The sequence below is a fragment of the Microtus pennsylvanicus genome, chromosome X (genome assembly GCF_037038515.1).
Source record: "Microtus pennsylvanicus isolate mMicPen1 chromosome X, mMicPen1.hap1, whole genome shotgun sequence".
Taxonomy (NCBI): Eukaryota; Metazoa; Chordata; class Mammalia; order Rodentia; family Cricetidae; genus Microtus; species Microtus pennsylvanicus.
Genome location: NC_134601.1, coordinates 48,110,505 through 48,182,593, shown reverse-complemented (window position 1 = coordinate 48,182,593; position 72,089 = coordinate 48,110,505). Strand labels below are relative to the sequence as shown.

At 34.4% G+C, this 72,089-nt stretch overlaps 1 non-coding gene across 1 annotated transcript; it reads left to right on the top strand.

Moving 5' to 3' along the window:
* The first annotated feature begins 54,475 nt into the window (after positions 1–54,475).
* On the top strand, positions 54,476–54,582 carry LOC142841945 (U6 spliceosomal RNA). Its single transcript, XR_012909170.1, has one exon. It is a non-coding gene; the product is annotated as a U6 spliceosomal RNA (small nuclear RNA).
* Positions 54,583–72,089: the final 17,507 nt, after the last annotated feature.

Here is a 72,089-nt window from a genome sequence, read left to right as displayed (position 1 = left end):
GTCTGTCAACTAAATATATTATAGATTTCAAATAAGAGATTGTTCTTTTTTTTTTTTCATTCAGACATTGAAAGTTCTTTCCAGTAAAACTGAAAAAATTCTTATTTGACTTCCAAGTTCGGACTTTTCTCACTGCTGACCAGACTTTTTTGAGTGTGGAGATTTGAAGTAAGAAAAGACTTATAATTGTACTTTCACTTATCACAAACTTGTACTCTTTCTTCTTTTTTAAATTCGTTTTAAAGTCCAACCACAGTCCATCCTCCCTCTAATCATCCTGCTTCCTTCACCTTCCCCAAACCACCCCCAATCTACTCTTCCGAGAGGGTAAGGCCTCCCATGGGGAGTCAACAAAGCCAGGCACAATAAGTTGAGCCTGAACCAAGCCCCTCCCTCCTGCATCATGACTTAGAAAGGCATCCCTTCATAGGTACTAGGCTTCATAAAGTCAGCTCATACACCAGGGAGAGATCCTGATCACATTGCCAAGGGTCCCACAAACAGACCAAGCTACACAACTGTCATCCACATGCAGATGGGCTATTTCAGCCCCAGTCAGGCTCCCCAGCTCTCAGTCTAGAGTATGTGAGTTCCCATGAACGCAGGTCAGCTGCTTCTTTGAGTTAAGCGTCCTTCTTCAGGTTTCCCCACCATGACCTTGACTCCATTTGCACATATAATCCTTCTTCCCTCTATTCTACTTGATTCCTTGAGCTCATCCCAGTGCTTAACTGTGCATCTCTGCATCTGCTTCCATCAGGTACTGGATGAAGGTTCTATGTTGACATTTAGGGTAGTTATCAATCTAATTACAGAAGAACAGTTCAGGCCCCCTCTCCACTATTGCTAGAAGTCTCATTTGGGGTCATCCTTTTTTATTTCTAGGAATTTCTCTAACACCAGGTTTCTTCCTAACCCCATAATGACTCCTTTTATCAAGATCTCTCTATTTCTTCGGCAGTTATAAGTCTGTTTAATTTGCTTATCTGGTCTTGATTTAATTTTGATAAGTGATATTTATCCAGAAAGTTGTTTGTTTCCTTTAAGCTTTCCAATTTTGTAGAGTACAGGTTTTTGAAATATGACCTGATGATTCTCTGTATTTCCTCTATGTCTGGTGTTATGCTCACCTTTGTATTTCTGATATTGTTAATTTGGATATTCTCTCTCTGCCTTTTCGTTAGTATGGATAAAGGTTTGTCTATTTTGTTGATAATCTCAAAGAACCAACTCTGTCTCATTCATTCTTTGTATTGTTTTCTTTGTTTCTATTTTGTTGATTTCAGTTCTCAATTTGATTATTTCCTGCCATCTAGTTCTTTTAGGTGAGTTGGGGTGTTTTTTGTTCTAAAGTTTTCAAACATTCTATTAATTCACTAGTGTGGGATTTTTCCAGTTTCTTTATGTAGGGCTTTAGTGCTATGAACTTTAATCTTAACACTGCTTCTTTCATTGTGTCCCCTAAATTTGGGTATGTTGTGTGGTCATTTTCATTGAATTTTAGGAAGTTTTTAATTTCTCTCTTTATTTCTTCCTTGACCCATTGATGATTTAGGTGAGCATTGTTTAATTTCCATGTGTTTATGGGTTTTCTGGAACTAGAATTGCTGTTGACTTCTAGTTTTAAACCATGGTGACCTGATAAGGTACATTGAGTTATTTCATTTTTTTTTTTTGTATTTGTTGAGGTTTGTTTTGTTATCAAGTATGTGGTCAGTTTTTGAGAAGGTTCCATGAGATGCTGAGAAGAAGGTATATTCCTTTTTGTTTGGATGGAATATTTGCAGATGATATGAAAATGTACAGAGGTGACCCCAAAATTCTACCAGAGAACTCCTACAGCCAACAAACACCTTCAGTAATGTGATGGGATAAAAAATTAACTCAAACAAAATTAGTATCCTTCCTAAATACAAGTGATATATGGGCCAAGAAAAATTCAGAAAACATTGTCCATTATAATAGCCAGAAATAATACAAAATACTTTGTGGTAACTCTAACCAAACAAGAGAAAGACCTTTATGACAAGAACTTAATGCCTTTGAAGAAAGTAATTGAAGAAGATATCTGAAAACGGAAAGATCTCCCATGTTCATGGATAGGTAGGAAAAACACAATAAAAATGGCAATCTTATCAACTTTCTTTCTACAGAACTCTTGAGTAGTGGTCTTACTTAAGATTTCTTATGGAGTTGAGAGTTAAAGTTGGTAAACAAGGAATTATTGAACAAACTTTGCTTGCCTAAAATGCTAACAGTTGTGTGTTCTTTGTTATATGTTGTGTATACTCTAGGTAGTCCTATTTGACCATCCACGTCTTCCTTGGATCTCATGTCCAACGGAAAGTCTTGTGGGACCCATTTGTATTCCTATAGTCTTTAGTCATTATTTAGCCTTGCCATGATATTTTCTCAGTGTTTACATGGATTCTAGGACATTATGTGAGTTTGGCAAGGGCGCTACTAAATTTCATCCACAATTCTCCAGATGGCTTAGTAAAGTAAAATAGCACCTCTCTCATATGAAATATCGAATTTCACATACTTTACACATTTCATGGGTTGTCAGCAAGCTCCCTTAAGCAAAGTTACTTTCTATGGTGTCATTTTTATCCAGAGAATAATGGAGAACACTTTCTATCCTCAGCTGATATTTCATTCTGTTATGTTGTATACAGGGAAATGCAGCAAATTTTGGCTTGAATAAACATCCAATTGGGCAATTAATTTTCAGTTTCTTTTTCTTTCAGAAAGTCATAACAAAGCAAGATGACTTTGTGCTGTGGTTTGAATATTTGTTTCACCCAGAATAAGTTTAATTTTACATTTCATTACACTAGCATTTATATATTTTTTAGAAAAAGCAGTTTTGAGAAAGTTGACTATACCAGAAAATAATTCAAATATCTATATTAACCATGTATAATCAATATGCAAATATATTTAAGTATATAAATAATATACAAATATAAAATGGATGCATACATATGAGAGAGATGCTGAGAAGGAAACTCAGTTCCTATGCAAAAGTCCCAAATAAGCCTTTGTTACGGGAGGTCCTCCCACTCCTCCAGCCTATCACTGCTGAGCTACTAGCCCATTGGGGCGTGGTCTCTCTCCCTTTAAAAAAGTGGCCACTTCCCTCTCCTTTCTCTCTTCACTTCCTGCTCCTCCGGCAACTAGACTTCCTTCCTGGTTATGCAGAGGGCTGACAGTGATCTGTAAGTTTTTTCCCCTTTAAATAAATACCACCCTATTAATCATAATTCCAAACTGGTGTGGCATTGTTTATGACTTACGTCTTCAAGCCTTGTATTCAATATCTTGCCAATGCAATGATCCTGCCACAGTTAAGATGGATCTTACCATGGCAGGAGAGTAAAAAGCACTTGCTGCTCTTATAGGGGACTTAGTTTTATTTCTTAGCATTTACATGGCAGTTCAGATTCATCTGTAACCCCAATTTAAGAGGACTAAACGATATAATTTAACCTTTGCAGACACCAGATATGCATACAATGGACTATGTACATGTGGTCAAAACATTCATAAACATAAATTAAGAAAAAAATAAATCGTTAAAATTGTCTTCCAACATCAACTATTTTAAACAAGACAATCTTTTGGTAGTCATGTCTGAGGCCATCTGTCAAATGGTACAATTTGACTATTAATACTAACCATAATAGTTCCATAAAGTAAATAAAATGTTATTTAAAATCTGCAATTTCTTTATCAAAAGGCAAGACTAGTAATGTAGAATGTATCTTTGCATGTTTCTAGTTTTCTTCTCTCATTGTCTCTCTTCTCTTCCACGTCTTCATACCCTCAGTAGTTCAAAACTGTCTTTGTTGCTCAACATTTACAAGACTCATTAAAATACTTCAGATCTTTTTCTTTAATTAATTAATTAATTTGTCTGGCCCTATCATATTTCTACTCCCTCTTGTCCTCCCAGCCCCTCATTCCAACATTCCCTGTCCTCGAACATCCCTTCCCCCATCCATTCCACCTTTCTCTTCAGATGAGGGCAGGATTTCCTTATATATCAGTCAGCTGTAGTCTATTAAGTTGCAATAAGACGACGTACCTCCTCTCTTCTTCAGTCTTCAAGACCTTCTTTTAAATATTTATGTAACTATAAATTTCATATTTGTGTCAAATTTTATATAATTGAAATAACTTATAGTTACTTATTTTGATCTATTGAAAGTCTACATACCTTTATGTTTGTGAAACTTTTGAGAGGAGAAAATACTGTTTCAAAGTAGTGAATATTTTGGGTATTCCTAGTAGTTTTTAATCTTAGTATAAATTTAAGTTTCCTATAAGGATAAATTTATAAACCTAATAATAATGCTTGAAAGTTATCATGTGTTTCTCATTGAGAAATATATGTATTTGATCTCTCTTTGTAAAATTATGTGACAAAATGAATAAGTTGTGGTAATCAATTTTTAAATTAGAAGGATTTTATTTCTCAGCACCTACATGGCAGTTCAGATTCATCTGTACTGATATTATATATTTTAATCCATAAATTTATTATTCGTTTTCAATTCAAATGAAATTCATTTCACTATAATGTATGAACTAATTCCTTCAAAATTGTTGATTCATTAGAGCAGGGTCTGTCAGTTGGATTCAGACCCTATGATAGAAGAGATTAAACAGCCCAACTACTTTGTATAACCCTTGTGACCAATAGTAGAATTATGGGCAAACTCTCACACTCACTCAGCATTTATATGGCTTCTAATGATTCAAACTTTGGCCCCATGCTTCCAAGACAATCACTTTACCCCCTGACCCACCTACTGATCCTCTCATAGCATCATAGTATATATTTAACGAGCATATCCGTCTTATCCTCTTTATCTGAAATCCCTTTTATAATTTAATACTATTATGGGGGGGGTGAGACAGGGTTTCTCTGTAGCTTTGGAGCCTGTCCCTGGAACTAGCTCTTGTAAACCAGGCTGGTCTCAAACCCACAGAGATCTGCCTGCCTCTGCCTACAGAGTGCTGGGAATAAAGGCATGTTCCACAACTGCCTGGCTCATGATATTATTCTTAAGTAAATTCATAACTGACATTTACAACCTAAATTGTATAACATTACATGGAAGAAACTATATACCTAGTTGACAAGTTGACTGATCCCTATTTATCTCTATTTAGGAAATTACAATCATACTTAATGTATTTATAGAGTTGATTATTTTGGAGATATCCTACAAAATAAATATAACATGCCTCTTGTAATTGACTTATTTAGCATAGATTCAAGATTAATTCTTTTTCATAATTACTTTTTTATAATTACTTGATTCCATAATTACAACTGAAGTACATAAATTGGTTATATTTAGTTTATGGTCACGGTGTTTATATGTTCCAAACACTCATGAGCATGTTTTCTGTGTCTGCATGCATTTGTATATGTTTATGTATGGTTAGAGTTTTTTTTTATTTGGAATTTAAAGGTGAGGTCATATGGCAATTGCATATAATCTTAGAGGTACTGCCAGACACTGTCTTAAGTGTCTGTAACATTCTACTTTCTTACCACCAGAATGTAAATGATCTAAGTTTTCTGAATCTTTGCCAGAATTTGTTATTTTTTTTTTAATTTTAGTCATTATTATAAATGTGAAAGGGTATCTCATTATGGTATATTGCCATAATTTTCTACAATACTTTATACTTTTGTTAAATTGCTAATTTTTTATATTCAAGAAAGCAAAACAATATGTAACCTATAAGATAGTAACCTATAAAATACAAATAAATTTTTAACTCTGTTTATGGTGTCTTAAATCAGACAGAGACAGGTAGACTTAAAACATTCTTAAAAATCATATTTATAGTAATAGTAGGTAAGTGCATGTGAGAGGAAATGATGTTACTAATTTAAAGAAGTTGACAGTTCTTAATTTTTAGTCATTCTATTATAACATTACATATTAATATGCTTTTAAAGAGCATTTTCAGAGATTGAGAACAAATATTTAAGAATCTCATTTTGAATTTTTGTTGCTTTCATTCTCTTATTTTCACTTTTAAAAATTTGTTGCCTGCCATTCAATCATCTATTTTAAGCAAGGCCAATTGTATCATTTTTTTTGAAATCAGAAATTAGTTATCTTTGCTTTGATAATTCTATTGCTGTTATAAAAGAAAAAGCAAAACAAATAATCATTTCCAAGGAATCTTAAAGCATGGTTTATTGGGCTCACAATTTTAGCGGGATTAGAATCTGTCATGCTGGGAAATTATGGCATCAAGCAATCTTGATATCTCCCTCAGAAAACTGAGAGTTTACTTCTTGTATATATGTACATATAGATAAATGCATCTTTGAATAGCAATTAGTAAAACTAAAAAGAAAATTAAAATAACTTTATTCTTCAGTGCCTATAAGGCAGATTCAAAATCATTAGCTGGGGTTATAAGACTTCTCAAATGAGTATTCATTTCAGTGTTTAGAACTTAGGCCTAAGAAATCTCACAGAAATTCTCTCGGCTACTAAAACCAACCCTAGCTTTCAAAGCAATGATGAAATAGAGATTTTTCTACAGGTTAGATTAATATCTCCAAGTCACGTGGTTGATAGAATACAAGTAATATTCAAATTTCGGCAAGGACTTCAGAACGCTAAATAATAATTGCAATAGTTTATGCATAATAAACATAATATTGCTACTTACCTCTTTATTGACTTTTACCTACTATTGAACTGAACTGGTGATAAATACATAAAAGAAAGCTAAGCATTTTGTTGATGAACTTTGACTTGTTGGCTTATAATACAAATTTCAGGATAAGAGCTCTGAAGGAAGCACAAAGGCCTTTTTTGAGGTCTTTGAAGGCCAATAGACTATATTTTTGTTCCTGACATATATTGTATTAACCTAGTATTATGACATTTACAGGGGTCTTAATAAAAATGAGTTCATGGATTAAGTTTAAAATACTCTGGAAAAGTTCCATTACTTTAAAACTAAGAGAATTTAGAAGAACAAGAGTGGTTTACACGGAGCTGTTTCACCAAAATCATACTGTTTCTTGGAGTATGCTTGTTAATTATCCAAACCAACCGAACAAACAATTTTAATGAAAAAAAAAAAACAAAGAAGAATAAAAGAAAAACAGTCAGTTACTGACATAGTAAACTATAAACAAGAATGATGATTAAATGGGATCATTCCTCATACATTTTTCTCATAGAAAATACAAAATGTGGCAAGCAGAAAATGAAATGCATTTGCAAGCAACCACACATCAAGGTTATCTAGCTTATAGTTCTTCCATATGCATTGTAAAGGTGTAATTTACTTTTCAAAATACATAACATCAGAAACCACAAAATAAATATAGAATTTCTTATAAAATGTAATTTTGGCATGTTTTACCATTTTGCAATACAACAATGAATGTAGTTTTTTTCTAGAAAGGCACTTTAAAAGTTAAAGAATCCATTGTGAGATTTCCAGGTTCACAATAAATGTTAAGAAGGGAAAAAATAAATACATGAAAGGATACAGAAGCCCTTGCACACCAGTAGATTAAAATACGAAATATTTTGAATATTTTGTACATCTTAGCAAACTTAGGTGATGCTAATAAGATTTTGTACATGTATATTGATTGTTTTAGTAGAGCACACACAGAAACATACACACACACATGCACACACACAAAATATAAACAAGATACCAATAAATGAAATCTTGAAAGACAAAATACTATTTAAAACAGCATGCTTTATATACACATCATCATTGCTTCACAGAAATTTTTCTATTTCTTTGAGATTTTGTTTAAGGAATTGTGTTTCTCTGAGAATGCAAGCAAAAATAAACCTAAGAATTTTAGAGATATGATCAAAATTTGATGAATTAATTTTAGCCAAGGTTTAATGGTTGAATGAAATTCATTAACTCAAGTTAGTTCTATATTCTTCTAGATCATAAGATATCATTGTATTTTATGTTTGGACTACAACCGATTTTGAGATGTTAATATCTCAGGGATCTTTTGAGCCACATTTTATTTTGTAACCTTTTGTTATATAAAGATTTAGGTTAAATCAAGACAATACTTCATGAAATGTGAATTAGCTATCATATTTTGTTTTAATTTCTAGAACAGGAACAGTAAAGTTTGTTTAAGAGGCCAGAATTGTAAAGCAAATGAAATAAAAAGAATCTGTCTTGGGGAAGTTTTCAATTCTTATATATTATTTAAAAGCCTGAAGCTATCTGACTTTTCCTTTGTGACCTTATTTCCATTTTGCAAAGTCTTCCATGTGGTCTCTTAAGATAAATCAAAGGATAACCTAAAGACAGACAGTCCGGGCTTTTGACCTTTGGACTACAGTAACTGCAAATATAAGAAATTTGTTACAATGATGTTTTAGATCAGTCAAAAAGGAAATGTATTTGAATGTGTTTATTTTCCTTTGCCATTGTGATGTCGTTTTTCTTAAAGCTCTCTGTGTTATGTCCTATCAGTGGAGAGGATTCAAGATCTTCAGTACTGAAGGTCAACCCCTATTAAATATAAGAATCCCTAGTTCGGTTTCTTGTGACCTCAATATAGATTCTTATGATTATTTTAAAAACAAATGTCATTAATGTATGTAAAACCCAACAATATATTTTATTTTTCTATGTATTATAGTATGTTTTCTAGGCTTGACTTGAAATAGACTTCAGTGTGTAATATCACCCTATCTTCTGCTAATAGAGTAGTAAGTGTCTATTTTTCTTAAATGCTACAAACTATAAACAGCTCTATTACAGGAAACACAGTCCAAATACAAGGCAAACTACCTTTCGTGCTCATCATAAAAAATAGGTAATATGAGCATGCTGTGTACACAATCATCCCTTTCATTCCAGGGAGAATAAATGCAGGGAAAGATGATAAATTGCCACATGGAAGTCTTTGTGGCACTAAATGATTTGAAGTAATGAGATATTATAATTCAGCACACAGTAGCAGCCCAACTGTTAGAAATTTTGTATTATACTATATTAAATTTTTAGTTATCTGCTGTTGCTTTAGATATTATCTAAGATTCCGTGTCAGCATTCACGAAGATGCACCCAAGCATACAAATCTTAAAAAAAAATAGAACTGCAATAGTACAAGTTGATTTCCCAAGGATGCAAAGAGAATAATTTTCTACCAAAGAAGCATACCTTTTTGCACTCTCTTGAAAATCAGGCATAGTGTTATATGTTTACAATACATCTTGTAGCTCCTCAAGTACAAAGAATGGGTAAGATCTAAAGTGTAAATCATATGCTTGTTTTTGTATTGCTTTATCTAATCCTTTATACATATATTAGTTCCATTGTAAAAGAGAGATGTGATTTTCTTTCTCAAGTCTGACTAAATCTTACCATTATGCAAATACACATCTGTTCAATAAAAATCAAAGCAAAAGAAACAGTTTACTACAGAAAAACAAAGATTTCAAAGATAAGGGGGTGTCAATTTGTTTGTGGTTGATTTATTTAATCTACATCAAGGTCTGAGGGTGAAAAAAATTACTGCTATTTTCCAAACAATATTTTTTTTCCTTTACAGGGTGTTGACCATAATATAAGCAGCATATTTAAAAGTAGTTACATTATTGAAAGAACCATCCAAGGCAAAGTAATTAAGTTTATTTTACATACTGGCAACCAATAAAACAAGAACAGTTAACAGAAAATTCAGAGATTGAAGATGCGCACTTAAGAAAACAAATGGTTTAGCATTCCATACTCTCATTAATGACTACATCACTTAGAAAGGATGCTCATCAGTAAGAATTTTTTAACTTAGAATATTCAGCATATTTTGCTTTGGTTAATATTTGAACCGTACTTCCCATGAAATTGGAAATGCTGACAGTTTCTTAAAAAAAAATAATTTTTATTCTCTCAACTTCAGTAATGTAGACTAGTGTCAAATACCCTTATTAATCCATTAAGGAATATTCTAGTATCTACTTAATGTAGAGCATTATGCTTCAGAAACATAAGGAAGCTTTTTGTGTCCAAATAGCAAGAAAAAAGATGTAGGCTGTTGCTGCTTGAAGTCCATGTGAAAAATAAGTAAGAATTAATTTATTCATTTATTTACTTATTTATTTATTTATTTTTGGTAAATGATCATATTCCCTTAAGGGATTCTTTTGTAATGAAGAAAAACTAGATACTGTTGTCAAAAAAAATGACTCCTTAATTAAAATAATTAATTTTGTTTCTGAAGTAATTGAGAAGAGATGAATACGAATATGATCAGATGTGTTTTTATCTATCTAACTAATATTTATCAAGTACACATTTAAACCAGTACCTAATTTTCCCAGTATATTTAGTCACATTTAATAATTCTGTTTTAAGATTCAGCCAATTAAAAAATTGAGAACAGTAATAGTCTGAAAACTGAATTCCATGAAGATATAGGAACAAGATTTTGTTGTTTTTCTTTTTTTTTTCTCTGACAGAGTTTATCTGTGTAGCTTTAGAGCCTGTCCTGGAACTCACACTGTAAACCAGGCTGGTCTCAAACTCTCAGAGATCCACCTGCCTCTGTCTCCAAAGTGCTGGAATTAAAGGCCTGCATCACTACTGCCTGGCTGAACAATAATTTTTTTTTAATTTTTAATTTTATTTTGTTTTTACAACCATCTTTTTCTAATTTTACATATCAATCCCAGTTGTCTGTGCCTTCCCTCTTCCTGCTTCCCCCATCTTATTCCCATCACCCCCAATGGGGAGTCAACAAAGTCTCACCCTCCCCAAGTACCTAGGCAAAAAGCCAGTTACTGCAGTAGGGATAAATTTTTTATCCCACTGCCAGTAGCCCCACAAACTGCCAAAACCACAGAACTGTCACCCACATTCAGAGGGTCTAGTTTTGTCCTATGTGGGATCCCCAGTTTTCAGTCTAGAGTCAGTTCAGTTGCATACACCAGTATGATTTGCTGAAGGAGGCAAAGGCAGGAAGATCACGAGTTTGAGGCCAACCTGAACAATTCTTAAGTAACTCATAAATTTCAATAACTTAAACACATGCCCAAGAAGAGGTTTAAATTTCAAAACAATTAAATCATTAGAGATCCAGGTTTAAAAAGAGAAATATGCCACAAGGTGAAATTTGCATCAAAAATATTAGCACTTATTCATATAGCTTTCCTTTGTAAACACATGTTAGTTTAGCATTTGCAAAGACTACTCTTATATTTAGAGTTCACACAGAGTGAATAATAAATATTTATAACTTATTTTTATTATTTCTTTTAATAGTGATTTTTTGTTTTGTAAGCCACACCCATGTCTAATCTCTGAATCATGTGAGAACAATTTCTTAAATTGTAGAGAGATATTTAAATATACCTAACAATTTTAAGATAACTTAATGTGTGTGTGTGTGGGTGGATGCATTTGTGTGTATGTATAGCTCTGAAGTCAATGCCAAATGTCTTTTTGAGGCAGAGTCTTTCACTGAATCTGAAGTCACTAATTAAGCTAGTGTGATTATCCAGAACGTTCCATGGATCATTTCCTCTCCATGTCCATTGTTCCCTAGATGGGTTGTGAGAATTAAATTTTTGTCTTTATAATTTAGGTGGGGGTGAGCCCATTCCACATGGATGGGGTCCTCTCTCTGTCTTTCCCGATCTCTCATAAAAATATTTGATTAAAAACATAAAAACAAATAAATTATATGAGAATGTTAACTTCCACATGCTCATAGGTTAATATTTTTCATAGCTAATGCTTTGACTCATGTGCATCTGTGGGATTAAATTTATCATGTTTTAAGATTGCATAATTTGCTACATACTTGACAATAGTTATCCATTATATTATCCCCAATTTTAACCACTAGGGGGCATATCTGTCCATAAATAAGATCAGCAATTGACCTTGAAAGCCAAGTAAATAAATACTTAATTTCAAATAAACAGAATTTCTATACTGATATTGGTTTAGGATTTACTGTTGTTTATTTCAGATGCTTCTTCACCAAATATTAGAGTAGGCAGATTTTTAAGTTCAGAAAAATTGAAATTGTTGAAGAATACTTTTTATTTAAAGGGTTTCACAGTAATAATTGCTAAGAAAAGAAACATTTTATGTAATATGTAAATAACAGAATATTCCATTTTCTTTATTATGCCATCACAAAATAAGTTTAATATGAAATGATAACGATATTTTATACTTCATGCTGGTTTGGGGAAAACATGACAATTATAACACAATTAAACTGATTTTAAGATTTTACTTTAGAAACAAAGTTTGCCTGGTCATCATTGAAGCACCTTCAACTTATAGGAATAAAAAACAATTTAAATGAATCAAATTTTGATTCTCATAGAATAGTACTCCTCAATGATACCTTCTCATGTAAATATGCTACCAAATCAAAATATATAAAAGAGTCTTTAATTGTTTATTAAATAATGATTAATTTGCTTTTTGTGTAACAAAAGTAATTACTTTAAACAGGTACTAGTTTGTTTCATTATTCCCTAATAATTTTGACCACATTTTCTCTGATTATTTCCTTAGCCAAATAATTTTAATCTTACTTTCTCTTCCTCATATAATTGTTATGATATTTTAAAACAGTGAAGGCAATACTTTATACTCTAGATGTATACAAGTCCATGAATGAAGGAAACCTAAAGAAAATAGCTCAATATTTGAAAATTATAAAGGTTTTGAAGAGTATGTGCTTTGAGATAATGCTCTTGTACACTGTAAGGATTTGACACTCATATTGGTTTAATAAAGCACTGATTGCCTAGTAATCAGATAGGAAATATAGGTGTGGTAACCAAAGTAAGAGAATTCATGGAAGAGGAAAGGTAGTTACACAGTCATCAGAGGAAAAAGATAAGAATGCCTTACTGAGAAAGGATATCAAGTCACGTGGCAAAACTTAGATAAGAAATATGAGTTAATTAAGAACTAGTTAGTAATAAGCCTGAACTAAGAGGTCAAACAGTTTGTGAACAATATAAGCCTCTGTATGTTTATTTGGGACTAAATGGCAACAGGATCAAGCAGGACAGAAATTTCAATCTAAAACTAAGTATGAGCAGTGGAAATATGTCGGGGTATATGAGACCTTACTAGTCATGAACTCCAATTGGAATAAACCCTTCCAAACACTGGACATTTTGTTTGGTATTTTATGGTTCATGTTGACATGTTACAGGGTAACTCCAACTACTGAAGCTTCTTAAAATATATAAAAAAAGATATACATAAATAAAAGGTGTTTGAATGACATGCAAATTCCTGTCATTTTGGTTATGAGCCTAGCTTTCAACAGCTGAACCATATCTCCATCCCTATGTGCAAATCTAGGTACCACCTGAGACCTGCTGAGTGGGAAGCATTATTGTAACACCCTCATGAGACTATGTATAAGCATATTACAGTTTGAGGAGTCCTATTACAAATGACATCACTAGAAAAGTCAGTGTTGTCTTTTGAAAATTTTTTTAGACTTTTCTCAAGAATGTTTATATGTCAAATTTTTATGTGTTTAAAATAGATTGGTAGTGATAATTAAAATAATTACAATAGGGTGTTTCCATTTATGCTTTTTGTATGATCACAGACTGTTGAGGTGGCTCAGTGGGTAAAGCATTGTCACACTGTCATGAATATCAGACTTTAAATCCACTGGACCCATGTAAATACCTAGCATGATTATAATTAATTGTAATCAAAGAGTTCCAAAGACATGGTGGGAAACAGAGAAAGAATACTTTGAAAGCTAGAAGTAAACAAGCCTTATATATATATACTCTCTCAATCAAGGTTGAGGGTGACACTGGTATCTGAGGTCTGACTGAGGTGAGGAATGACCTACACACAGACACACACACAGACACACACACACACACACACACACACACACACACACAGCCTGTTTCAGCATGCCCCTCTCATTTTAACCCCTAGTATGTTTTCCTTCATTACAATTAGAGCTATAACGTAGGTGGATTATGGGAAACTTCATAAGCTTAATAAAATTTATTTCATTTTGATTTTCCTATGGCGTTACACTATTTCATTGAAAATAACAAATATGGAATGAGTAGTAAATAACCTTCACTGAAAATAACAAATATGGAATGAATAGTAAATACCCTTCACTTGTCTCATGTATTTTTATCTGTACAACTAACAATTTTAGTGAGAAAGATTTAATTATCACATCTTAAGAGTAACATAAAAATCCCAGAAAATATTTATTTTGCTCAGAATATATTTGCTTCTGTCCAAAAATTGTTATGAGAGAAATCTAGAGGGTTCAAGCCTCATTACATTTGTTTTATTATTTTTTTATTAATTTTATATTTAAATAAATTTTGATCATATTTTTTAATCTATGCTTTAGTAATTCCTTGAAGATTTTTTACGATGTGTTTTGAATGTATCTCCCTCCCTCCAAACATTTTCCATAACTTTTGTTTCTATCCACCCATCCCTTTCCACTTAACTTTGAGATTTCTTCTTTCTCTGTTGAGTCCAGTTTATGCTGCCAGCTAGTCTTGTGTTGCCCTGGAATATCACTAACATAAAAGGGGTCACATTGTCAAAGAAAATTGATTCTGCCTCTTATAGAGCTACCAAAGCTATTCCAGTAGCTCCTTTGCTAGTTGTGGGATTTGTGCCTATATTCCCCCTCTCTCTACTGTGATTTTATCTGGCTGTTACTTGCATGGGTTTTGTAAATGCCCATTACATTTTTTTAATGATCATTGTGTTTAAAATTCTGATATTATTTTTCAAAATATAACCTCTATAGTTGACTATTACCTCTTGGTTGCATTATTTCTTCAATTTATTTTTGATTAAATAATACCATTGTCCATTTTTCTCAAGGTAGAAAATTTCTCCCACTTTGCATATCTCATTCTAAAATACAATTTGTGTACCTGTAGATAGCTTTAAGTATATTTGTTCACATAAACCTCTAAGTTATGATACTAGTTATTACTTTATATATATATTGTATCACAGTATATTAGATTTCCTGTCTTAACATTTTAACTGAAGTATAGAAGTCTTACTTGTATTTAGAACCCTGTAACTTTCAAATTTAAAGTATGATTATCTGAAGCCTTTATTCTGAATACATTGAATAATACATGAAATGATATTATAACATTTTCTTCAAATATAAACAATTAAGAAATATTAAGGTGAAACCAAGAACATGTTTACTTATATATTAACCTGTTTAGCTAGCTATAACTAGCATTTGGAATATTTCCAAAGTCCCAGGTGTTAAAGGTTTGGCAACTGGCCTGTAAAGATATTAGGAGGTTTTTGAATTTTTTATATGTAACACATAGTGAAAGTTAGGTCATTGAGAGAATGCCCTTGAAAGAAATTTTGAGACACTATCCTCAAATTTCTTTCTCCATGCTTTCTGGCCTCCATTAAGTGGATAGTTGGAATAACACCGTCTACGGATGTGATTATCACTCTTGTAAAGCAATGGGAAAAGTATAAAAGTATAAAATCATGGAAAATGTGAGCCAAAAAAAATTCTGAATTTAACTTTTTATCTCAGGTATTTTATAAATTGACAGAAAAATAGCCAGTACATATTTCATTATTATTGTTTTTTTCTGTTCTGAAGTATCCTCTTTCTGTGTTTTATCGTTCTCTTCTTTGAAGAAATTTCCTTCATAATTCTTGAAGGGTCAATTGGTAGCAGTAAGTTCTTCATTTAGTCTTTATTTTTATTTTAGAGTTCTTTTTATTTTCAAGTGCTGCTTGAAGATACCATTTTTGGAAAGTACCATTCTTCTCTCCATTACCTACTATGGTTTCATATTTTAAAATTTTGTCATTCACTTCATTTTTCCACTAAAGGTAATACATTACCTTTCTGGAATATTTCTTTTTTAATTTATCTTATTATTAATACTAAATTAAATCAATACTTTGTAAAAAAATAAGTATATAGTTTAAAGAAAATGGTTCAGTCAAGTTAACATATTAATAATTCTGTGAAGACTGCCTCTCTCTCTCTCTCTCTCTCTCTCTCTCTCTCTCTCTCTCTGTGTGTGTGTGTGTGTGTGTGTGTGTGTGTGTGTGTGTGTGTATTTATGTGTGTCCAGACCATGTTCAGTGTCTTGGAAGGAAAGCACATGCCCATAAAGAGCTAAACATGATTTTCCCTTTGTTATGGTCCTTGGAAAATATTATGTTTTCTAGTTGTACAAATTTACCATTTTTTTTTTTTTGCTATTTCGGTATACATGGCAAGTTATTTTTCAGCCTTTTTAAATTTTCTACAGTTTTGGATAAAGCTATGTTGGCAGGATTGTTATTTTTCCAGTCCCATTCACTCATGACCTGGCTATGATACTATGATTATTGAAATAAGATAAGCTTGCCAGAATTAAGTCAGGGACAGTGCTCTTCATCTCCAGGTGTTTAATTACTTGGTGTTTCAAACTCAGTGAATCTGCCTGCATGATCTCTTTCCTAAACTAAAACTTTGCATTCTGCATCATGTCCTCTACTGTATCATCCTGGCATTTTACCAATATGAAGTGGAGATATTCTGTTAGAGCAAAAATTAAATCAAATAAGTAAATCCATATACAAAGAGAAAATGTGAAACAAAAATCTCATCACAAGAAAAAACGTTTGATTGTCAAAGAGACAAAATATGTTTTGCCTTCCATTTTATTTGCTATAAATAAAAATTTAATGTTTCTTTTTTGAATCCTCACTGATGATTATAAACAAGTTAAACTTGGACATATGAGCCTCTTATAAACATTATAAACATTAGAGTCCAAGTAAAATTTAACATAGTTACTGTTTTATGAAAGTATATGCTTGTTCCCACATTTCTCAAAAAAACTGAATTCTTTGAGAGGGAAATGTATACATAATTTAGACTTTGAATTAAAGTCTAATACTGCATTTTATGATGCTGTACCAGATGTTTGAATATGAATACCTTACAAGTGAAACAAATTTATTCAGCTTACAGTTCTGTAAGATGAAAATTCATATAGTATGCTACAAGCTCCATGGTGAGCATTTCTCTCTGCATGTACCATAACATGCTATATAAAATCATACCAGGACTATATACAAAACTGAGAGATCATATGATGAAACTTGATATCAAAGATGACTGAAGAGCCAATACTTTCTTCTTATTAAAACAAAATATCTAAATAAAGTAATCTAACCAGGGCCTTAGAAGAATGACATTAGTGATTTCAGTGTCAGAACTCTCAATATATTAGTTTGGTTGTATCAAGCACAGCTTCTGTTTTTACATTACCTGGAAACAACAACGAGGCTTTGTGGGTGCTTGTCAAGCAGTTTAACACTGAACTATATCCTCTCCCACATGCTTGATCTCTTACAGGACCTACATCATGATCTCTAAAAGGTTCTGCTCCATGTCCCAACACTTCCACACTGTAGGCCAAGATTCAAATATAGGAACCCTTCAGGGATACACTCAAATCACTTAAAATATAACATTCTGGTGTATTCCTGACCATCAAGGTTTATGTGCATTTAACTATGAAAAATGAATTTCTTCCACCCAACTGTCTCAGTATGAGAACTCATTTCAGCCACATTCAAAAGTATGAGTCCAAAGTATTATCTTAGACTCACGGAAAAAACCTTCAACACAACTTTTCTAAGACATAACAAAATTGATTCCAAGATATAGTGGCATAATATCAAAATGATAAATATTCACATTCAAATGAAAATAAATTGAGAAGTATGAAAGTATAACCAAGCTATATAAGTCTCAAACTCAGGAGGATAAATATTAAAATCTTAGAGCTTCAAATCTCTCATCCTATACACACAGGAGAGATTTTTCAAGGACATACTTCAAACATCTTTATTCTCACACATTGCTGGTTGCAAAAAGATTATTTTCCTAAATTGGACTCAAATATATGTGGATTTTGCACTTGAGCAGGACATGCTTCTACTTATTTTTCTCATATAGTACCTCTTCTGGAATTGTACTCACATTGTTCTACTAGTTAATGCCCCAAGTAAATTAGGACAGCTCCCTCTTCACAGGGAATAACATGAATTATTCATGAGGAAATAAGAGTGACTCTCTCCTAGGAACACAGATTCAGTTTATTTCCAATACCATGTTTCACAAGGCAACGGTGTCATGGAAGTTTGATATTATCAGAAGAAAAGGAAGTCATACACTAAGACATCTTTCATATATTGTTGGAGACATCAGATAGATGAATTACAGCAAATTCAGGAATTTTTGCTGTATGCCTAAGATGCTATATCTGATAACATTCATAGTCATTGAGTTGGTGGAAGGTGGTAGTTTGTACATTCCAAAATGTACTTACCTGATAGTCACATACGTGTCAGGTCAAACAGAACTTAAAAGACCTGGAGGTTGGGATATAAGCCTGCATCATCTTTTTAAGTCATAAAAGTTCTACTTAGTCAATCAGCCTTGTAGAGCTGTTTGTTTTGTGTCATCAACCAGCATCCAACTAAAGACATAGTAACAATATTAGTTATGAATGCTTGGTCTTATCTCATTTTGTCCCACTAACTCTTTAACTTAATTTAACCTGTTTCTCTTCATCTATGTTTTGCTATGTTTTTTTTTTTTTTTTACCTTTTCTGACATTCTGTATATCTTACTTCCTTGCTTACTTTATTTTTGACTGGCTGGCGGCAACCTGGATGGTTGGGAGCATCTTCTTCTCTTTCTCCTTATTTTGTTCCTCCTTCTTATTCTCTCTACTTACGAGTCTAGACTATTCCTCTACTGCCTAGCAATTGGGCATTCAGCCTTTTATTAGACCAATCAGGTGTCTTAGGAAAGCAAGGTAAAATAGCACCACATCATTACATAATTAAACAAAAACAACATAAATGAATGTAACACAAACTTTACATAGTTAAATATCAGCAAGAAAATCAAATAGGTCTCATAAGTAAAATTATTCTACTCTTATCTTTAAGTATGTATTAATGCACATTTATTTATAAATATTTAGAGCTGGTTTTGAAGTTGGACTCTGGCTCAGTCCCTCTCCAATTCCAAGCCTGTTGGTAAGAGAAAAACCCAGAGTTTCTGGAGTTTCTGTCTCATGTCAAGAGCCATGATATAGGACAGAAAGAAATATGAGTTTAGAAAACATCTTTGCTTTTCTTCATATCTATCATACTTTTCATTGAATATATCTATCATGCCTTTCATTGAATATATATATATATACATATATATATATGTGTGTGTGTGTGTGTATATATATATATATATATATATATGTCTATATGATTAATGTTTAAGTTTTTCACAATGAACAATGAGTTTTTTCCTGCAGTGATATTTGAAGTTTCCAGGAAGAAGATGGGGCCCCATAACAACAACTCCACCTGGTTGATATGACGCCATGATACTGATAGCGCTACTAAAAGACTCGTTTTGGGTACCAGCTGCACAAGACGACCCAACTTGGTTAGCTGAAATAGTGCACATCTTATACAATATTCTGGGCAGACCTGCACAAAATACTCAGAGACTATTTGCAATTTTAAAAGACATTGATCTTGAAATTTAACCATAATTTTACTTTCACAGAATCCCCCAGAAAGAATGTCGCACCCATGACAGCTGGAAGTAATTCTAGAGGACGATGTCCCCTCTCCCAGTAAAGATTGCCCTTGGGTTTAGGGACATCATTTAGGGGTTGGGAGGTTGGGGGAGGAATTTTATAAGCTCAGGGATCATTTTGGGGAAAAAAAAGGGATGATGGGATAATAGATTTGTAATTGTGAGTTACTGTTTTTAGACAAATATGTTGGTATCAATTCTTATATATTGATACAAAGTTAAATTATATTGACTATTGTATGCATGCATGCTTCTACCTCTGTTTAAAACATTTTAAATTTTACAGTGTATTGACATATATTGTATTGATATATATATATATATATATATATATCGTATATATTTACCATATTAGAGTGTACATTTCTACCTCTGATTAAGATACTTATATATTGTTTGTGTATTGATATATATTTACCATATCTTGTCTTGAATTCCTACTCTGACTTCCATGGATGATATAATACAAACTATAAGATGAAATAAATCCCTTCTCCCACATCTTGATTTTTGTAGCAGACTTTCTTGAGCCTTAAGCTCCAGAATCTTGACATGTAGACTTATTATTAGATATAAATGTTCAGCTTTTATATAGATTTTATACAGCTTATGTTTGTCCCAATTGTTCTTATAAGTTAGTTTAGCCAGTTTCGCTTCATCTACATTTTGCTTTATGGCTTTTTTTTAATCTTTCTTTAATTCTGCATGTCCTGCTTTTCTTACTTCCAAGTACGTATGTGGCCTTTCATTTGCTTGGTTAGTTTCACCAAGATTCATTATATTATTTATGGCTATTTGGAAGGGTGTTGTTTCCCTAATTTCTTTCTCAGTCCATTTATCATTTCTTTTTTTAATAGTTTCCAAATTTATTCATTTAACTTTTTATGATAATCATGAGTTATATTATTTTTTATTGAAAAAAATTTCTGCCTTCTTCCAGCTTCCCATTTCCCTCCCCCTCCTTCCACTCCTCTCCCCCTCCCCCCACTCCTCTTCCCTCCCTCTCCAGTCCAAAGAGCAGTCAGGGTTCCCTGCCCCATGGAAAAGTCCAAGGTCCTCCCCCCTCCATTCAGGTGTAGGAAGGTGAGCATCCAAACTGGTTAGGCTCCCACAAAGCCAGAACATGAAGTAGGATCAAAACCTAGTGCCATTGTCCTTGGCTTCTCATCAGCCCTCATTGTCTGCCATGTTAAGAGAGTCTGGTTTTATCCCATGCATTTTTCAGTCCCAGTCCAGCCTGCCTTGGTGAGCTCCCAATAGATCAGCCCTACTGTCTCAGTGGGTGGGTGCACCCCTCGTGGTCCTGACTTCCTTCCTCATTTTCTCCCTCCTTCTGCTCCTCATTTGGACCTTGGGAGCTCATTCCGGTGCTCCAATGTGGGTCTCTGTCTCTATCTCCACCCATCACCAGATGAAGGTTCTATGGGACCTACTGAAACTGAGAAGCTTCTGTAAAGCAAAGGACACTGTCACTAAGACAAAAAGGCAACCTACTGACTGGGAGAAGATCTTCACCAACCCCGCAACAGACAAAGGTCTGATCTCCAAATTATATAAAGTACTCAAGAAACTAGACTTTAAAATACTAATTAACCCAATTAAAAAATGGGGCACTGAACTGAATAGAGAATTCTCAACAGAAGAAGTTCAAATGGCCAAAAGACACTTAAGGTCATGCTCAACCTCATTAGCGATCAGGGAAATGCAAATCAAAACAACTTTGAGATATCATCTTACACCAGTCAGAATGGCTAAAATAAAAAAAAAAAACAATGATAGCCTTTGCTGGAGAGGTGGTGGAAGAAGGGGAACCCCCATCTATTGCTGGTGGGAATGCAAACTTGTGCAACCTCTTTGGAAATCGGTGTGGTGGTTTCTCAGGAAATTCGGGATCAACCTAACCCAGGACCCAGCAATACCACTCTTGGGAATATACCTAAGAGATGCCCTATCATATTACAAAAGCATTTGTTCAACTATGTTCATAGCAGCATTATTTGTAATAGCCAGAACCTGGAAACAACCTAGATATCCTTCAATGGAAGAATGGATGGAGAAAGTATGGAATATACATTTATCATTTCTTATTTTACTGTTAATTATTCCAATCCAAAAGTATGGGAGATATTTCCATATTCTTCACAAGTCTAAGTGGATGAAGGACCTCAACATAGACCCAGATACAGTGAACCTGACAGATGAGAAAATGGAGGAATAGTATTGAATGCATTGGCACAGGAGATAATTTCCCAAAAAGAACAAGGATCAGCCCACTACTAATAGAAATAATGAATAAATGGAACCTCATGAAATGGAAAAAACTTATGCAAGGCAAAAGACATTGCCAATAGGACAAAATGGTAGCCTACAGAATGGGACAAGATTTTTAATGACAACATATCCGACAGAGGTCTGATTTCCAAGGGGAACACCCCTCCACTGCTGGTAGGAGTGCAAATTTGTACAGCCACTTTGAAAAAAGAATGTGGTGGTTTCTCAGAAAATTGGTAACTGACCTACCTCAAGTCTTGGCCATATACCTAAAGGATGTTCTACCAAATCACAAGGACACTTGCTCAACTATGCTCATAGCAGTTTTATTTGTAATAGACAGAAACTGAAAACAACCTTGATGTTCATCAGCTGAAGAACAGATAAAGAAAATGTGGTACATTTGTACAATGGAGTATTACTAATCTGTTAAACATGACATCATAAAATTTTCTGTCAAATGGTTCAAAGTAGAACTTTTCACACAGAGTGAGGTAACCCAGCCCAGAAAGACAAGCATGGTATGTAGTCACATATAGGTCAATATTAGCCATAAAGTAAAGGAAGCTAAGTACAAAGGAAATCTCAAAGTGGGGAAACACAATGGACATTAAAGGTGAATGGGGGGGGGGGTTCTGGATGGGGGATGTGCATAGGAATGAGACGGATTAGGTGGGCGTGGGATGGAGGGAGAGTACTAGAAAAGACAACTGGAATCAGGGGCAACTTTGGGATGAGCTAGAAATCTAGTTTAATGGAAACTCTCAGGAATCTATGAGAGTGACTCCTAATAATGGAAGATTCAGAGCCTGGACCTGCCACCTCCTGTAACCAGGCATGACTTACAGTGGAGGGACTGGGACCCCAACACACATTTGTCCATGCCTACAAAATATGTTTGGACAAAAATTGTGCAGAAATTATGGAAATGGCCAACTGATGACTGGTCCAGTTTGAGATCAATACTATGAGACAGAGTCCACATCTGACACAGCCAGGAGGGCCAGGACTCTGAGGGTGGACACTCCAGAGACATAGGAGAGAACCAAATATGACTAACAAAAAAGTCATGATATGATTACTAATAATATTCTGCTATACCCATAGATAGTTACATAGCCCAACTATCATTAGAGAAGACCTTCAGGCAAACATTAGGCAGACATCAGGAAATCTAGTAGAAGAGAATGAAGAAGTATTATTGGACCTTAGGGGCCAAAGACACTAAAAACCTATAAAATCAACAAACCAGGGTCATAGGGGCTCCCAGAGACTAAATCATCAACTAGAGAACTTGCATGGGACTGATGTAGACCCTCTACATATATGTTGCATTTGTGTAGATTGGTCTTCTTAAAGTACTCCTAACAGAGGGAACAGGGGCTGTCTCTCTTTCGTTTACCTCCTTTTGTATCCTTTCCTCTTCTGGGGAGCCTTTTTCAGCCTTAATATGAGAGGAAATACCTAGATTTAAAGCTATGTGATATGCCATGTCTGACTGATATAATACATGGGAGGGCTGTCCTTTACTGAAGCAAAAGTGGTGGGGAAAAATGAGAAGTTGAAGGGAAGGACTGAGAGGAAAGGAGGAAATGGAACCATGATCAGGCTGGGAAATTTTAATTATTTAATTTTATAAGGAAAAATCTTCTTATGTTAACTAGCCATAATTTGCCTTAAATACTCTTAAAAAAGTATCTATGACACCCAAAACACATGCAGCACTAAATATCACTCTTAAATTTTTTAAACCATCTCAAAAAATTGCTGCAATAAGAAACAAAGGTTCTATCACAAGACTGAGGCATGTAATAAATTCAAATACAAAACATAGCAGCAGAAATATTTTTTCTTGCATTAATAATTGTTTACAGATACAATAGTCTTTTAGTCCATTGGTCTTAGCAAAATAGAATGTAAACAAGCAAACTTTAATTTAAAAATGCATTTCACATTAATAGAATTGTGCTGGTTATTTTATCATCATTGAATCTGAATTTTAATTAAAATGACATTAAAGTTTCAGCTTAAAAATTAAATAATTATTTTTACAAGAATGAGACAAATGTCTAGTAAAAGATCTGTAAGGCATTCTATGTACAAATACCAATTTTAAGATTCTCTTAGATGAAAAAACATCAATGTTCAATAATATTGAGCTATATATAATCTACATGTGCAAAGCTTAGTAAGAATTGCTGTTATAGTGAGTATGGTATAACTCAGAAGAGATTTTCTAGTTGTAGAGTTAAATGAAACACTTTCTAATTTTAATAATTACATATTTTCAAAGGAATAGTGTAATTATACATAAACTTATAAAATTGAAAAAAACTATTTTTCATATTCTTACTAGATTAAAAATTTGAACATGATTTGTGATCTTCATAGAAATTCAAATTCTCCATTGTTCTGATACACTGAGTTTTTTTAAAGAGAATTTTGTTACATCTCTCATCATCTAAAATAATTTATGTTGTTTAGGTTTAAAATACATGAGCATTCAATAAAACCTTAGGTCCAAAACTTGCTCAGCATCACTTTTTCTTTTCTTTTTTCTATTTTTAGGTCATATGGGTAAGTCCGTAACTACTGCTCTAGCTTTGTATACAATGACATTCTTGTGGTTGATAAGGTTTCCAACGGACCATATTCACAAGAGCCCTTAGATTCCCTGGAGAATTCAACTGTAGGCTCACATCTTGAACAATATAACTGCTGACTGATGAAGAGTGTATCAAATGGAAGGAATGTGAGACAAATAATGCCAAGATCACTCTGAACAGCATATACTAAGGTTTTTCTTTATTAAAAGAGGAAACTCGCAGAACAGGAATGAGGGTTCAACATCCAGGTGTGGAGAATGTGAAGAGAGAGTGAACAGGAAGGACTGTGGGTTTTTTGTACCCCAAAGCCACACCTCAGCCTGGTCGAGACTCTCAAAGGCCATTGATTAAATATGTTCACCATTATCTCCCCTTTTCATCTAAATAAGAGAGTTCCAAACCCAATACAAATCTATATAAAATAAGAACAGATATAAAGTATAAAAAATAGGATTACAACCAGCATAAATAATATTATACAAGGAACATATGCTGAATGTTTCAATATTCCATCTTAAGGAGTCTAAGTGTTGTATTAGAAATGGCTAAGCTAAATCATAGGAATAAAGTAACTACAACTCTCTAATATTCAACCCCATTGAAGGCCTAAGAAGAGAGATAATATTACTTGAGTAGGCAAGAAGTAAATCAAGCAGTTTCCCAAATGTGCAGTAGATGACAAAGATAACCGGCTACCTGGGCAATTGCCCAAAGTCTTATTTGCAATGTTGAAGCAACCAAATTTGTCTAAGGCCTAGAGTAACTGACAGACCATTTTCAGAGGCTGGAAAATTTTCCAAATCATTTTACCCTGTCTGGGCAATGTTTGATTGTCTTTTTTCTTATATCTTGTTTGTCCTGTCAGGAAATCATGCATTTTGTAAGTGGTTGAGGCATGGGCAGCCTTTTGTTGCCCAAAGGCCAGTTTTGCCAAGAAAAAAACAAGCTCCAAGCAGAGTGTCTTCTGTGCTCAACATTCTCTCTGGGATAGATTAGTGCCACCAGGAGCAATCATGTCTCACGTCACCACAACCCTAAGCTATTTAAATGCCATATTTTGCAGGTCTTTGAAGTGGTTTGCTTTGCTTTTCGGATCTTAAGTTTGAACACCTATATCTGTCTCTGAGTTTTTATTATTCATTCTACAATTGGCACCCAATGTTTGAGGTATGAATTAATAGAAAAGCTGTTTGACTGTGGCTTTTTATCCATAAGCACACACTGTAGCTAGCTACACGTGGGGCTCAAGCCCCACCAAGCTAGCCTTTATGTTCTTTTTTCCCCAACCTTCTGAGTGAGATTGGGATTTTCCTATTGTAGCCTCTCTGAAAGAGTCTCCAGCTGACATCCAAACTCCAGAAGCACCTGGCTACAAACACCACAGGACCTCACCACCCAAGACTGCTTTGCCTGCCTTATGCAGATCCCACTACCACATGTGCTCTTTCCAAACAATCCTCTGTGCATTTTTTTCAGATAGCCATCTTTCTCCCCTCTCTCTGTCTCTCTGCCCAGCCCTCCACTGTGGGTTGTGGAATCTCCATAAACCCCCTTCTCAGGCTTCTGTCAAACTAAATAACTGTCTTGAAATCCAGTCAGGCATTTACTGTTCTATGAAACAAGAATAAGTCTCACATCTTCTTCAACATTGTTGATGAATTTGGTAAGAAAATTGGAAATGCTTGGAAGGAAATATTAACTGAAAGAGAGAGCTTAGTCCCATATTTAGAAAGATAGAAGAAAACATTACAATGGAGGGATTTGGGTCTCTGCATGATAATATGTTAGACAGTTTGAAAATGGAGCAGTTAAATGAGAGGTTATCTAATTTAGATGGAATTTATGTAATGTCAATTGTAAACATTATCAGGTTTAGCATTTTTGTCTTATCACTAAAACATTTGGTTAATTTGAATGCTAAGATATAGGCCTTAGAAAACCCTAATAAAACATATCACATGGATATTTAAACAAGACATTAATGGAAAACCAATTTCAGTGTTACATTATAAGAATAGAGAGTAACAGCTTAAGGTTTTCAAACAACCAAATTTAATATATCCAGCAACCGTATAGGAATTGACAATTGGTGGAAGCTCTGTTACAGCTATCAGGACTCCTGTGGCAATGTTAGATTGAAGGAGATTCAAAGAAGCAATAGTCACATATGGCATGCATTCACCTTTTGTGAAGCAAATGTTAAACTCATGGTCAGTTTGCAATAGAATTATCCCTAAAGAATGGATAGAATTGCTTAAGGGTGTTTTAGAGCTTGGTCCATATTTTCAAAGGAGTACCTGGTTCAGAAAAGAAGTTAAGATTAGTGAACAATGGCTCACCTTACTAGACCTGGATGGAGGTGGGTGGTCCTTGGACTTCCCACAGGTCAGGGAACCCTGATTGCTCTTTGGGCTAATCAGGGAGGGGGATTTGATCGGGGGAGGGGGAGGGAAATGGGAGGTGATGGCGGGGAGGAGGCAGAAATCTTTAATAAATAAATAAATTAAAAAAAAAGATTAGTGAACAATGGAGTAAAACTAGAGGTGGGAAATGATGTGGGATTCCTCTCTGTATGCTGGGAATACCATTGGTGAACAAAGAAACTGCCTTGGTCTGTTGATAGGGCAGAACTTGGGTAGGTGGGGAAAACTAAAACAAATGCTGGGAGAAAGGAGGCAGAGTGAGGGAGAAGCCATTTAGCCCTGCTGGAGACTAACACTGGAACATTGCTGGTAAGCCACAGCCAAGTAGGAATAAACAGATTAATGGAGATGGGTTAAATTAATATGTAAGAGCCAATAAGAAACTGGAGCTAATGGTCCAAGTAGTATTTTAAATAATTAAGTTTCTGTGTAATTATTTTGGGTCTGAACTGCTGGAAAACAAACAAATGGCCTTCTTACAACAGGGAAATCTCAAAAGATTAAATTCATGGAGAAGTAGATTTTGCTACTATAGAAATGTAAACTGTATATGATGACAACAACCTGGATTTATGCCATGTAGCAGTTTTAAAAGCTTGGAGAAGAATTGAAAAAAAAATAGTAGATGAAAATTGAATCATTTACTAAAGTTATACAGTAACAAAGAAAGCCTTTACAGATTTTCTACAAATATTGACTTCACCAATAAATAGAATATACCAAATACAGATGCTAGGCAAATAATAAGTGAATCTCTGGTTTTTGAAAATGCCATTTCTCTATGTAAAAGGATAATTAAAGGAAATGTCAGCACCTTTGGAAGAATGGATTTGAGATACAATTAATATTGAATCTCATGACCATGATGATCCATAGATAGGAGAAGTGATTTCCAGACAGTTGAGAAAAATTCAAAATGTCAAATGTTATAATTGTGACAAAAAGGTTCCTCTAAAAGGAATGATAGACAGGACCTTCCTAAAAACATGTTTTTTTTTTTTCTAAATATAATCCAGTCAGAATGCCCCTCCCTTCTGGATTATGTAGGTGTCTGAAGGTAGACATTGGACTAAGAAATGTAAGTCAATGAGTAATATAAGGCAAAGATAATCCTTTGCCTTTGGGAAATGCCATGAGGGATTTCTCATAGGCCCCTGTTCCAAATCCAGTTCAGATATTTCCTGCCAGCCCAGAACAAAAAAGAACTTCCTTCCCAGAACAATTAAAGAACCTATTGCATAATTTAAGAAGCCATACTGCTCTTTATAATAGAACAACTATAGAAGAGAGAACAAAAAATTCAGAAGAAACCATAAATCAAGTATTTTAGCAAACTTCTATAAATGAACAAAGATCGAAATTAAAAATGCAAATGTATGACATTGTCATTGAAGGTCTGACATACACAGGTACAGATATATGGATAATTTCATTAGAGTCTTTTCATACAAACTGGCATTTTGCAGGATGTAAATATTCAGCTTTTAGGGAACTTTATCTCAGGTAAAGCAGAGAACAAGATGGGTCAAATATAGAGGGCCAGAAGGGCAAAGAAGAATATTAAACCATATGTGACTGAAATAGCAATTAATTTTTGGGAATGCTATTTGTTACAGTAATTGAATACTTAGATTAACATAACTCCAGGCTTAGAAACCAACCATAAATTAACATATGTTTTTGAAAAAAGTATTATATTAAAAAGAACAGTTACCAGCCATCCAGTGTTGTATAAATATAGGGAACAACAGCTGCTGATATTTCAAAGGCCCCAACAGCCTTTCCTTTAAAATGCTTGAAAGACAAACCTGCATTTGTGAAGCAATGGCTTTTAACAACAAAGAAACTGGGGCTTTATAACAGCTGGCACAAGAACAACTAGATGCTCAGCATATTGAAGTATTAAGCAGGCTTTAGAATTCTCCAATATTTGTTTTTAAAAAAATTCTGGTTAATAGACAATGGTAGCAGATCTAAGAACTGTTAATAAGGTGATTCAGCCAATTGAATCACTACCATCTTGCCTTTGCATAAAGGGTGACCTCATTTAGTTAGTGGTTTAAAAGACGGTTTAAGTTATCACTTTAAAAGATTATTTATTCACTATTCTTTTATAAGTAAAAGTCAGAGAAGAATTTGCCTTCATAGTGCTTACATACAATAATTCTCAGCCTGCTAAGAGATATCAAGGAAAGATTCTTCCACAGGGAACGTTTAATAACCCTACACCTTGCCAATATTTTGAAAGTCAGGAGTTTAAAATGATATATAAGCAAGTTTCTGAATCTATAATTTATCATTACATGGACAACATTTCACTATCTGATTCAAATGTAGACACTTTAGAAAATTCTTTGAAGAAGTAAAGAATATTTTGCCTTGTCAGGGTTAAAAATTGCTCCTGAAAAATACAAATAGAAGATTCTACTAATTATTTATGCTATAGTAGGTTTACAAAAGATTAGACCACAAAAGGTGCAAACTGGGAGAGATCAATTTCAGCCTTGTGATTTCCAAATATTTCTAGGAGACATTTCCCATCCATGGCCCATTATTGGGATAAAACTTGATGGACTTAGTAATTTAAACCAAACATTAGATGATGACAAGGACTTAAAGAATCCTGAAGATTTATCAGCTAAAGCTGAGAGAGAATTGGCTTTGATTGAAAAGAACTTAAAGAAGGCACATGTGAGTCATGTAAAGCCAAATCTTAACTGCTTCTGCTCATATTACCCTCTAAACATTTGCCTACAGGAATTTTAATGTGAATGGAAGATATTATTTTAGAATGGATCTTTTTAACACATAAACTAAGTAAAATATTAAAAACTTATGTTTACAATGTCTCTGAGTTAATTCTGAAAAGAAAAAAATGAGATTTTTGTCAATTAGGAGGAAAACCCAGCAGAAATTATAGTATCACTTAATAATGATGAAATTGACAAATTATCACAGAAACTTAAACTTGACAAAGAGCTTGTAGTAATATTTTTGGAGAGCTTAATAGCAACTATCCCCAAAGCAAGAGAATTCTGCTTATAAAGAGAACTAACTAGATCCTTCCTCACATTGTAAGAAATACAATAACTGAATACCCTGCATTCTATAATGATGCAAATAAATCAGGAAAGCCAGGTTACAAATCAGAAAATTTAAGTAAAGTTGATCAAAGTCCTTATGATTCTGTCAAAAAGTCAGAATTATATGCTATTCACATGGTACTAAGGAATTTTAAAGAACCTCTAAATAATAACTGAATTACAATATGCAGAAAGAGGTTCTTTGCATATTGAAATTAGAATTTATACCAGATAATACAGAATTAACTTTAATATTTATTCAGATACAAGATAAAATTAGGAATAGGTATGATCCCATATACTTAACGCACATTATTCCCATAGGGGTCTGTCAGTTCCTCTAGCAAAAAGTACTGAAGAAATTGATTAATTATTGATTGGAAATGTGTTGAAAGCCTCAGAATTTTATTAAAACATTATGTCAATAGCAAAATTTAAAAAAAGACTTCCATCATGTGGCAATAAGCTAATAATAGCTAAAATACCTAGTCTTCAACTCACTCAGAGACCTAAGAAGGCAATAATATTAACTGAGAAAGAGGGAAATGTGAGCAAATAACTTCAAAAAAAATTGTGAGAAATAACAAAAAATGTTGACTGCCCAGACAATCACTCAAAGTTCCTCTGCAATGTTGGGGAATCTATCTTCCACCTGTATACCTAGCATATCTGACAGACTTGTCTGTGAAGCAGGATATTTTGAAGGTTTATCTCTCCTTATCTTGACAATGTTTGGCAGTGACTTTCACTGTGTCTTGCTTGTCCAGTTAGGAAAGCATACTGTCAGTAGCTGAGGCATTGAAATTTTCTATCCCAGTGGCTTACTTTTACCCCAAAGAAACTAAATTCCATGTAGAATTTCTTTGATGCACATTATCTTCTCTGAAGTTGATTGGTGCACATAGGTCTCCTTGTCATAAACAAAGAAATTATGCTTTAAAACATCTTAAATGTCATAATCTGAAGATCTCTAAAGAGTTTGAAGATGATCTGTCTTTCTAAAATATATCTTTCTTTAAACTCGAGAATATACCAAATGTGATTACACATTCAATTATAACACATGACTCAGAAAGCAAGTTATGATAGAAAGAAAATTAGGTATAAGACTTTAAATGTACAAAGATAAGGTAGATATGGAGTATTTTCTCTGAATTTGTCAAATGCAAATGTACTAGATATTGCTGAAGCATTTATCACTTGTGTATATTGTGTATAATGTATATAGTTATTGTATTTGCATACAGTTTTTATTATTTTAGTTATAGCCTTCCTTTTTATTTTAGACAAAAAGAAGAAATGCTGTAATATTTCATTTGCATTTTAATAAATAAAGCTTTCCTGATGATTAGAACACAAAACAGCCACACTAGTCAGCAATAGAGGCCAGGCAGTGGTGGCACACAACTGTAAATACATCAAACATAGTAGTTAGTCATAGAGGCTGAGCAGTGGTTGTATATAACTTTAATCCGAGCACTAGAGAGGATATAAGGTGGGATGAGACGGGGACTCACCTTCTTTCAGTCTGAAGATTTCATACAGGTAAGAGTTTTCTAGTAACTTGACTGCTTCACTTTTCTGATATTCAGTTTAAACATCAATATCTGTCTCTGAGTTTTTATTATTCATGCTACAGAATATAGTTATCTAAATTTATTTTCTAACATCATTTTAAAATGAAAAATTAAAACTTAGAAAAAATAAATGCAAACCCTGAGCAATAGGGTAATTTTAATTCCTAGAAATGCCAAGTTATTATATTCATGTCTACAATTGCCTACAAAATGTGTAAATCATGCAAATAATAGATTTTGTATATGTAATATTTATTAAAATTTTCTTTAGGAAATGAGAACACTTATAATGTTAGCAAAGACTTTGTATAAAGGATCTTAATTTATTTTTAAATTGTGAAATTAAATTGTAAGAAAAGTAACAAAGAAAAATATTTTTTAAGTACACCTTGTCAATAAAAAGGAAAAAATCATGAAAATAGAAATATTAAAGATGAAAAGAGTGATTAAAACATATCTCTATATACATATGTGTGTATAAATATGAATATATAGAGCTGGCTTTGGTATTGGACAATGGCTCTGTCCCTCTCTAAATCCAAGCATGTTGTTAATAAAAAATTTCAGAGTTTTTGTCTCATGTCAAGAGCTGTTTGGTATGGGACAGAAAGAAAAATAATTTAGACAAAAATTTACATTTCTTCATACCTAATTTTGTCTCTACCATACCTTTCATTGACTATATATGTGTCTGTATAAGTTTACATAAATAATGTTTAAATTTTACACAATGAACAATGAATTTTCCTGAAGTTATCTTTGAAGTTTCCTGGAAGAAGATGGGGCCCCACAACAATAAATTCACCTGGCTGATATGACATTATGAAGCTGATAGCACTAATATAAGACCTGTTTTGGGTACCAGCTGGTTAAGATGGTTCCACCTTGGTTAGCAGAAATGGTACACTTTTTACAACATTCTGGCCAGATCTCCAACTAGGAACTTCAGAAAAACCCTACTGAATACTCAGAGTCTATTTGCAATTATAACAGAGAGTAATCTTGAAACTTAACCATCATTTTACTTTCACAAAAAAGGATGAAGATAAATAAATAAAATTCCAAATTCCTTAAAGACATTTGTATTAATAAGAATTTGTTAGAGGAGGATAGAGATATCTTGATAGAGGGAACCATTAAGGAGTTATGAGAAATCAGGTGCTAGGGCAACTCACAGGAATCCACAAGGATTATCCCAGCAAATACTCCTAGTGTTAATGGAGGGATTTCCTGAACTGACCTTGCCTGTAATATATTGATGAAAACCCTAGTTGTCATCAAAGATACTTTATACAGTATAATTGAAGCAGATTCAGAAATCCATAGCTGAGCACTGGATGAACTCCCCGAGTTCAGATAAAGAGAGGGAGGTGTAACAGGAGTGAGTGGGCTGCATGTTGTCCCAGCTGCCCTGCTAGCTTATAGATGAAATAATCACATAGAAACTGTATTCATTTATACACTGCCTGGCCCATTATTTCTAGCCTCTTATTAGCCAACCCTCACATCTTAATTTAACCCATTTCTGTTAATCTGTATATCACCACAAAGTCGTGGCTTACCGGGAAAGATTTAGCATGTCTGATTCTGGCAGTTCCATGGCAGTTCTCGCACTGTGCTTTCTTTCTCCCAGAATTCAGTTCTGTCTCCCTGCCTACCTAAGTTCTTCCCTATCACCAGGCCCAAAGCAGTTTCATTATTAACCAATGAAAGCAACACAAGTACAGAAGGACCTCCTACACCATTTCCCCTTTTCTGTTGAAACAAAAAGGAAGGCTTTAACTTTAACATAGTAAAATTACATGTAACAAAACAATTATCAAGCAAGAATTACAGTTGCAATATTTATATCTACTTTATCTTTTATCATAACTAAGGAAAACTATAACTATAAATTCTTCAACTCCATCAAAGACTCCAGAAGGATATATTACCTAAGCAAACAGGAAGTGCATTGTAGGCAACTTCCAAAACTCTAGATTTTCCCTGCCTGTACAGTCACCCAAAGTTCTTTTGTACCATTGAGTAATCCATCTTCAGCCTACAGGCCCATAGTATCCAGAAGACTTTTCTATGAAGCTGGAAATTTCAAAGACAGTTCAGTTACTTTCTTCTGTGTTCTGCAGAATGTCTCTCAGACTCTTTTGTGAAGCAGGAACCCAGAAGGACCATCTCACCTTTAGGAAAGTTCATCAGTCATCTCTCTGTGGATACTGTATGTCTAGTTTATGCAATAGTCCAGGCAAGAGCAGTTTCTTGCCAAATGGCTAACCAACTCCATAAAGAGCCTTTTTGATGCCCATCTTTATCTTGAAGTAGAATCGTGCTGCCAGGAGCAGAAATGTCTCATTGTCATGAAAATCCTTAAGTTATTAAAACATTTAAAATGCCATATTCTGTAGTCTTTGAAAGATATGAAGAATGCTTATCTAACTGAAATATATCTCTATATATCTAGAAAACATTACTACAAGCTTAACAATTATCAATGATTATCCATTAATAACCTATATTTCCTAATTATACATAACATTTTTAAGTGAACTACACAATCACAATACCTTAATCAAGAGCAGAAATATACATATAACAAGATTGACCTTAAGTTTATATCATTAAAGCAAAATCCATATGAATGCAAATTATTCATATCTATATCATATCCCCCTTTAAATGTAAAAGATCATTTATAAACAATATTTGCAAATATGGGCATAGTTTTTTCTCCCCAAACTGCTTCATGCTCTATGGGGGCGCTCTATGGGGGTCTTTTATGTTGTATCTTGTGTGCTAGGTTCATCTCAGTCAGCAGTTGGGCAAAGTAATTTTTGAGGGTGTTCACGGCAACTTTTCAGGGGGGTGTGGTCTATCAAACCATATTGTCTAGAAGCAATCCACAGGGTCTCATCCTCTGTGACAACAAAATAAGAACCTCTTTTCCAAAGCACCATATCCTTAGACCCAAATTCTGAAGTCATAATACCTTTATAATATCCATGCTGGTTTAGCTTAGCAGCCCACATAATGAAACCTCTCTCTGTACTTAGCTCCTTCACAGTCAAAAATTTAAAGAAAACACAATAATATATAGAATCCAGACTCTCTGTGAATTTTCCATTTTATGTGGCTTATTTTTCTTTACTTCTTTTAATCTATGACTATCTGTACTCTGTCTCTTTGAAGACTGTACCATTTTTTAAAGCATAAACTCTATTTTATGGCCCTGTATACTCTTTATCTTTCTCTCCCAAGACTATGTACATTACATAATATTCTGACCCATTTAGAGGTCGTTTATGTCTGAATGTGTCTTATTGTGAATGGTGTAATTGTCTACTGTCTTGAAGAGCTTTTAAAATGCTAAGCAGCTTGGTTGTAGCTGTTCTGGATGTTGGTTCCACCTCTCTCCAATTTCAAAATGGTGGATGCACCATTTCAGCTATCTCTGGCCACAAGGTAGAATCCATGCTCAGCACTTTAACTCTGAGAATGAACATGCAGCACATAAACTCTTTTTATCTGAGTTACGAACAAATCTGCCATGCAAAGCAGTATGCAGCCTGGAAACATCTCTGTGTATGGTGGGGGGAATCCACAATGCTCTCCTGCCTGTGCAAGCCTAGTAGACCTGATTCTGTCACCTGCCCAGGCAGGGAGCACTGAGCCATTGGCAAGGCCTCAGAGTACTTTCTTCCCAATCCTGAGTGGGCACACAAACATCTGGTCCCACAAAGGTCCTTAAAATGCTTAATAGCTGGAGTTTGTACTGGTGACACAGCCCAGGAAGCCACGTTTTAAAACCACACAGCTTTTTGTTGTTGTTGTTATGGCTGCTGATTCAGGAAATTCTCTCTTAATGGAGCTATGGCATGCCGGCAGCTGCACTAAACTCTATATTTGTGTTTAGATTTTTTTTTAATTCCTCTCAGGTTTTACGTAGAATTTGTTTACCACATTGGGTGCCAATCTGTAACAGGAGGGAGTGGGCTGCTTGTTTTCCCAGCTGCCCTGCTAGCTTACAACTGTAAGGAACTATATTCATTTAAACACTGCCTGGCCCATTATTCTAGCCTCTTATTGGCTAACTCTCACATCTTAATTTAACCCATTTCTGTTAATCTGTATATCACCATGAGGTTATGGGTTACCAGGAAAGATTTAGCATGTCTGATTCTGGTAGTTCCATGGTGGGTGCTCTTACTCTGCTTTCTTTCTCCTAGAATTCAGTTCTGTCTCCCTGCCTACCTAAGTTCTGCCCTATCACCAGGCCCAAAGCAGTTTCTTTATTAACCAATGAAAGCAACACAAATACAGAAGGGCCACCTACACCAGGGATGAGTGATTATATGAGCAATGGGTTCAAGATCATAAATAGAGAAATCTGCAGAGACAGCTGGTCTGAGTGAGTGGAAGCTCACTGACTGTGGATTGACAGCTGGGGAACCTGCACAAGACTGACTTATACCCTCTGCATATATCTGTGGGTGACAGTTCTGTGGCTTGGGCAATCTGTGGGACCAGTAACAGGACCAAGATTTATCCCTAGTGTATGAACTGGCTTTTTGTAACCCATTTTCTATGGACGGATACCTTGCACAACTTAGATACAGGGGGAGGGTCTTGGTCCTCACTCAACTTGATATGCCACACTTTTTTGACTCCCCATGGTAGTCCTTATCCTTTTTGATGAGTGGATGGAGGAATGGTTAGGGCAAAGAAGGGAGGAGCAGGAGGACAGGAGGGAAGAACAACTGTGGTTGGTGTGTAAATTAAAAAAAAAATCATTTTAAATAAAAAGTTAAAAAAAATCTACAGGAACAGAACTCATAGAATGAATATACATAATTGAAGGCAGTTCATCACTACACATAATGGAAGTGATTTTAATAAATTGGCTTACAAGATATGCAGTGGTTGTACAATTTGACTGTCTTTACAAGGGATAATGTGATAGGTGCACTTCCTATCAAAAATATCCAGCAGGCAGAAATGGTATCTATTTTTCTTAAAACATCTTTACAGTCTTGAAAAAGTGCTACACTCTGAGAGAATGGTCTTTGCTCTAAAACAATCTTTTCTGGAAATGTCCTACTATATTCCCTCAGTGACATGATTCTTGTTTGATTCTAGATTCACTATCCTGATAATCAACATAAAATATCACATGTTTGAAGACTAAGTTTGAGCAGAGAGAAGGAAGAAATTTTACACTTTGAGAAAATCAGTTGAAATCCTGTGTGATAAGCAGTGGGGATAACACACAAAATCACTTAGAAATAAGTGAGATACCATTGAACATATAACATACATATTATTAAGAACTTTTGAAATGAGAAGCAGAGAAAATGGCACAAAGAGCATGTGGAGACTTGCCAACCACTTCTTGAATCAGGCAAAGGACTATTTTTACACTTTTAAATTTCAAATAAATTTCCAAGCAGGAAAATTGCAAAGTATGTTCACAAAAATGCATTATAGTCAAACATTCAAAACTCAAGAAAAAGAGATAATCTTGAAAGGAATAATAGAATTTTTTCAAAGGCATGGGACTGTCAATAGGACTGACAGTTGATTTCTTATCAAAAATCATGAAGTCTATAAGGTGACAAGAAGAAAAATGTAATGTGGCAAAGGAAAATAAAAGCAACAATATTATACTGAGTGTGACTATCCTTCAAAAAAGAAGGACAAATGAGGGCAGAATAGAAATGAAGAAGTTTGTCACTCTACATATGGTGTAGACAAATATTGAAGACTGAAATATGATGAAACCAAACAGCAATTTAGCATCGTATGTAGAAATAAAGAAAATTGACAAACATAGGTGCAATAGTACTATATATCAGATTTTAAGTTATTGATTTTTCACATGTAATTTAAAGAATATATCAACTCATAAAAGTCAAAAATAAAAGTCTATCTTTCTTGGACTTATTTTTACTTATACTTAATTGACTGTATGATTGTAAAGTATATATAAGGATAAAATTTGTTAATAATATTATGAGTGCTTTGATATTGAATCAATAAATCATGGGAAATTTAAGATAAGTATAACATTTTAAATTCGATGTCTGCTTCTATGATAAGCACCATGACCAAAAGCTGTTGGACGAGGGAGGCTGCTTGTTGGTTCTCAGCTGCCTGGCTAGCTTAGACCTGAAATAATCACACAAAAACCATATTATTTAAATCACTGTTTGGCCCATTAACTCTAGCTTCTTATTGGATAACTCTTACATATTTAACCCATTTATTAATCTGTATATCACCATGAGGTCATGGCCTACCAGCAAAGTCTCAACACATCCATCTCAGGTGGTGTCTCCATGGCATCTCCTGACTCCACCCTCTTTATTCCCAACATTCAGTCTAGCTTTTCTACTTAAATTCTGCCTTTTCATAGGTCCAAAGCAGTTTCTTTATTCATCAATGGTAATCACAGCACACAGTAGTTTCCTTTACTCCTTTTACTCTATGACTATCTGTACTCTGTTTCTTTAAAGACTTTCCCTTTTTTTAAACCATTAACTTCCTATTAGGACTCTTTATACTCTTTTTCTTCTCACTTCCAAGCCTATGTACATTTATCCAATACTATGAGTCATCTGGATTTATCTTTATTGCATATCTGTAATTTTTACTGTCCAAGGGTACTTTTTAAAAGGCTAAGTGCTTCTTAAAATTTAAGCCTGGCCATTACTATGGTGTTCATCGTATTCTCCTCTTGCCTACCCAGTCTAAAACTTAAACTGCACCATAATTATGGTATATATGGTACTGTCTGTTTGCCCTCCGAGTCCAGCATGGTTGAGCCGTTTGCACCTCTGAGAGTCATGCACACAGCCCCATTCTCAGACATAGATCTAGTCCATGTTGCCATTAAGTAAGCTGCAGCAGTCTGCTCTCAAACCCCACAAATGCTTGGTCTCCTGAAAGTACCAAAGGTCACACTGGCAGCAATTACCTGACAGCTGACATTTTAAAACAATGTGGCTTTTCTGCTATCACTGAGTCAGAAAAACCTCTCCCAAAAAAAGCCCATCAAAGAAAATACTGCTAGAAAACCATGCTTAACTCTGTTTGTTTGAGTCTAGGATTATTTTTTAAGCTTTCTCAGGTTTTTGTATGGATGTAGTTACCCACCTTGGCATGCCAATCTGTGGGTGGAGGGCTGCTTGTTGGTCCCCAGCTGCTCAGCACCAAAATAATCACAGAAACTGTATTAACTAAATAACTGTTTGGCCCATTAACTCTAGCTTCTTATTGGCTAACAATTACATATTAATTTAACCCATTTCTATTAATTTGTATATCACCACGAGTTCGTGGCTTACCAGCAAAATTTCATTATGTCTATCTCAAACATAAAACTGAAAAGATGAAAATATATTACCGTATGTACTACATAAGAATGCCAATTTTTTGCTGTTTCTATGCAAGAGATATGTGATGATATATCCAAAATATTCAGCCAAGAAATTTAAATTTGAAAAGCTACTTTAAAGCTGTCTCTTTTCATGGCTTACATGCTAATTCACAGAAGAATTTTGAAACTATACAAATATATACCCAAAACTTTAAGAATAATAGTCATACTCAGAATTTTCCAAACCACAAAATAGTCTCTCTCTCTCTCTCTCTCTCTCTCTCTCTCTCTCTCTCTCTCTCTCTCTCTCTCTCTCTCACACACACACACACACACACACACACATACACACACATATACATACACATACACAAACATACATATCCCACAAAGCAATGTTTCTATACACTGGTAATGAATAACCAAATATTCATTTGAGAAAAAATTTCAATCAGTGTAGTATCTGAAAACAAAGTATTTTAGGACTGAGATTTGGCTCAGAGGTTAAGAGTAATTGCCCTTGAAGAAGACCCAGGTTCCATTCAAATCACCCATGTGTAGTCTCCCACCATTTGTATGTAACTCCAGTTCCAGGACACCCAGTGCCCTTTTCTACCCTCTAAAGAAAACAAGGAAATATGTGAAGCCAAAACATACAAGCAAGAAAAAATGTTTATTGATATGAAAATTTAAAATAACAAGGTACAAGAAATTGCTTTCATGCCGAAAATGTGAAATATTTCAAAACAATAATAATTAAAGTAAAAGCAACCATCATTTTGAGAGGGGGCATATGTGGGGTTAAAAGTAGAAGAAATGAGGGTGTTTTGAGGTAGAAAGGGACAAATGAGGAAAAGATGTAATTTAATTTAAAATAAAATATATTAAAAGAATAAACAAAATTAAAGAATACTTAAATAAAAGTTATTTTTAATGGATTGATAGATAATATAGTAACATAGGGTTTACTTTCTTAAGCCTTCTACAGAATAGTTTTATCCTTGTCAAAGTCCTAAATGAATAAATAATTTCATATGTAAAACTGTGCTTGTGGTTTTATTTTATGAACTTTAATATTTAAAAAGTATTATATAGAAACCTATTTAAAACTATGTGTGTTGAAATAGTATATTTTAAATTTGATTTTTGAGAATTTTAAAGATGTATAAAATAAAATATAATATTTACCCCTCTCCCTCTTTAACAATTCTCATATGCCCAACACATCTTCATCTTAATCTTGTTTCAGTTTTTGAAAACCTACTAGTTCACAATGATTTTTCAATATAAGCATAGCTGTGGGATCACTTTTGTTTTGTTTTGTTTTGTTTTTGAAACAGGCTTTCTCTCTATAGCTTTGGAGCTTGTCCTGGAGCTTGCTCTTTAGACCAGGCTGGCCTCAGACTCACAGAGAATAACTTGCCCAGCTTTGTGTGACCATTTACTAGAGCATGAGAATCATAACCATCTCTACATCATCAAGAAACCTGGTTTACCAACTAATTCTTCAGTTATCCTTTTTACTGTTTATTGTGGGGTAAACAATTGCATTTATAATCATCACAATTTTCCTATGTTTCTTAAATATTTCTCAAATGTACACATGCACACGTCTTTGCACATTCCATATATATATATATATATATATATATAATACCATTTTTACATGACAAAAGCTTATCTTAAGTTCTTTCACCCTGTTTCCTTGCATTTTTTACAGATTTCCTCAAACTGTCTATATATTTTGCTAAGAAAACATTCACTACTTGTTTCTGTGTCTATTCAATTAGGATACACTCCTAAACCAAATAGTATAGTATAATTTTGTCCTTACCTAACTTTTTGTTAAACCTTGTATTTAGTCTCTCATTTCTCCATTTGTGACAGTTCCTGTATGCTATTTTTCTATCAAATTTATTTAAGAGCAATTTAAAGTATCTACCATCCCTAAAATAATATATTTCAGTATTCAGTTTACTAATCCACTTCGTCCTGTGATGGAGGAAGGTCATTGGTTAAATAAACTGCCTTGGCCCTGATAGGTTAAAACATAGGTGGGTGGAGTAAATAGAACAGAATGCTGGGAGGAAGAGGAAGTGAGCTCAGACTCAACAGCTCTGCTCTCTGGAGCAGAGACGTCATGCTCCCCTCTCCGGGACAGAGGCGATAGCTCTGCTCTCTGAGGCACAGGCGATGAAGCTCTGACCCAGGATGTATGTAGACTAGAGTATCCCTGGTAAGCCACCTCGTGGGCTACACAGATTACTAGAAATGGGCTAGTCCAGGTGCGAGAGTTAGCTGAGAAGAGGCTAGATATAATGGGCCAAGCAGTGTTTAAAATAATACAATTTGTGTGTAATTATTTCAGAGTATAAGCTAGCCAGGCGGCCGGGGTGCTGGGGACGCAGCCCGGCCGCTCTTATTACAACAGTCCTGAATGTCTTCTGTTTTAATATGAACAATTACATTTATAAGATTCCTGCATTGATTAATTTCAAGGCACTTCCATTAATGATTGATCTGGAAATCATTATAACTATCTTAAAGTAGCTGTATATTATTTGATCATCTGATATTTTTTTTTAAATCCCTCAATAAAGATGTGTGCTTGTCTTCCTATGGTAATCAGAGGACCCTATTGAAAAGGGGAAGGAAAAACTATAGGAGTGAGAGGGAATGGAGTACAACAAAAGAAAATAACCCACAGACACTAAACTCACAGAGACTAAAGCAGATTTACAGCAGGGCCTGCAAGATTCTGCACCAGATCTTGTGTGTGTGTGTGTGTGTGTGTGTGTGTGTGTGTGTGTGTGTTGTGGCTGTTAGCTTGGCATTTATGTGAGACTGCTAACAGTGGGTGCGGGTGTGTTGTCAACTATTTTGTGTGATCTTGAAACAGTTTCTCCAATTATGTTTCCTTGTTTATTTTAAATGGGAGGGTTTTCCCTTTTTCTTATATATTGCTTTGTCCTATCTGGCTGTTGTCTCTTGGAGTCCTGATCTTTTCTGAAGAGGAAACAGAGGAGGAGTGGATCTGGGGGAGAAGGGATGAGGGCATATCTGGGATGAATGGAGAGAGAGGGAACTGTGTTTGGGATGACTGTATGAGAGAATTTATTTTCAATATTTTTTTTTTAAAATATAAGGTGCATGCTTGTTGGTTTGTGCAGCAAGCAAGGGCAACATGGATAACAGTATATGAGGTTTGACATTTTTCTAAATGGAGCTACGTTTGGGGAAAATGTACATTCTAACCTCTAATCATGATTATTTTTTCTCAGTATTTAATTCCATCAGTATTACTTTATTTCTTTAAATGATGCTTCTTCTCTTCATTATCACATTCATATTTATGTGTGGGTTGCCACTAAAACGTTGCAGACCCTTATGGTTCTTTTTGCCCTGTTTTAAATATATGTTATTTTATAAAAGAATTTCTAAGAAACCCAAATGGCAACAGTTACAAGATTTTTTTGATGACTATAAATGTAAAGGCTCTTCAACCTTTATATGTCTTTTTTCATATCATATTCATTACATTCATCTTTTATTTAAAGGAAAGTTACTATCTTGCACTGATTGATTTAAAATTGCATTGCTTTTAATCACAAAATATATAATTTCCTCATCTCAGTTATTCCCAAGGAATCTTTGTTCAAGTCTTCTATTTTAAAATGCTTGCTATAAGTTAATTTGGAGTTTATAATTATCGATTATTGGTGCTGGCAGCTATTCAATGCATAGCATTGAAAAGAAAGAATAGTCTGTAGCAAGCTATCCTGAAAATAATTCATATCGAAATGGGTCAAGGATAGTGTGTTTCCAAAGGAGTTTTATTCTGTCTATTTTACTTCTCAACCATATCTCTGGGTTTGTTAGTTTTAGTTAAAACTAAAACTCAGATTCATTAAATACAAGGGTATTATTATCATTAGATAAATCTTATTCAGTTATAATTATAAGGGTCTCTGACCCTGCACACAAGAATATACTTTGTATATAAAGTGACAGCCTAATTTGGCTAGAGCAAGTCTCTGTGTAAGCTAATTACATGTGGTAATTTTGCCTGAATGGAGATTGACTTAAAAGTGAATCCAATTTAGCAGTGAGGAGATTGTTAGAAGAAACATTTCACTGTGGGTTTAGAAGTCCCTTAAAGTGCTAATTTTTCACTTGAATAATGATATTGCCATAGCAAGGATTTTTAAAATTATTTTATATTTGAGAGTGATTGTTTAAACTAAGAAAAATAAAGACAAATAGTTTCTTCTTTTTTTTCTCGGAACAATTTATGATTCTATTAATTTTTACACACTAATTTTAGCTCCTATTCTCCTTCTTCTTCTTGTTTAAAATTAATATAGGCCACCTTACTCCATTAAATAACAAATCCTTAGTTATATACTCAGGTGAAAACTGATTTTTGTTCAGTTTATAAATGAGGTTTTAATTTTAAAAATATAATCTCTTTGATATTTCAATAATTATTTATCTGAAAATTATTTCATAATACTACCAGTTATTGTACATTGTACATCACTTCATAAAACCATATATATATATATATATATATATATATATATATATATATATATATATATGGATTCCCAAAGAGATTCAATTAAACAAAAAGGTAAGAAACAAATTGGTGTTTAGGCATATGTAAAAAAATCTCAAGGCTGAATGTTATCTGATAATCCAAGATGAATATATAGTAATTATTGTTATTGAACTGATCTTGATATCAATGGATGATATTCAATTTCAAGAAAAGATAAAAGTAATGATATTTTATTGAATATAAAGGTGAGCACAGTTACAGAAATCTGAGGAAAAGTGGAAATGTTAAATTAAAAAAAACAAATTTCATTGAACTATATAGATAGTTAATACTATTCTAGAGAAGGTACAGATGATCAAAAAGAAAATTTCCGTCTGGGGAAATAGCTCATTTGGGAAAATGCTTGCCTTTCATTGCTCACAATCTCTGTCAATTCCCAAAACTTACATAAAAAGTAAGGTGGCTTTATGGACAATCTTGATAAACAATAATCCCAGTGCCCTGGATTCCTCGGGCTCATGGGTCAGGCGAGGTAGATTAGGTAATGAATTCCACATTAAAGACCCTGAGTCATAAAACAAAATGGGTGACTGCTGAATGAAAAAAACCTGATATTGATCTGTGATCCCCACATGCAGTAATCCACATGTGAAACACACACACACATTCACAATGCATTTAAAATTTTACCAAGAATTGGTGCTCAAAGAAAAAAATACCAGTATAAACCACTAATTAGAATATGAAATACTTAAAGAAAAATTAGAAGATAAATGTTTCCCCTGTATCTTAGTCATGTTTTTAATTTATAATTACAATAGGTAAACTTTTAAGCTGACAGAAAATGGCCTCCATGGTCTGTGACATGCAGGCTGCAAAGATTATGATGCAATACACATTTACTTATCTTAAATTTTCTGAATATTTTGAGAACTTAAGAACATAAGAACCATACAATGATAACATAATTTGTTTGTGTAAGGTCTAACAACCTATTACAACAAGGACTCATCCCCTGTATTCTTAAGTACACATGAAGACATAAGCCTAAAAGACCTCTGGTTGTTTGAACAAGTCTATAACCCACTATTGGGTAACTAAATGAAAATACTTTTCCCCTATTGGACAAAACATTTGTGTCAGGTTGTTTACTATTTTTTGGTTAAATATGAACTAAAACATATTTAATCTCTTCTTGAACTTGACTCTAATTCAACTTATATTAGTTTTCTTGGATAAGGACTATATTTTTGTATAGAATTCATTCAAACTTGGATGAAGAATTTGTAAACTAATAATTATTTTATAACAAATTAAATTTATTGTGTCCAACAAAATTAAAAGTATAACTCTGGGTACAGTTGATAGCAAAATCATTGTTATTTTTATAATGCAATTATAATGCTTTATTGCATATAAATATGTCACTTTGTCTTGAAATTTTCTAGAAATATTGATCTGCTAAGATGATAATGATAAATTGTCAGAAGAGGGGAAAGAAAGATCTACCTTTTGGCTTTAGGAAGAAAATCATTTCACAAAATGATTAATGAAAAACTAAAAGCATTTGCAGAAAAAAATAGAGATGGCCTATTAATATCAGGAACAATGTGTGAATTAATTTTCATGCAATCACCCTCTTGTTACATTCACACATAACTGAATATGTGATTTGACTTTTACTATACAATTTATATGACCTTTTTAAACTAAAGACATTTCTATATGACAGATTGTAGGAGGAGTGATGTTAACAAAGATTAAAGATTCACAGTTTGATAATTTAACCTGAAAATGTTTAAGTTGTCAATATTTAGATTATAAAATCTTTACTACAACTTAGTTTACAGAATGATTAATTTATATTTAATTTTTCTTTTGTTTTCTTTCTTTTTTTTTTTTATATTTGAGACAGGGTTTCTCCGTAGCTTTTGGTTCCTGTCCTGGAACTAGCTCTTCTAGACCAGGCTGGCCTCAAACTCACAAACATCCGCCTGCCTCTGCCTCCCGAGTGCTGGGATTAAAGGCGTGCGCCACCACCTCCCGGCCTTAATTTTTCTATTTGCACATTAGTACATAAATTTTCACGGTTCTTTGATAACTTCTCTTGTCAATATAAAATTGTATAATTTCAAATGATTTTTTCCAATTATTTGAATGTTTCCCTATGTATATTCCACATTTATTTTGTAATTGCTGTTTCCTTCTCCCAGACTCTGAAACATAAATGGATGTACTTTTCACTGTTTGTTAATGGAACAAAACAGGTACATTGCTGACTCTTAAGGATACATTCATATTTTGATGTAGGAGGTTCTTCTGTCTATGTGTTGCTTTCATTGGTTGAATAAAGAGACTGCCTTGGCTTTTTGATATGGCAGAACTTAGGTAGATGTAGTAGACAGAACAGAATGCTGGGAGGAAGAAGGGCAGTGTGGCAGATGCCAGGAAGCTCCTGCCTGAGACTGACACTGGTTAGACTCTTTCCCGGAAAGCCACAACATTGTGGTAATATACAAGTTACTAGAAATTGGTTAAAGCAATATGTTAGAGTTAGCCAATAAGAGGCTATAGATAATTGGCCAGGCAGTGTTTAAATGAATACAGTTTTTGTGCGGTTATTTCGGGTGTAAGCTAGCCAGCCAGGACGGAACAAGGGGCCTGTTCTCCTCACAACAATATTTGATCATTTTTGCCTGTTTTATTTTTATTAAGTACAAGCAAAAGGTTATAAAAACCTAACTAACCACTTGGAAAGATATCAGAAAATGGAAAGGGCTGTAATGGTAACATATGACACAAAAGCAGATGACTAAGATTTGAACTATGGCACTAAATTACATAACTATTAGCATTAAAAGGCTATGTAGCAAAGATCTACAGGTAACCAAGTAAATCTGGGAGGATAAGAGGCTATCTTCCCGAGGGAAGAACAGACCATTTGGTTGTCCAATGCTGCAAATGTTCACTATGTTCATTTTCTCTTTGGTCCAACCCCTTCTTTCACTAATATCCTGTCCAAAATCCCCTAATTGTCTCAAGTTTGTTTCATTTCTACTTTCTTTATATGCTTTTCTTATTTTAAAACCATTCAATTATTATTTTATTTCAATGCATATTTCTGTATGGGAGCAAGTGCTCATGTAAAGGTTAGAAGAGGGCAAAGAACTTCCAGGAGCTGAACTTACATGTCATAACATGCAGCCCAAATGAAAGATGAAAATTAAACTCTGGTCCTCTGGAAAAGCAGTAAGTATTCCCTCATCAAGATAAGTTTTAGAAACTTCACAGTTCATAATTTCTTTTTCTTTGTTTATTTTCAAGGACAAGAAGGGGAATATACAGACAATACATTTTGGCTCATCAAAGGTGGGAATACTTTTTTCTGTTCTCAGTGTAGAAACGTTCTAATGATCACTTAAATATGAGCAGTATGAGTGAAATGTTTTCATATATTCAAGTTTATAATGGGACAAAATAGCCTGAAGAATATTTTTAATTTTAAAACATAGAAACAAATTAAAGTAATACATTAAAGTTAATATAAACATCTCAAAGATTTCTTTTCTAATTCTGGGAAAATTAGACACACTTAGGTCTGAAAGAAACATTGCACAATGGGAGTGAAAATCCATTTATAGTAAAAGGGAAATTATGTAGAATATATACTGCATAAAGCATTGTTTCAGATAATAAATATTTCCATTGAATGAAATTTTATAAGAAATTTTTTGGAAATGTAACATGATGTATTATTGGAAGAGTCAAATCATTATATTAGTAATTATTAAAATTTCAAAGTGTTTTCATTTTTAAATGGAACTACTAATGCGATTTCATTATAAATAGACAGTCACTGGAAAATGGAAAAGAAACGAGTCATTGAATAATGTACCAGTTATAAGTGTTTCAATGGACTGTTCACCATGCATAAACAAAACTGACTGACTATAAATAAATAAACTTCTTGGTGCAATTGTTCTCTTTACTTAGGGGCACAAATTAAGAATTACTATTTCACTGAATGGTGAGGACCAATGGTTGATGCATGTCATTTAGCACCAGAAAGAAATTTAAATGGTGAATCAGTCACCTATTTTAGAGTGGGAAAACAGTGTCTTGAGACTGTCAAGGAATACTCTTTGCGAAAATGTATTTCATGACGGAAGTACTATTAAAATAGTAATTAACACATAATCTCTTTCAAATCTAATTTGTGGTTTGCATAATTTAGCTTAATAATCTCAATTTTATAGTCACATTTTCAAATATCTTATAGAAAGTTTTCTTGACTAGGTAAGATTTTCTTATATGAACATTTATAATTTCACATTATCTAGATTGTGATGAGGCACCACCATTCTGAAGTTTAGAGAGAGTGTTTCTTTTGAAATTCCTAAGTTATAATTTTGTGAGGATAGATGATGGCAGTTAAGGGTTATCTATAAACAGATTTTTGATAGTTTTTAATTTTAATTCTTCCTCATCCACATATCCGTATTGGGATATCACATGACATTTTCTTCAAATATGAGTACCTGAAAAGCCAAAAAAACAAAACAAACAAACAAAAAAACCAGTGACTAGTTCACATAAGCATGTATTGTTTTGATCTGTAAGTATTCATTTGTGGAGTGAAAAAACTCATTATTTGGAAACCCAGTTATCATATTTGAAGAAAGTTGGACAAAGAACCTTAAAAATTAAAGGCTATGGATATTGTGGGGAAGGCCGTGGATTTTCCACAGTGCACTCTCTGAGGATTGGACTGGGAGGGTATGTGGAGGGAGTGGGGGGAGAGGAGAAAACATGGGAAATTGGATTGGTATATATGGTGAAAAAGGATAATTTGTTTTCTTTTTTTAACAAATACATATATACAAAAAAATTAGAGGCTAAAAATTTTTTCTCATCAAAATATTCTGATAAGTTGAGCATCCAAACTGCCTAGGCTCCCACAAAGCCAGTGCGTGCAGTAGGATCAGAAACCCATTGCCATTGTTCTTGAGTTCTCAGTAGTCCTCATTGTCCGCTATGTTCAGAGAGTCCGGTTTTATCCCAGGCTTTTCCAGACCCAGGCCAGCTGGCCTTGGTGAGTTCCCAATAGAACATCCCCATTGTCTCAATGTGTGGGTGTACCCCTCGCGGTCCTGAGTTCCATGCTCGTGCTCTCTCTCTTTCTGCTCTTGATTTGGACCTTGAGATTTCAGTCCTGTGCTCCAATTTGGGTCTCTGTCTCTGTCTCCTTTCATCGCTTGCTGAAGGTTAATATTCAGGAGGATGCCTATATGTTTTTCTTTGGGTTCTCCTTATTTAGCTTCTCTAGGATCACTAATTATAAGCTCAATGTCCTTGGTTTATGGCTAGAAACCAAATATGAGTGAGTACATCCCATGTTCCTCTTTTTGGGTCTGGCTTACCTCACTCAGGATAGTGTTTTCTATTTCCATCCATTTGTATGCAAAATTTATGAAGTCCTTGTTTTTTATTGCTGAGTAGTACTCTAACATGTATAAATTCCATACTTTCTTCATCCATTCTTCCATTGAAGGGCATCTAGGTTGTTTCCAGGTTCTGGCTATCACAAACAATGCTGCTATGAACATTGTAGAGCATATACTTTTGTTGTATGATAAGGCCTCTCTTGGGTATCAACTTACTAGACCTGGATGGAGGTGGGGGTTCCTTGGACTTCCCACAGGCCAGGGAACCCTGATTGCTTTTCGAGCTGGGGTGAGACTTAATTGGGGGAGGGGGAGGGAAATGGGAGGCGGTGGCGGGGAAGAGACAGAAATCTTTAATAAATAAATAAATTAAAAAAATAAAAAAAAATAAAAAAAATATTCTGATAAAGAAATCATAAAATGAACCGGAGTGTTTTAAGTAGTGACAATGGAGAATGGGTGTGGGAGTTTCATACACTGTATGAAACTGAATTGAAGATTGAATAAATAAATATGTTTCTAAAAGACAATATAAGGAATATATTAGAGAAGAAACTATTCATTAGTCACTTATTATCGGTATTTGATTAACTTTAAGTCTTTTTATTAAACAATATTCATGACAAAAATTGTATAAGACTTAGAGCAACATTAATATAGGAATACAATATAGACATTTACATATTGCCAAAACTGTTGTTGGTTGTGATTTTACTCTGGTATCTAGGTATCTGAGATTAGTCTAGGTGCTGATTTCTGGATCTGTTGGGCAGGTATTTTGTTCCTAGTTTTCTATTTCCTCTCTGGATTTTCAGATAGTGTGACAGCTGTGTGTTGGCTGTTTTCCTGGCTTGCTCAGATGGTGTGTTAACAAGAAATGACTGGTGATTTTGGTGGCAGAGATTCTGAGATAAGTTGGGAGAAGGAACATTGGAGTAGGTCTCTGCGATGTATTGGGTTTGAGATCAAAGAGAAACAGAAGACCAGAGCAAGTTTTCTGCTGCAGAGCGGAGAATGAGGCTGGGGGAAATTATATCTCAGGAACAGTAGGAGAGGTATGAGGTATGGGTTCACTACCAACTTACTTCTTGCCTAGGAGGAACAATCCTAGGAGTAGCAGAGAGTGCCTCCTGGGGGTAGGGGCTGGGATAAAACTACCAATTTGGGGGAGGGAAAATAGGAGGACGTGGTCTGTGGAAATTCACAAACAGTCCAGGCTGTTGTTAAGACAAAAGTTTGCTCTCCCCAAACTGACAGTGGGGGGGCCCAATAAACTCCTAACAACTTATTAAATATGGAGAAGTCAAACTGGTGCCTATATGATACCTTCACTCAGATTCTTGTTTCTTTGGTGTGCAAGGTACTCTGTAGACTACTTATGGAGAAATGTGGTCACCAATCCAGCCACAAAACCTCTGACTTTGTCCTGCAATTTGTTTGCCTGTGAAATATACTAGACAATGGTGGCACAGAACTCATGGGAGTAGCCACCTAATGTCTGATTTGACTAAGGACACACTCCACTCCACCAGAAGAAACCCATGACACTACTTAGGTAACCAAGAAGCAGAAATTAGATAGTCCAGAATCCTGGAGTAAACCAGTCACTATTTGTCTAAAATTTAAAAAAAAAAAGTATCAATCAAATGACTTCCTAATGGTATTCTGCTATACACAATGATCATCTGAGTTTCTTTCTCTGTCAGTAGGTGGGAACAGATGTAGAGATCCACAGAAAGAAATTATGGGAAGAGAGCATCTAAATGGGAGATCTTCATGAGGTTTCTCCCATCAAAGCTGAAGGAATTTTTGAGGGAGAGTAAAAAGATTGTAAAAACCAGAGAGGATGGAGGACACCAGAAGGACAAGGCCCTCTAAATCAACTGAGCATACCTCATACGTGCTCAGAGAGACTGAAGCAGCAAGCCCCAGGCTTCTATGGATCTTCACCAGGTTCTCTATTTACATATTACAGCTGTTAGCTTAGTATTTTTATTTGACTTCTGAGTGTGAGCACAAGTGGGTCTCTGATTCTTGTGCCTGCTCTTGGTACTATTTTCCTCTAATTCGGTTGCCATGCCCAACTTCAATATTATAGTTTTTGCTTCATCTTCTTATATTTTATCATGTCATGTTTGGCTGTTAACTTTTAGAAGCCTGTTCATTTCTAGTGAGAGTTAAACTTTAGATCTGGAGGGGAGAGTAAATGTGGAGGAACTTAGAGAAGTAGAAGGAGAGTAAACTAATTAGAATATATTGTGTGAGAAAGGAATCTACTTTCAATAAAAGGGCAAAATAGGGGGGGCAAGGATGTTTAGAAGACAGTTTGCCATTATATCCACTTAGCAAGAGATTAGTAGATCCCTTTATGTAGCCCTAAGACCTCCCTAACCATGGAGTTGTGTTAAAGTTTAGAATAAAGAAAGTGAACTTCTCCTATGGAGCGCATCTCAAATCAAATCACTGTGTGGAATTTTTAATTCACCCAACGCCATACCACTATTGTACTAGTAGCTTCATCTTGTTTAGTGTTTTTTTTTGTTGTTGTTGATGTTGTATCTCAGCAAGGTAAGACTATTGTTAATATTTATTTCTCTTTCAGCATCCTACATGTCACCTAGAAACATGAAAAACAACCAGTATAAAAGAAGTTTCCCACTAATTCTGACCTGACTTTCTATATTATACAATCAAAGTTTATAGGTTTTTTTCTATCTCACAGTTGCTGTCTCTGTATTTATCAGATGCATCAGCCTCTATTATGCCAAGATACACTCATTCCATCCATAGTATCTCCATGGCATTCATCAAGAAGGCATGTTGAATTTTGTCAATGGCTTTTTGTCATTATATTGAGATAGTTTGTGACTTTTATTCTTGAGGTCATTCATGTGATAAATTATGGTTATTGATATTTTTATAATTTTTTATCTATATATGGTACTGTTATTACTGTATTTCTGGGTCCATAAAATACTTTGGAAGGGTTTCTTTATATTTTGTTTTATAACACAAATATAGAAGCATTGGTTTTAGTTCTACTTTAAAGGACAGAAAGAATTCTTCAGTGAGACCATATAGTTCTGGGCATGTTTTAGTTCTGAAAATTTTAATTATTGCCAAAATTATATTGGTTTTTTTGAGTATTAGATAAATTTTTAGGGCACTTTGGTTTAATTTTAGTAGTTCATATGTACCCAGGATTTGATACATTTCCTTTAGAATATCTGATTTGGTAGAATGCAAATAAAGTATGTCCTTATGACTTTCTGAATTTCTTTAAGGTCTGTCTTCTCTTTTGATTTTGCTTAAATTGGCTAAAGTATGTTAATAATTTTTATTTTTCCAAAGAATCAACACTTAATTTTATTGAAAAAAATATTTTGTTGCTATGTGGTGCATATCTGTCCTGATGTAATTATTTCTTTTTGTCTCCTTCTTTTGGATTTATTTGTTCTTGCTTATCCAGGACTTTAAAACATATCATTGACATATATATATATGATCTATGATTTTAAATACGTTGTTTTCATTTTCATCCACTTCCAAGAAATTTTTAATTTTCTCATTGAGTTCTTCAATGACCCCTTCATTTAATAGTGCATTGTTAAATATGTATATTTCTGTAATTTCTTATGATGTATTTAACATTATTTCACTGTGGTCATTTAGCAAACAAAGTTACTCTATTTTTTTCAAAATAAGAAAGATTTGTTTTGTGTCCTAATATGTGATTTATTTCTGAATAAATCTCATGTACTGCTGAGAAGAATTTTGTATTCTGAAGTATTTGGGTGGAATACTCTATAAGCAACTGTTAAATTCATTTGATCTATGGTGTCTTTTGTCTCCACCATTTCTGTATATTTTAGATGATATTTCTCTTGATGAAAGTAGGTTCGTGAAGTAATCTTCTTTTACGGAGTTAGAGATAACTAATTATTTATATCTAGCAGTGTTTGCATTATGAAATTGGAGGTATATGTTTTCAGCTCATGAGGTCATACACATTTAGAATTGCAATATATTGGTCTACATGTATTAGTCTACTAATGAGTATTATTTGCCCTTCTTTGTCTCTCTGGCTTATGTTAATTTGAAGTTTTCAAATATTGAAATAGTGGTGTGCCGGGCGATGGTGGTGCACGCCTTTAATCCCAGCACTCGGGAGGCAGAGGCAGGCGGATATCTGTGAGTTCGAGGCCAGCCTGGTCTACAAGAGCTAGTTTAGGACAGGAACCAAAAAGCTACGGAGAAACCCTGTCTCAAAAAAGATCCAAAAAAAAAAAATAGTGGTGTATGCTTGTTTCTTAGTTTCTGGTTTTGAATACATCTGTCTATCGATGCTTTATAAAAAAAGGGTTTATCAATGAGAGTGTAGTATAATTTTTTGGAGGATAGTGAAATTAAAGAAGAAAATATTCTATTTGCACTTCTGGTCTGCTACTTTGTTCTTTCTGATTGGGAATTAAGACCATTAACAGGCACTGTATAATAGAAAAATAGGACTTAATTCCTGTCATTTTGTTTATTTTACACTAATGATGCATTAGTAACTCCTTTGCCTCTCAAGTGTATGGGTTTTGTTTTGTTTTGGTTTTTTTGAGACAATGTTTCTTGCTTTAAAGTCTGTCCTGGAACTAGCTCTTGTAGATAAGGCTGGCCTCGATCCACCTGCCTCCACCTCCTGAGTGCTGGGATTAAAGGCATGTGCCACTACTGTCCAGATGCTTGTCAAGTGTTTTAATATCATATACTATTTCTCTGTACAGTTTTTAGTGCATTTATCTTTCTCTTCAGCCAACAGTGTTCTTTCCAGTATCCTCTAGTGTTCAGTTACTTGTCATAAATTCCTTTAGCCTGTTTTGATCATGGAAAATATTTCATGTTTCCTTCAATTTTGAAAGATAATTTTTTTGACTAAAGTAGTTTTGATAGGCAACTATAGAATTTCAGTACTAGAAGAATTTGTTTCCCAAATCTTCTAGCTTTTTTCCATTGAAAAATCAGCAGTATAATAGATAAGTCTTTGTATGTGATTTATTCCTTTTATTTTACAGCTTTTGGTACCATTTTTTTTATTCTGTACATTTGGCTTCTCTTATATAATTGACATGATTGTTTATTGTCTGAGTTTGTGTATTATGTATTATGTGCCTATCATCCTTTGATGAGCAGCACTTTCTTTATATTTGGAAAACTTTCTTTTATGATTCTACTATATATATATATATATATATATATATATATATATACATATATATATATCTTACCTTATTGATGGGAGCTATACTTTTTTTAAAACATAATTCACACATTTTATTTTTTTGTGTGTCCAAAGTATCTCACTATTATGTTTATGATTGTATTTTTATTGATATTTTCTTGGATGAAATGATTTGTTTCCTACATATCAAATGACTACTTAATCCAAAAAATTCTCTTCTCACTTCAGCAGCACATATAGTAAAATTGGAACCATACAGAGAAGATTAGCAAGGGCCCTGTACAAGGATGACACACAGATTCGTGAAGCATTCCATATTTTAATTAACAACCACTTGTCATTAATATCACATTGTCTTAATATCGATGGACTCAATGCACCTATAAAAAGACAGAGGCTAAGAGAATGGATACAATAACAGAATCCAGCCTTCTGTTCTATAAAAGAAACACAACTCAACCTCAAAGACAGACATTGCCTCAGAGGTCTTTGATGTGGGAGTGTCATATATCAATCTGTTGATTTCATTGGCTAAGCAATAAAGAAACTGCTAGGCCCATTGGATAGGCCCACCCTTAGGTGGGTGGAGTAAACAGAACAGAATGCCGGGAGGAAGAGGAAGTGAGCTCAGACTCCACAGCTCTCCAGTCCGGAGCAGATGCAGGAGAGACGCCATGCTACCTGCTCCAGGGAAGACGCACACCATGCCCCAGCTCCGACCCAGGATGGACTTAGGCTAGAATCTTCCCGGTAAGCGCACCTAGGGGCGCTACACAGATGATTAGAAATGGGCCAGAGCAGTGTTTAAATGAATACAGTGTCTGTGTAATTATTTCGGGGCATAAGCTAGCCGAGCCAGACAGGCGGCTGGGGTGTTTGGGGACGCAACCCTGCCGCCGCCCATATTACTACAAATGACGCCCAGACGAGGGGCCAACTGAATCCACAGAAAGCCTGAAAAAGCTTGGGAAAGAGTAAAGCATATTTTATTGATAGTAGTGATTTCTTGGGTCTACTCTGCTTGCTAGAGGCAAGCAAGCGCTCTCATCTAAGAGAGGCTTCCTGACTCAGCTTCAGCTGCAAAACCTGCAGCTCATTAAGAGGTCCTGCCACGAAACACTTAAATGGTGTTGACGAAAAGCTGAACACATGCTTTTCGGTTTTCAGCCGTAGCAGGAAAAAAGCTGCGCGTTTAAAAATGCCGGCTTCCTGAGCTGTCCTGCAAGGGCAAACTCTGACTGTTTGAGGCAGGAGGGCCGGCTACAGAGAGAGGACTTGAGTGTTGTCTGTTGTAGCTCGCTGGCTGGCAGGGACCTTGCAGCCAGTACCTCAGCCAAGAGGCTGAAAAGCTAAGGAATGGACTGGATCTAGCTGGCAAAGCCACGCCTTTAGTCCTACTGATATTGCTTGCTAATTTAAAGGCTCATGTGGTCAGAAAAAGAGAGATATACAGTAAAGAGAGATTCAAAGACAGAGAAAATTTCTGAATGGTTTAAAGTGTGTTAAAAATATATGCAGACTAAAAGTTGAAGTTCTTAAAGCAAAAAACAAAAAAAGGAAGAGAGTTGTTTTGTGTCGTAGTACACACCTTTAATCCCAACACTTGGGAGGCAGAGGGAGATAGACCTCTGTGACTTCAAGGTGTGGTAGCACACGCCTTTAATCCCAGTGCCTAGAAGGCAGAGACGAACAGATCTCTGTGAGTTCAAGGTGTAGTAGCAAACACCTTTAATCCCAATGCCTGGGAGGCAGAGACAGGCGGATCTCTGAGAGTTCAAAGACAGCCTGGTCTACAGGGTTATTACAGGTCAAAGATATATGCTCAAAAAGCAAAAAGTTAACTTAGGAATGTCACAGCTTAGATTCTTAAGCGCCTAGTGATTTAAAGGCGCAAATCAAAAGTGCTCCTGGATAGTAAAAAATTACAGATTCACAATAGGACAGATTCAGACTACTAAACGAGTCACACTGTTGGATGAATGTACGTAGGCTTGGGAGAGAGAAGAAAAAGAATATAGAAAATAAAGTTAATGGTTTAAAAAAAAAGGTAAAGTCTTTAAAGAGACAGAGTACAGATAGTTAAGAGATTAAAAGAAATAAAGAAAAATAAGCCGCGTAAAAATGAAAAATTCACAAAGAGTCTGGATTATGTACATTGTGTTTTCTTTAAAATTTTTGACTGTGAAGGAGCTAAGTACAGAGAGACATTTCATTATATGGGCTGCCCAGTGGAACCAGAACGGATATCATGAGGGTATGATTTCAAAATTTGGATCTAAGGATATGATACTTTGGAAAAGAGATTCTGCTTTTGTTTTCACAGAGGATCAGACCTTGTGGATTGCATTTATCCCGATTTGGTATGATGGACCACGTCCTCCTGAAGGGTTGCTGTGAACATCTTCAGAAAATTGCTTTGCTCAACTGCCAACTGAGATGAAACTAGCACACAGGTTATACCATGAAAGACCTAATTAATGACGCCCCCATTCAGCAGGAAGCAGTTTGGAGAGAAAAAACTGCGCCCATGTTCCCAAATACAGTTTATAAATGTTCTTTTACATTTAAAGGGGGATATGATATAGACAGGAATAATTTGCATTAGTATAGATTTTGCTTTATTGATAGAGATTTACGGTCAATTTTGTTATGTGTATAAATGTTTCTGATGTAACTTTTACTTGATAACTGTTTTGTTATATGTAATTTTGCTATGTTAAGGTTAAAGCCTTCCTTTTTTTGTTTAAACAGAAAAAGGGGAAGTGATGTGGGAGTGTCATATATCAATCTGTTGATTTCATTGGCTAAGCAATAAAGAAACTGCTAGGCCCATTGGATAGGCCCACCCTTAGGTGGGTGGAGTAAACAGAACAGAATGCCGGGAGGAAGAGGAAGTGAGCTCAGACTCCACAGCTCTCCAGTCCAGAGCAGACGCAGGAAAGACGCCATGCTACCTGCTCCAGGGAAGACGCACACCATGCCCCAGCTCCGACCCAGGATGGACTTAGGCTAGAATCTTCCCGGTAAGCACACCTAGGGGCGCTACACAGATGATTAGAAATGGGCCAGAGCAGTGTTTAAATGAATACAGTGTCTGTGTAATTATTTCGGGGCATAAGCTAGCCGAGCCAGACAGGCGGCTGGAGTGTTTGGGGACGCAACCCTGCCGCCACCCATATTACTACAGGTCTTGGGTAAAAAAATTCTAATCAAGTGGACCTAAGATACAAGCAGGTGTAGTTATCTCAGTTTCTAACAAAATAGATTTAAAACTAAAATAAATCAGAAGAGATGGAAAAGGACACTTTATACTCATAACAGGAACAATCCATCAAGATGTAGCATCAGTCATGAGCATCTATGACCCTAATACATTCAGAATATAAATGCACTATATTTTGTAAGAAAACCAGTGTCTTTAATCACCATTCTTGGAGTGAGAAAATGAATGGAGAGAAATAAAACATGAAACTAGAAAATATGATGAAAAATGATGAAGGCATAATCCACAGAGAGAGAAAGAAGCAGTCAAAACCATACATACGAAGTGTTGGAAATTCCAGAACTTAAGTGATACCAGGTGTTATGACTTCTACCAACATTTTCAGGGCAAAAAGAAACTTAAAGATAATTAAGAAAACTAGAAAAGGTGTTATGCAGGCTGATAATTATTAAGTAAGTTCCTCATCAGTTGGTAATATGATTAACTTCAAAGAATTGTACCTGTAAACTAAGCTAGACACCTTTTTCTCATTCTCAAAAATATAGTATATGCTAGATAGACATTGAGAAGATACACATGGGGTGTGTTAAGCATAGCTAGAGGTCTAGAACATGAGAACAGAATTTTAATGACATAAATCACATGGAGTGGCAGAGATGAAGAGTTTTGTAAATTCAGCTATAGAATGGATTATTCAAATACAATGGAGATGTCCAGGCCCAGATCACTGTCTAGGGTAATGTCTGTGGTTGTGGCCCTACAGTGGCCAGGGTCTGAGTTCATGTCCATAGTTCCTGTTACCACCAAGAGCTCTGTAGTTGCACAGCATCTGGTTGGTCACCTGAGAACATATTGTTGTTTGAGGGCCATGCTGCCACCAAGGCCAGGGTGCCAAGCTTCCGAGGGCCATGCCTGGGTCCATGGTCCCACTACAGCTGGGGTCCGTTATAATATCCATGCCCTGTGTTAATACAGGGGGTCACTGGAACCATGTTGCACTGAGCTAGCCCTGCCCTTCACTGGCCCTAGACAGCTGGCTCAGCCCCTTGTTGATATTGCAGCAGTAGAACTAGACGTGTCCTTAATGGGAGAACTGGCCCCTACAATTGGGAAAGATGGCCCCATCCTTCATCACAGGTATAAACCTCACCTGGGCAGAACACTAGAGCTGTCCCTGTTATGGGGTGCAGGTGAGGGAACTCTAAAACCATGAAAGCAGGAGAGCTGACCTTGCTCCCTCAGGGTCTGCCATGGGATGACATGGATGAGGGAAATATACTTTTCCCTTTTTACTCAGGATCACAAGATTGGGAAAGCTAGCCCTGAGCTTCACCAGCAGCAGCACATGAGAGATTGGGCTCTGCACCCTGTCTGGGCAGAACAATAAATCTGACCCTGTTGTGGGGATGCAACTGAGCCAGCTCTCAGAGCATGAGAGTAGCAGAGTAAACTCTGATCCCCTCATCTGCCATGTGGTGGCAGAGGTGAAGGAAACATGCCTTCAATACCATGTATCCCTCAGTACCTGCAGCAGATGAGAGAGCTGACCCAGGATCATAAGAGTGATAGAACTATTCCTGGCCCTCACCGGCTGCAGCACACAAGAAAGTGATCCTCGCACACTGCCTGGGAAGCACACTAGAGCTGACCATGTTGGCCAGGGTTGCAGGTGAGCCAGACCTGAGTGTTTGAGAACAAGAGAGCTGACACTACCTTGTAACTGGAGGTTTCTTTCCTGCCCATCAGTTACCCAATAACCTCTCTGAGGCTTAGTATTAATTATAAACTATTTGACCTACTAGCTCAGGCTTATTATTAACTAGCTCGAACCACTTAAAATAAGCCATTTCTATTATTCTATATTTTACTATGAGGTTTATGGCTTGCTTTCCCAGAGGCTGCTGTCATCTCTCTCTTCTCTTTCCCTGCATCTTTTCTTGTATTTCACACAAGGCTCTATTCTACCTACCTATTAGCCAAATCAGCTTCTTTATTAACCAATGGCAATAAAACATTTTTGCAGCATACAGAACAGCATGCCACATCACCTCCTCCAATGCTCCTTACAGCAATCAAGAGAGAGGGCCCTGTACCTTCCCTGGGCAAAACAGTAGAGCTGGCCTTGGCAGTATGAGTGTGGGTGAGTGGAAATGAGGATTTGAGAACAGAAGAAATGGAACTGTTCCTTGATGTAGGCTACATTGGTTAAGTTAGCCAAGGCAGTGCTGGAAAGCTTACCTGGGTAGAGATGATGATGTACAGGTGACAGACTGACCAATCCAGGTGACACCCAGGCCCCAGAACCGTCACTGTAAGTTGGCATATCCCAACATCTACCTCATCTATGAACTATAGGAGCTTGTGAAAGGGATGAACCTACAGATCTAAAACCAAAGGATTTCTAAGACGCAGGACAACAGGATATCCAAAATGAGCCACAGCAAGAGCTTCCAGTATCAATGCTATAGCAGAAGTCAGAGGCCTTCAGCCAAAACCATTTCTCCAATGACTCATGGCAATGAACAGTTACTTGCAAGTAAAGATGCATGGACTTTAGGGCAAAACGTGTAACTGAACAGGCAACACTACAGCTTCCATGATGAGATTCTTCTCCTTTTTTTGTTTTGCTTGTAATATTTGATGTTTGGTTTTACCTTTAAATTTAGTTTTATTTTGGTGGGGGCAGAAGGCGAAAACAAGGGAATGGGGATATAAGTGGGATCAGAATACATGATGAGAAATAAAAAAGAATCGAAAGTTAAAACCTTTAAAAAAGAAAAACTTATACTGTAGGTATTTTGCAACATAGGAGAAAAGTCATACAATCTTTATAGTTCATATTTGAAGTTACTTTGAATACTAATTAACAAATATGATAAGTTCAATGATATATTAAAGCATTTTTACATGATATTTTCATTCATTCATACTTTAATTAAAAATTCTATATAGAAAATAATCTGATGGGCAGAGGTGGATGATAGAAAGTTTAAAAATATAAAAACTGAAATCTGTATTCATGTCTAATGAAATAATGCAGGTAAAACATGATTTAAATATATAGCATACCAGAATTTTCTGCAGCATGGGAGACAGACACAGAATCCTCTCATGGGCTTTCATTTAAAAGAAGAATCATTAGCCTTTACTGCTGGATGTTATGAAAGCATACTTTAATAAGTGATATCACACATAGGCATTGTCTTAGAATATAATGTCTTATTGCCTTGTGTAATGCCTAAAACCATATGCAGTTGGTTACCATTGAGTATGTGCTGCTAAGTGGGATAATGAGCATTACAACCATGATATATTCTTGATTGTCAAAACAAAGATAGCACAGTAGCATAGATGTCATAACAAACAGATATTATGTATTCTTATTCTTTTTAAATCTTTTGCTTGTAGAAATCACAAACACAATTAATCTGTGGATTTCTTGTATCTGTGGCAGTGAATATAATTAATCCATAGGCTTTCTTCTCTTTCATCAATGCATTTAAGGAACTTTTTGGTTTACAATGTGGAAGAGACAATGATACAGGTTGTTGTTCATGAATCACCTTCAGTTTAAATGAAGCCAGTCTGCTAGCATTTCAAGCATCAGTGTACCCATTAGCATTTCCATGTAATTATATGCATATATCTAGATACAAATTGCCTTGTCTAAGTTTATACTCAGACATGACTTACTACATGTCAGGGAGTCCATAACTCTCCTCTGTAAAACACACAAAAATCTATTTTCATTAACAAGAGCCTTCGTGTGCACTGCAATGAAAAATACAAAGTTCCTATATGGAAAAAAAATTTCCACTTATTTATTTTTTTAATATAGAATAAGAAGGAACATCACTGGCATGAAGAAAAGAAAGGCCAACACACAGTATATATATATATATAATATTCATATACATATTATACATACATATATAATATTCATTATTTTTCAAAATATGGATAAGAATAATGAAAGGTCATTTAAACAGATTATTGAAATAGATCTTGACAGTGACAGCAGTTGAGGGTTTATTTTAACAAATAAAACAATTGCTTAAAACAATTCTTATATTCTGAATAGTGATCAAGAAGCCTTTTAATTGTCACATAGTCATGTTACTATGTGTATATTTGTGCTTTCTTTCCTTTTGAATATGCAGAGAAAACCATATATACCAAAGGACTGATTTTTCTGTGTTTTGTAAACATTTTAAACATATGGTAGATGACTTAGTGAGAAAACACATTCATATAATTACATACTTGACCAAGTCACCTTGGTTGTCACAAAAATGACAACCTTTGTCTATTGACTTGGTGAAGTATGCAAATTAGGAGTATTTTGGAAACTAAGTGTGTTGATTTTCTTCATAAGATTTTAAAGCTACTTCCTGTTTACAAACCTGATTATGAACTATCACTCACAACCTTTGGAAACAGTGTCAAGTTTATGTGTCTTACCTTACAGCTGTAGACTGCAATCTTTCTCTTCACTGTAGATTGTAAGTATTATGATCTAATTTTAAATTAGACTCTGGTAAATTTGTTATTTAGTTAATGGCAACTCCAAAATACCTAAGAAATACTGACAGGTATACAGTATGCATATAAATAATATGTATTTAAGAAAGTTTCTCTTCCTAAAATTTTCATTATTATTACTAAATTACAGTTATTTAATATCACTGACCATACAACAATGTGCTCATTCACTAATATTTTATACTTATTGTACTATATTAATAACCCTAATTATGTAAAAACATTTAGAATAGATTGAATGCCATGTACTATGTACTCTTTTGATGTATATATGGACTTTTAAAAATGAATTTCTTTACTAAGGTGTGTTTTGTTAAACAGACTTTAATTTTAATCAGTAGATAAAAATAACAGTCAATTTCCTGTTTATTAATCCATTAACCTTTTCTAGCACATATTCCTCACCTGACAAGTACCAAAGAGATAAAACAATATAATCTTGATTTTTGGGGGGGGGTAGCTGATACAAAATACATACTAATACAACATTGAAATATACTGATATAACATAGGTACTATACTCTTCTTCCCACAAATATAATACAGCACAAAATGTATAGATTTCAGTCTTTCATAGTAAGCTAGATGTAACTTCTTCAAACTATGTGCAGTTTGCATTGAAGAAAGTATACTAGATATTGGAAAAAGTATTTGAAGTCATAAGGGAGATTGTTTTGAGTAGAAAAAAATTGAAAAGTTGAAAAATTAATAGACTATTCAAACAGTAGAGGGAAATGTCAGAAAAAAGATAAATAGTATAGTATTATAGTCTGATAGATGCAAAAATATGTGAGCATAAAATATTTTTAATGTCTATGCATACATTTGAATCTTAGTACATCTATGCATTTGTCCAAATGCATGATACCATTGTGGGTCTTCACAGACAAACAGCTGGTTGTCCTTAAATCCTGTCGCCCTATTTCATATATTTTGTGTTACATATTTATCAAAATGTTCTCTCTCAAACTTACTTATTACTTGGATAAAAGACATTATATGTTAGAATATGAAATTTTCTTTTAAAATGAAGAAAATTATTAATAAAGGTATCATTGTATATGAAGGCTATTTATAGACAAAATAGTTGATAATATTTTACACTACTTTTCAATTTTTCAAAAACAGTGGAATATTTTATAAACCGTGTTTTTTAGTTATATTCAATACAGAGTTTCTCTGTGTAGCCCTGGCTGTCCTGGAACTAGCTCTTGTAGACCAGGCTGGCCTCAAACTCACAGAGATCCGCCTGCCTCTGCCTCTTGAATGCTGGGATTGAAGGTGCATGCCACCACTGCCAGTCTTAAGTTTTTTTAAAGAAGTAAAAATATATTCACTTACAAAAAATGTGAAACTTTAAATATATATCTAATATTTTAAGCATATTTCTGTTAGAAACAAGAACTGCACATGATGGATATGAAGATTGTGTTCCTTCTGATTTTATCACTGTTTTCCCTAAACTACATTTCTGCTCTGTTACTGAATTTTACACTTTCTAAGCCATATCCTGAAAATTCAGGCTGGGACACTTATGATGTCACTAAGGTCCCAGATTGATATCTTGGCTTATTTTCACCCATGAGTCCAACTGCTTGCAAGAGCAACACCTAAATAATGCTTGGTCTTAAGTCAATTATTTCAAAATAGAACCCATAATGTGAGATTTACTATGATACTTTTAACTTTGTAGTGAATTGAAATGTTTGTAGCATCTGTAAAATTGACTGATAGTTTCTCATGCTGCCAGCAGCTCTACAGAGAATAAGACTTTTATGTTCTGAAAAGCAGCAAGGTCAAATAACTACAAAAGGTAGACTGGAAATGCTACTTCCGATTTTGCAGAAATACTGAAAGCATGTTATACAAATGCTTTGCTTCAAAGAAGCAAACATATGTGAGAAGAAGGAAAATGTTGGCAGAAGGAGAGAAAGACAAGAACACACTTATACACTATATCCTGGTTTGAATAAATAAATATATGTAAATTAATTGAGATAATCTAGGTGATAATATCTTTTGATATTTATTTTAGCAAAAAAAGGCATTATGTTTCACTACGGCCGGTGTAAAAAATATGTAGCCATATATAAGAAGCAATTACACAAGATTGTACTAGTCCAAAATGGTTGATTATTTAATATTCATTTCTTCATTTAATAGAACTGAAACTGAACTGTCAAATTTGCATGAGAAAGTACTTGATGTGGAATTAGAGTTTAAATTCTTCCTTCTCTTAACATCATTTTTAAGTAACTGAAATTTTATCCTATGAATAACTGGTAAATTGCACCATTTCTTCCACTAAGAATCAGAGAAGTAAGCCCTGTATGGACTTCTCTCTACTACATCAAATATTTTTCTATTGTAGTATTGCTTCTTATTAGCATTCTGCCCACATTTTTTCATATGGGTTTATTACTAGTTTGAAAATAAATTATGGAATCTATTCCCCTAAGAATGTAATTTAAAAAGTCATCTCCTACTTTCTCTCTATTCTTTTCAAGAGTTCTTAAATTAGGCAATAACTACTCTTTTGTAATATTCTTAATTTCATCAGGTAGACACATGTTATATTGTGTGAGGTAATTGTTGATAGACAAATTTGTCCATTCATTTGATTCTGATTCCCATGGTATTATAATAATTGCATTGCACATTAGTTAGATTCAAGATAGGCCTGTGGGGCTCCTCTACTGAGAGTTTTAATTAAATTTGTTCTAAATTAAAACAATCTTTACCGCAACATTTGTCAGACCTGCTTTGAAGGCTTGCTTGGAACATAGAAGGCAATCTATGATCAGTTGAAGTACAACAGGAATCAAGAACTAAGCAGTAAATGATATGATTTATTGGGAAGTTATTTATGACACACATTATACCTGGAATTATGATAATGAACATAATCCCATGGGAGGATTATGGGATATTATATAACATCAGGGAAAATATTTTCAGTGTTATTATGCAATTATATGCTTCCCTTGCAAATAAATCAACATATACAAGAAGAAAAGATAAACATATCACAAATCTTTAAATTATACTATATTGTCAAAGTTTGATTCTGTTTTAAGCCTTAAATACATGCCTATTTATAAAATAATTATCTGTGAACTTTTCATCATTTGTTGACATAGTCTCATAGCAGCTTTCTTCATATAGTTCAAAGATTTCATGTTTTCTTTTTCTATGCTTGGTTCTGTAAAGTTTTTCTTAAAGTAAGACCTTTTACTCAAATTGTAGGAATATATGAATGAATAATAATGGTTAATTTAATATCTTTTCAGAAAAGTTTGTATTCAGACAGACTATGTAAGTCCTCTTAGCTTTATCTAAAATTATGAATCCAAAATTTTTATATTTTTTGATCTATATTCTTTTGGAATATCCTGTCCTGGCTATAAATCAACCATTTTTATACTAGCATTTTATACATTCAAATAAAGTTTACCTGATTTATATGAAATAATATATCATACTTTTATTTTATGTGTAAAATGTTTGTATCAGAAAATAGAAAAAGCAATAATAAATTAATTTAAGGCATTTCATGGGAACATAATAAGGAAAAATTATATAGCTCTAGTGACCAGACACTGTGATTTCAGCACTAAGAACAATAAAATAAGGATACTCTTTTTTTAAATAGCAAGATGACAGGACAAAACTAAATGAACAAAGTTTCCAATGAGCTACCTATGTTGATCAAACTTTTTAAAAATACTTTCAAATTAGTTTATTTATATCCAAGCCCTATCTTATTTTTATCTCACATCTTCTGTCTAGTCTTATTATTTATACTACATTAGGATGTATGTAATTTTATGTAGACAAAATCATTGAAGTTGTCCCCTTTACCTCGGTTATATTAGAGAAAAAACACTAGACAGACATTTTGTGGAAAGCCTTTTTTTCCCAGATACATTCTCGGCCATTCTGGATTAAATGGGAATATGGATGAAATAAAATGTCCAAATTATTTTCCACACTCCCTTCTTTCCATTGAACCTTTATTCTAAACTTCAAACAATAGATTAGTGCATGTAAGAGTTAATCTGTTGTGATATATATCACATGATATTAAAGAAAACAAGTTTAGAGTCTCATTTTGTAATCTATAATAGTTACTAGGAGTTGAATTATATCCTCCCCAAATCCATCACTTGAAGCTATGTTAAAGCCCCAGTGTATCTGAAGATGAAGATAGTATCTTCAGGATGTAATTAAGGTTAAGTAAAGTCACAAAGGGAAATTTACTTATCTATTTTTCTTTTTTTAATTAAAATTACTTTTCATTATACATACAAGCCCCAGTTCTCCATCCCAACCCCCATCCACTCCTTCTTGGGTAGTCAACAAGGTCTGGCATAACAAAGTGAGGCAGGACCAAGACATTCCCTCCAATATCAAGGCTGAACACAGTATCCTACCATAGGAAATGAGCTCCAAAAAGCCACTTCATGAACCTGGGATAGGTCCTGGTGCCACTGCCAGGGTTCCCTCCACACACATCAAGCCACATAACTGTCACCCACATTCAGAGAGTCTAGTTCAGTTCTGTGGAGGTTCCCAGCTCTCAGTCCATTGTCTGTGAGCTCCTACTAGCTAGGGTCAGTTGTCTCTGTTGTTTCCCCCATTCTGTTCCTGATTTTTCATTTCTTGTCATATAGGTCTTTCACTTGCTTGGTTAGAGTTACACCACTGTATATTCTGTTATTTGTGGATATTGTAATGGTTTCTCTAATTTCTCTCTCAGCCCACATATCATTTGTATATAGGAAGGCTACTGCTTTTTTTAGTTGATCTTGCATGCTGCTGCATTTCTGAATCTGTTTATCAGCTATAAAAGTTCCACAGCAGGATTTTTGGGGTCACATGTATATTCTCATATCATCTGCAATAGTGAAACTTTGGTTTCTCCCCTTCCAAATTGTATCCCTTTGATCTTTTTGTTGTTGTCTTATTGCTCTAGGTAGAACTTTCAGTACTATATTGAACAGATATGGAGAGACTGCAGAGCCTTATCTTTTTCATGATTTTTGTGGAATCAATTTGAGTTTCTCTCCATTTAGTTTGATATTAACTTTTGGCTTGCTGTACATTGCTTTATTATGTTTAGGTATATTCTTTGTATTTCCTGTATATTCTGTGATCTCTCCAAGACCTTTATCATGAAGGTGTGTTGGATTTTGTCAAAAGGCTTTTTCAGCATCTATTGAGATAATCATTTTTTTCTTTCAGTTTACTCATATAGTGAATTACACTGACATATTTTCATGTGTTAAATAATTCCTGCATCTCTGACCTGATCATGTTGGATGATTCGTTTGATGTGTTTTTGTATCTGTCACCATTCTCCATTTTCTAGATTTCTTTTTAACAATAAATACAGGAGAATTACAAGGGCTGGTTGTTTCTTCATTATGGCCAGCATCCAGTGGCTCCTGTACCAGCTGTTCTAAAGCCTGTAGTTTGTCTTCTATTAAAAGGCCATTGTTTAATCCCTATGGGTTTCTTGCTTAACCATTTTAAAGGCAAGGTTGTTAGTATCTCTGAAGGTTTTGTGGTTGCTTTGTGTTATTGTATAGCTGGAAGCAAGTCTAGGAGACATTGTCCCCTATCCCAATAAAGTTTGCCCTCAGGGTTAAGGACACCATTTCAGGGTTGATTATTTCTCGCATAGGGTTGGGGTAGAAATTAAGTAGGCCTAGAGATCTCAAAAAGAAAAAAGATTGAATGTGATAATAGGTAATTTATTGTAAACTTATTCACACTAATAATAATAATAATAGTAATATAATTAAAACTTGTGAGCTATTATTTATATACATTTTACATTGGTATAGATTTTTGCATACTGGTACAAGTTAAAATTATACTTCTTATATTGAATATGCAACTCTTTCTGTTTATAATAGTCATACACCTCTGCAAATTTATTTTGTCAGATTGTATGAATGCATGTTTCTACCTCTGCTTAAGACATTTTATATGTTGATACAATTTTAGGATATATTTATCATATTGCATTATATATTTCTAACTCTGATCAAGATATTTATACATTATTTACATTTTGAAGTAATTCCTTCTTTACCGCACAGTTGTTTAAAGATTGTTTAATATTCTGATATGAAGTCTTAATCTTTAAGTTATATAGGTATTAAGTATTATAGGACAATAGTCATTCATGTTTGTTACAATTTTAGTCAGACTAATAGTGTTCTTTAGATACATACAGATTGTATTCTGCATAGATAGGTAACTTTCAACCACTTCAAAGATCTGTAGAATATGGCATTTAAATAACTTAGGATTCTGTTGACATGAGACACAATTTCTCCTGGCAGCACTGATCTATTCCTAAGAGAGTATTGAGCATCAAAGACACTGTACTTGGAGTTTTTTTTCTTCTTGGCACAACTGGCATTTGGACAAGAAATTGTGTGTGCCTTGACCACTGGCAAAGTGCACATGGTCTGGAATGGACAAGCAGGATTCAAGAAAAAGACTGTCACATCATGCCAAAGCAGGGTAAGATGGCTTTGACAAATTTCCTTCCTCTGAAAATAGTCTGTCAGTTACTTTAGGCCTTGGCCAAAGTTGGTTGCTTTAACATTGCCAATGAGATTTTGGGTGATTTCTTAGGCAGCCAGTTGTTTCTGTCATCTATTGCACATTTTGTAACCTGCTTGATTGCACTTCCTACCTCATCAAGTAATATTATCTCCCTTCTCAGGTCTTTGATGGGGTTAAGATAGTTGTAGTTACTGTCCTCTTTGATCTAGCCAAACCATTTCCATTACAAGACTTAGACTTCTTAGGATAGAATTTTTGTTAAATTATTAGGATATGTTCCTTGCTTAATATTGTTTATGCTGGTTTTATTTCTATCTTTATACTTGATATCTGTTCTTAGTTTACATAGTTTGTATTGGGTTTGAAACTGTCTTATTTAAACAAAAGGTAGAGGTGCTGCAGAAGCTCCTTTGGCCAATAGGCTTTAAAATACCAACCCACTTGAGTGTGGTCTATTATACTATAAATGTACCTGAAAAGCGTGTGCTCATGAACTTGCTTCTGGTTCTCACTTCCCACTGCTAGATTCTGTTCCTGTTCCCCGTTTGTGCAGAAGAATGTGATCTAGGACAGTGATCTGTGAGTATCCCCTAAATAAATAACATTTTATTATATGCAATCCTAAACTAGTGTGGGATGATATGTAACTTCTGTTATCACTTTCTGTATTTATTCCTTGACTGTTATGATTCAATTGAACATTTTTGAATTTCCATGAGTTTGTAGGCTTTCTGCAGTTAGTGTTGTTGCTGAATTTTAACTTTAAGCCATGGTGATCTGATAATATACAGGGGATTATTCCATTTTTAAAAATCTGTTGAAGTTTCCTTTGTGTCTGAGTATGTGGTCAGTTTTAGAGACAGTTTCATGAAGTGCTGGGAAGAAGGTATATTCTTTCATATTTGGGTGGAATGTTCTATAGATGTCTGTTAAGTCCATTTGAGTCATGACATCCGTTATTTCCCTATGTCTTTATTAAATTTTTGTCTGATAGACATGTTAAGTGGTGAAAGTGGGGTGTTGATGTCTCCCACAATTGGTGTGTGGGATTTGCTGTGTGGTTTAATCTTTAGAAAGGTTTCTTTTCTAAATGTGACTACTCTTTTATTTGGGCATAGATGTTTATAACTGAGACATCATCTTGATAAATTTTTCTTCTGATGAGTATGAAATGTCCTTTTCTGTCTCTTTTGATTAATTTTAGTTTGCAGTTTATTTTGTTAGCTATTAGGATAACTACACCTGGTTGTTTCTTAGGTCCATTTGCTTGGAAAATCCTTTCTCAACCATTTACTTTGAGGTAATGTCTGTCATTAAGGTTGAGATGTGTTTTCTGTATGCAGCAAATGGTTGAGTCCTTTCTTTGTATCCATTCTGATATTCTGTGTCTCTTTATAAGTGAATTGAAACCAGTGATATTAAGATACATTAATGAAAAGTGATTGTTAATTTCTGTCATATTTGTTTTTGGTGGTAGTGGTGGAAGTCTTTGTGTTTTCCCTTCTTTTGGGTTTTCTACTATGAGGTTATCTGTTGCCTGTGCTCTTTTGGGTGAAGCTAACTTTCTTGGGTTGGAGTTTTCCTTCTACTTCCTGCTGTATGGCTGGGTTTGTGGCTAGGTATTGTTTACATCTGGTTTTGTCATAGAATATCTTGTTTTCTCTGTATATGGTGACTTACAATATTGCTGGGTATAGTAGTCTGGACTGGCCTCCATAGTCTCTTAGTATCAGTAGAACATCTGTCCAGAAACTTCTGGTTGTCAGATTTTCTATCAAGAAATTAAGTGTAATTCTGATAGGTTTGCTTTCATATGTTACTTGGCCTTTTTACACAAAAAGAAATTTAAATCTAATATAACTGATATACTTCTAATAAAAGAAAGAGAATGAAATCCCTTTAAATGTCATGTATTCACAGACAAGAGACCATGTGATAATGCAATAAAATCAGTCTTCTACTATCTAACCAGACACTTCTCATGAGGACCAAATTGTCAAAGCATTTTAAGAATGAAATGTCATTATCTAAGTCATGCCAATCTTTATTACTCTTTTATGGTAGTGTAGGATGCTTTAAACATTTTAGATAGGACATTATTTTGTAAAATAAACACACACACACTCAGTCATACTAAAATATTAAGAGATACATAGTGCCTCAATTTTGTTATATGCTGGATACATATGTGAGCCTAAAATAGTGTTTCTGGTTCTATGATTAGAGACAGATATAAAAGCCTCACAATTGGTCCTGTGTATGTGTTATTTGAATTATAAGTACTGCCTGTTGTTGTGGGATATTTGCACACTGGGTGAAGATATATTGTGTAATTGGTTTAATAAAGAATTGAATAGTCAATAGCTAAACAGGAGGTATAAGCACAATTTCCATGAAAAGAGAGAGAGGAAATTGGAGATGATTGAGAAGCAGAGAGATTGCAAGGAAACATGAAACAAGTTAGACATAGAATGGGCTACAAATAAAAGCTACATGATAAAATGTACATTAATAAAAATATGGGTTAATACATAAAGCAAAGAAAATCAGCCTACAAACCACAATCCCAGATAACTTAGACACCAATGAGGACAGTAAGAGAGACTTACATAGATATAATTTGCATGGGAAGTAGAAAAAGACAAGATTAAATTGAGTAAATTTGGAGCATGGGGACCTTGGGGGAGGGATAAATGGGGGCATGGGAGAGGCAGGTAGGGGAGCAGAGAAAAATGTAGAACTCAATAAAAATCAACAAAAATATGGGTTAATATAAGTTTTAATCACTAGTTAGGAACAAGTCTAAGGTATAGGTTGAGCTGACATCTCCTTGGGAGCTGGCTAGTAGGACAGAAAAAGACTCATTACAGTCTGTTCAATACAATAGACGAAGCTCTGTTGTCAGAAAAAGGACACCATTCTAAGTGAGAACTATCAAGGACTATAAGATTCCTCTTATGTTAGTAGCCAATAATTCAAAGAAAAGATCATTCAATATAGTCTTCAGCAATGATTTACAATAATTCAGAGTCAAATCTTCACAACAGTAAAATTGTATAAGCCTATCTGTCCATATCATAATTACCCAGGTCTATCAAGCACAGAATAAACCATATTAAAATATTTAAACTTCTCAATCAACATCAGTCTTTGTTTACTAGTATTAGAAATGACTAATTCATTCTCCATTCATCTTTGACTCTGCTAGTCAATGGAAGCAAGTCCATAAGAATGATCAAATTGTTGGCTTTAGAAGTGAGACGTTACAGAAGAATTTCTTACCCTGAAGAAGTATGAATAAATTTTTCAGTCATAATTCCTCTTAAGTAATAAGTCATCCTAAGTCTATAATGAAAAAATAGGTTTCTTGTCAAGAATTACCTCTAAGCAGTTTGTTGTTACTTTTTGAGTGCCAGACTGAAAGAATACCAAGGCTCCATCTTGAGTCAGAGAATATTAATGTCATTAATAATAACAGGTAT